The sequence below is a fragment of the Cannabis sativa genome, chromosome 6, assembly GCF_029168945.1.
Source record: "Cannabis sativa cultivar Pink pepper isolate KNU-18-1 chromosome 6, ASM2916894v1, whole genome shotgun sequence".
Classification (NCBI taxonomy): domain Eukaryota; kingdom Viridiplantae; phylum Streptophyta; class Magnoliopsida; order Rosales; family Cannabaceae; genus Cannabis; species Cannabis sativa.
This window is the reverse complement of record NC_083606.1, coordinates 50,666,092-50,738,180: the sequence shown is the minus strand read 5'-3', so window position 1 is coordinate 50,738,180 and position 72,089 is coordinate 50,666,092. Positions and strand designations below refer to the sequence as shown.

At 36.4% G+C, this 72,089-nt stretch overlaps 3 protein-coding genes across 3 annotated transcripts; 1 reads left to right on the top strand and 2 right to left on the bottom strand.

The window, feature by feature from the left end:
- Window positions 1-5,352: 5,352 nt before the first annotated feature.
- Window positions 5,353-6,615, top strand: LOC133039482 (uncharacterized). The gene is made up of 2 exons (XM_061118394.1): window positions 5,353-6,410; window positions 6,509-6,615. Exons 1-2 carry the CDS (start codon window positions 5,888-5,890, stop codon window positions 6,514-6,516), a joined length of 531 nt encoding a protein of 176 aa, XP_060974377.1. The 5' UTR covers window positions 5,353-5,887; the 3' UTR covers window positions 6,517-6,615.
- Window positions 6,616-13,385: 6,770 nt separating this feature from the next.
- On the bottom strand, window positions 13,386-19,654 carry LOC133039287 (uncharacterized). The gene is made up of 4 exons (XM_061118147.1): window positions 19,108-19,654; window positions 18,533-18,840; window positions 18,338-18,452; window positions 13,386-13,403 (listed from the first exon to the last, which is right to left on the bottom strand). Exons 1-4 carry the CDS (start codon window positions 19,648-19,650, stop codon window positions 13,386-13,388), a joined length of 984 nt encoding a protein of 327 aa, XP_060974130.1. The 5' UTR covers window positions 19,651-19,654.
- A 7-nt stretch (window positions 19,655-19,661) lies between these two features.
- LOC133039286 (uncharacterized) lies at window positions 19,662-21,647 on the bottom strand. Its single transcript, XM_061118146.1, has 5 exons — window positions 21,516-21,647; window positions 20,590-20,976; window positions 20,285-20,503; window positions 20,114-20,206; window positions 19,662-20,030 (listed from the first exon to the last, which is right to left on the bottom strand). The coding sequence occupies exons 1-5, from the start codon at window positions 21,645-21,647 to the stop codon at window positions 19,881-19,883; spliced, it is 981 nt and encodes a 326-aa protein (XP_060974129.1). The 3' UTR covers window positions 19,662-19,880.
- Window positions 21,648-72,089: the final 50,442 nt, after the last annotated feature.

Below are 72,089 nucleotides of genomic sequence, written 5' to 3'. Positions count from 1 at the left end.
GATAAACAAATTATGAAATTCCGTATTTTAAAATTCTCAGTTTTATTAATTAATTAAATGCAGAATAATAAAACTGGTATAGAAAACAGTTTTTCCGTAGCTACAGAATACAACTTTGTAACTCCAGAAGAAACCAAAAAAACAAACAGTGCAGAAAAGTAAAAACACACATGATTTTTGTATGTGGTTTCAACAATCCTTTCAGATTGTTACTAGTCCACGGGGCCACGCCCAGAGATAAGATTCATTAGATAGATCTCAAAAATACAAAGTAATTGACTTATGCATAAATAGACTCCCTCTTATTATGTGCCGCAAGCTTGATGTATTCCACCTTCTAATCGAATCTTAATGAAACTCCAAGAGCTCGAAATCCCTTCGATCTCCTTGAAGAGTGCTTGCTTCCTCCCGATGCAAGACTTGAAAAGCAATCTCCCGAAAGCTTTGTAAAACCTTCTCCCGAAGGTAGCACTGATGTTCTTCTTCTTTGTAGACTTGAATTACAGACTCAAGACAATACAAAATACATATAAACAGGGTAAGAGTCGAACAAGCTCTTCTCTACAAAATAAAGACACTCTTTCCTTAAGATATGAATACAATTCTAAGTGTATGAAAGAGATACTAAACCTAGCTGCTATAAGGTGTAGTTATAATCAATATACACATTATTGACAGCTTACACACGGAGTGAACAAGACCCCAGCCCACTAGAAAATTCCCTTAAATAAAATCTTCAATCAGCCTAGGAATTTCCATTTCTGTACACATAGAATCGTGGGCAGAAAGTACAATTTTTCTTTTATAGAAAAAGAAAGTTTAGCTCCAGTTTTCTATTCAAGAAATCTGATCTAACAAAATGGGAAACTCACAAAAGATCAGAATATACTTGCTGGTTAGATAAGAATAAATTGTGTAATCAAACTTACCATTTTTACCTCAATTTTCTTAAATAGGAAAGCAAGACAACTTTCCTTTCAAGTTTAGATACACAAAATATGGACACCAAATTAAAACACTCCAGCTGAAATATACAATAAATAACAAACTATTTTTGTCAATTAAATATGCCAAAATTAGAATTAAGAAACCATTTAATATTAGAGTTAAAGAAAACACGATTAAGAAAGTAAAATATGAAGAACGCACTCAATTTTTTATGTAGTTGGAGCATTAACGAGAATTAGTCCATGAGTCCGTATTATTATGTATTTTGCTAGGAAAGTCCTAGGGAATACAATGAATATGATCACTCTATAATTGCCTGAGTAATTAAGCCATTTCTCTCTAATGGGATAAGTTTTGGTTTAACTTGTGCAGCCTAGTCCGTGGGGCCAATGTATATATGCTGATGTGGCAGATTAATCATGGTCATAGTGTTAGGTTTTATACCCTAAATAAAACTCCATTTCAATGTAATCTTTTTTATTCAACATCAATAAACAAACAGAAGTATTTTTTTCATTTGTGTATGTTTTGGCTCACTTTATCAATTGCTTGTCTAATTGATTTATAAATTCATCTTAAACCCTTTTCACATACTTGATCATGTTTATTGTGCTGTCATCACATGGGAAAGTAAACATGACTATGTGAATAAAGTTTCCTAGATTTATCAGACACAGGGTTTTACTGATATGATAATCTACAACAAGAGTTTACTTGTATTTGGAGAAATACTATGTTCTTTCCAGAACATTGGTTAAAGTAAAGCTCAGGTTGGATGCATGGAGTATGCATCGGAAGGGACCGATATTGAACTTTGACTTAGATTTAATTAAACTTACCGTAAAATCTATTCAAGTCAATATCGCCAAGTTGATCCTAGATCAAATGATCTTAATCCTGTTATGATTAGGCTCAATCTTGAAAGGCTATTCGTGTTCCTTTGAATTGTTAGTTAAGCCTACTTTTAGGTCAGGGTGATACATACTTTTTGGGAACACGGTAGTGCAATTGAGTGGGAGCGCTAGCATAAACATGGAATCTATAGCTTCTACCTAGCGAATAGTAAGCAAAGGATGATTTCCTTCGAGCTTGACCAAACGAAAATAAATGGTGGAGATCTCATTTCACATAAGCTGAAATATCATTTATACGGGGTCAAGTGTTTTCAGGATAAAATACGTAGTAGGGTGTTACGGTAATTTAATCCCTTTACTGTGTAGATCATTCATATAGAGGATCATTGATCACATTAGGATTATAACAATGGATAACTAATGATGTGTCTATATGGTGGAACATATAGAGCATTCTATATACTGAGAGTGCAATTCTAAGTTCTATGCGTGGATTCAACGAAGAATTAATAAGTTAGTGAATTTTAGTGCTAAATTCTTGATCTACTTATTGGAAGCTCAGTTATATAGACCCATGGTCCCCCCACTAGTTGAGATAATATTGTTTGTAAGACTCATGTAATTGGTTTTGATTAATCAATTATAATTCACGAATTAGACTATGTCTATTTGTGAAATTTTCACTAAGTAAGGTCGAAATCGTAAGGAAAGAGTTAATAGGGGCATATTTGTTAATTATGATACTTTGTATGGTTCAATTAATAAATATGAGAAATGACAATATTATTTAATAATTATTTATAGTTATTAAATAGTTAGAATTGGCATTTGAATGATTGAATTAGGAAATTGGCATTTTTGAGAAAATCAGATACAAAAGGTGTTAAAATTGCAAAATTGTAAAAATCAAGGCCCAGTCCACCTAAGCCATGGCCGGCCACCTTTATAGGTATTTTAAACTGATTTTTTTCATTATTTTAATGCCATATAATTCAAATCTAACCCTAGTGGAATGCTATAAATAGATAGTGAAGGCTTCAGGAAAATTACACTTTCTGAATCAGAAAAACCTGAGCCTTCACTCTCTCTTCTCTAGCCGCCACTCTCTCTCTTCCTTCTTCCTTTGAATTTCGAAATTACCTTAGTGATTAGAGTAGTGCCCACACACATCAAGCAATACCTCAATCATAGTGAGGAAGATCGTGAAGAAAGATCATCAGCAAAAAGAGATTCAACATCAAGGATTCAGAGAAAGAGATCCAGGTTCAGATCTTGATAATACTCTGCTACAGAAAGGAATCAAGGGTTAGAGATCTGAACGGAAGGAGTCATTTAATTCCGCTGCACCCAATGTAAGGTTTCTTAAAATTTATATGTGTTTAATTTATCGTTTTAGAAAGTTCTTATTTAGGATGTTAATAAACATACTTGTGAGTAGATCTAAGATCCTGGTAAAATAATATCCAACAACTGGCGTCAGAGCCATGGTAATTGATTTACTTGCAAGAAATTTGGACTTTAAAACGATTGTTTGTATGTTCTTTGGATGGTATCATGTTGTATTGAGTGTTATTTGATGATTGATTGATGTTTGTGAATTTTTCGTGAAAAATAATTGCGATTTAATCTCTGGAATTATTTTTATTGGATAGTATGGAAAAAATTAAGCAAGTTAGCCTTTTACATAACTTAATTTGGATTTTATTTGAATTAGTTATGATTTTTTGAAGATTTGAAAAAATCGGGGCTGTGCTGATATTTTCCTGCAAATCTGTCCGTACAGTTTCGAATTTTTTTGTTTTTCTTCAATTTTTCATGCTTTTTCATGGAATTAACTTCCAATTTTTTGTATAGTTTTGTATTTATACTATTACTATTCCTAATTCAATTCTAATTATCATTTTGAATTAATTTAATATTTTTTAAATTTAATTCAAGATATTAGTGTAATTTGAATTTGAATAGAATTAGTATCTATCTTCTTGCTTAAAAATCTATCTTATTTTTAAATTTGATTATATTTTTTTTAAATTTAAGGTAAAAAAAAAATATCTTATCTTTGAAGATATTTTTAATTATATCTTATCTTTTAAGATTTTTTTTAAATCTTTTTAGATATTTTGACCTTATTTAAATTTAAAATAAGATATTTATAATCATGTAATTTTAAATAGATATAAGATAATAGTAGGTTTAATTTTAAATTTTTTTATAATTTTCGAAATTTAAATTTTATTTCCGAAATTAATTTTTTTTTTAAAATTTTATTTTATTTTTCGAATATTAAAATATTTTTAATTATTTTTCGAAATTATTTATTTAAAATTAAATAAATCCTACTTCCAACTATCCAGCTAACCCTGTTGCAGGAGTATGTGTTTTAACTTGTGTGTAAGTTTTCAAAACCTATTATTACTTGATTGCAAATAGCCATGGTTACCTTTTGCCAGATCTAATGATCTGATGGCTCCCTTGGTCAAGATAATAATTTGTAACAGGTATAATTTACAATCTTCTTTCATCTTTGTATGACCTAGCAACATGATAGGACCCATCCAAAGTGTGCCTGTGTGAGCCTATGTGTTTAATTTTATTATAGATGCATATAGGTTGTTGTTGCTAAAATAAAATATCATAGTTCTTGATAGAATTTATTTAGGCCCATTTAATTTTTGGGCCTATTCAATTAATAACAGTTGTTCTTATTAAGGTTAAATTCCTCTCTTTTGGGCCTTGTGTGAGAGTTGGGAGCCATAGAAGTGGGTACGACATACTGAACCCAGCACCCCCTCACATGAACCACCCCAATTGTGAAGGCCCATTTGCCTGATTTGAATGACTGTACTAGGTTAATTACACTAGTTTAACCTAATTAAAATTGATTAGCAACATAATTAATTTCATTTATTTTGAAATTAATTTAGAAAATCATAGTTTAAACAATTTTATATTCTAAGCTAAACTATATGTATTTTCTTGTATTTAATTAAATATAGAATAATAACCATCTAGATTCTTTCTGGAACTTAATTTAAATTTTTCATTAAATATTCCTATTTAAGTTGATATTTAGTTATCTACAACGAACCAACTTAAATCTGAATATCTTTTGAATTCAAAATTTTAAAATTAAGTTGAGGAATTTTAGGCATTGGTTATTAAGATTCTTTAGATATTTTTTTAAGTTAATATCTTTTCAAATATTAACTTAAAATATCTTAAAAATTAAGTGGTTACAACTTAATTTTAAATTTAATTAAATCTGATTTGAAAGATATTTAAGTTGATTTTTTAGATTCTTCTAAAACAACTTAAACAAGATATTTTCAAATTTGTTCCATTTTATATTCAAATTTATTTTTTGAATTTAATTAATAATTGAAAATTAATTAAAGTTGATTTTTTTATTTAAATCAATTTTGATTTTTAATTTTTCATTATTATATTATGGAACTTGTTCGATATTTATTTGAATTTATTTTTCAAATTTAAATAATAATTGAAAATTAATTAAAGTTATTTTTTTTATTTAAACCAACTTTAGTTTGTAATTTTTCATTATTATAATATCGAATTTAAATGATTATACAAAATACATATATTATTTTTAAATAATGAGCTTTTAATCAAGAGACATTCGATCTCCATTGTGGATTTTACACCGCGTTTGTTTTAGTGAGTAATCCTCCCTAATGGAGGAACGTTCATTAGCAATTTCGCACCGTTTAACCTCGCATGATAAGTAGTTTGTAAGTGTTTTGTATGGTATAGATCACCCTAATGGTGGCGACCATACTTGACTTGCAAGTTATGAAACAATGGTGGAAGCTCATAAGATAGAATTGCCTTGACTCTCGCCTAAACGGGACAACGCTGAATTCCAATCTTGATCGAATAAAAGGTTGCTAGAATGGTTATCATTTTAGATGAGCTGACAACTCTATTCAATGGATGATGCTTTGACTCTCGCCTAAACGGGACACTGTATCAGTTCGTTGAAATACCTTGGAAAATAAACTATGTTAGATTTAGTATTTCTATAACATATGTCATTACTTGTTATTTTCTAAATTGTGTATGAATTTATGAGCCAAAACCTTACTTCTGTTTTATTGATGTGTTGTAGTGTCATTATGAATAACCCACCCCCCGATCCTCTCTTAGTTACTATCTTAGCAAAAGAACTCTATAGTGTGAAAATGCATCCTGGTAGTTGCATTAACTCGCACCTGTTGATGATGAATCTGAAGTTCCAAAAGGCAAATCTACTAGAAATTGATTTATCAAGAGAACAATGGGTCCAACTTATCCTTAATAGTCTTCCTCTGGAGTATAATGAATTTGTTATCTCTTATATGATCAACAATTCTAACTCCTCCGACATGGACAAGCTCGAAACAGAATTACGAGCCCATGAACGGAACTTGATTGCAATGGGTCCCCCTGGGTTTGCAATCAATAATCGAAGGAAAAGGACTAGGTATGAAGGATCTAGCAAAACTGCTTCTTCAAGTACAATTATCAGACATAATCTTCTATGTTCGAATTGTAATGGAAAGGGTCATCATGAAGAACGATGTCCCAGGCTTCTAAACAATTCAAACGAAGGTAATGCTTTTGTCTTTAAATCATGTGTTTTAGAGAACGACAAATCCATCTGGATTGTTGATTCTGGGTCTACTAACCATGTATGTTCTTCACTGCAGTTGCTTGAAACTTGGGAAAATCTGCTTCCAGGAGAGTTACAGCTTAAAGTTGGCAATGGCGAATTAGTATCGGTCAAAGCTAGAGGAAAAGCCCGCATCAAGTTTCAACAAAGATTTTTAATTTTAGAAAATGTTTTATTTATCCCAAACTTCAGTAGAAACTTGATTAGTGTCTCATGTTTGCAAACACAATCTTATATATTGAATTTTTCGAGTACAAATCGTTCAATTTCTCGTAATGGATTTCAAATATGTGTTGCTATAATGGAACAAGGGCTTTATGTTTTAAGACCGAGTACTCAAATCTCACTAAATAGTGAACTTTTCAGTGTAGCTAGACCTAGAAACCTAAAAAGAAAAGAGATTGATAATGATGATCAAACTTATCTATGGCATTTACGTTTAGGTCATATAGGCTTTGATAGACTCAATAGGCTCACCAAAGACGGTCCATTGAAAAATGTCGTCTTAGGTGAGCTGCCCGGTATGCGAGTCCTGCCTAGAAGGTAAAATGACTAAACGTTCTTTCTCTGCAAAGGGAGAGCGTGCCAAAATCCCTCTAGGGTTAGTGCATTCCGATGTCTGCGGACCTTTGAATGTCAAAGCCCGAGGTGGTTATGAGTATTTTGTCACTTTCATTGACGATTTCTCTAGATATAGTTTTCTTTACCTAATGCAAAAGAAATCTGAAACGTTTGAAAAGTTTCAAGAATTTCATGCTTTGGCCCAAAACCAATTAGGTAAATCATTAAAGATCTTGCGGGCGATAGGGGTGGAGAATATATGGATATGCAGTTCAAAGATCATTTAATTGAACTTGGAATTGAATCCCAATACACTGCCCCAGCAACTCCACAACAAAATGGAGTTGCAGAAAGAAGAAATCGCACTCTTTTGGAAATGGTTAGGTCTATGCTGAGTTATTCAACTCTGTCTACGTCCTTCTGGGGATATGCTATACAGATGGCAAATGACATTCTAAATGTTGTTCCATCTAAAGCAGTCCCTAAGACACCCGTCGAACTTTGGAATGGTCGAACACCTAGTTTACGCCATTACGGAATTTGGGGGTGCCCTGCTCATGTCTTAAGAAAGAAAGAAGGCAAACTTGAATCACGTACCGAAGTATGCATGTTTGTCGGAAATTCTAAAGAGACTAGGGGTGGACTATTTTATAGTCACAAGGATAACAAAGTGTTTGTTTCTACAAATGCTACTTTCCTTGAAGAGAACTATATTAAAGACTACAAACCGAAAAGTAAAGTTGTTCTAGAGGAATTGCTATCAGATATAAGTCCTTCCAATGTTCCGTCCTCTTCCACTCGTGAAGAAGACGATCCCACTGCCTCAGTTGAACAAACTGAGAATTCTACTACTAAAGTTTCTGTTCAGAAGACAACCGTACCTCGTCGTAGTGGGAGGGTTTCAACAAAACCTGCTCGTTATGGCTTGGATGGTGAAATCAATATGGTCGTAGGTGACGGTATTGATGACGATCCATTAACCTATAAACAGGCAATGGCTAGTCCGCAACGGAAACGATGGTCAGCCGGAATGGATTCAGAAATGGATTCCATAAAAACGAACAAAGTCTGGGTATATGTAGACGCACCTGACGACTATCATCCGATAGGATGCAAGTGGGTTTACAAGAAGAAAAGGGGAGCTGGAGGCGAAGTCGAAACTTTTAAAGCTAGACTTGTAGCCAAGGGTTATACCCAAAGAGAAGGCGTGGACTATGAGGAAACTTTTAGTCCTGTTGCCATGCTCAAATCCATCTGAATTCTTCTCTCCATAGCTGCTGCTTTCGATTATGAAATCTGGCAAATGGATGTCAAGACTGCCTTCCTTAATGGGGTACTTGAAGAAACCATCTATATGGAGCAACCAGAAGGTTATGTTCTTCCCGGGCAAGAAAAGAAAGTTTGCAAGTTACACAGGTCTATTTATGGACTTAAGCAAGCTTCTCACTCATGGAACAAAAGGTTTGATGAAATCATCAAGACCTACGGCTTTCTTCAGAATGAAGATGAACCTTGTGTTTACCAACTCAAGGAAGACCAAATAGTAGTATTCCTGGTCCTTTATGTTGATGACATTTTGATCATTGGAAACAATATCAAGAAAATGACTCACATTAAGGAATGGCTCAACACTCAATTCGAAATGAAAGATTTGGGTGAAGCAGCCTATGTTCTTGGTATTCAGATTATCAGAAACCGGAAGAACAGATCTCTTGCTCTCTCTCAAACAGCCTACATAGACAAAGTCTTAGAGAGATTTTTCATGAACAATGCCAATGGGGCAAACATGCCCTCTAGATTTGGTATTCGTCTATCTAAGGAACAGTCACCGACTGATCCTCAAGAGATAGAGGACATGGCAAATATTCCCTATGCCTCTGCAGTTGGAAGTCTAATGTATGCAATATTGTGCACTAGACCTGACATCTGTTATGCTGTTGGAATTGTGAGCAGGTATCAGTTTAATCCAGGACTAGAACATTGGAATGCAGTTAAGTATATTTTGAAATACTTAAAGAGTACAAGGAATTTTGTGTTAGTCTACAAGGGTGGTGCTTTAAATACCATAGGCTACACTGATTCAGATTTCCAGGCAAGTCTTGAAGACAGGAAATCAACATCTGGGATGGTGTTTACTCTTGGGGGTGGAGCAGTGGTTTGGAGAAGTGCTAAACAAACCTCGATATCAGACTCAACTATGGAAGCTGAATACATAGCGACTCGAAGTCGCTAAAGAACTTGTCTGGCTAAGAAAGTTCTTCACCAGCATAGGAGTTGTTCCTGGAATGGAAAAGCCTCTGGTACTACTCTGTGATAACAATGGAGCAATAGCAAACAGTAAAGAACCTCGAAGCCACAAGAGAAGCAAACACATTGAAAGGAAGTATCACATTATCAGAGAATACGTGGCAAGAGGGGATGTACTAGTTGAGAAAGTCGACACAGAGGACAACCTGGCTGATCCATTTACCAAAGTCTTGGCCGTGACAGCCTTTGAAAAGCACCGTCAGAATTTAGGATTAATTGATATGTACTAATTAGTTTTATATTAGTGCAAGTGGGAGTTTGTTAGGTTTTATGCCCTAAATAAAACTCCATTTCAATGTAATCTTTTTTATTCAACATCAATAAAGAAACAGAAGTATTTTTCATTCATTTGTGTATGTTTTGGCTCACTTTATCAATTGCTTGTCTAATTGATTTATAAATTCATCTTAAACCCTTTTCACATACTTGATCATGTTTATTGTGTTGTCATCACATTGGAAAGTAAACATGACTATGTGAATAAAGTTTCCTAGATTTATCAGACACAGGGTTTTACTGATATGATAATCTACAACAAGAGTTTACTTGTATTTGGAGAAATACTATGTTCTTTCCAGAACATTGGTTAAAGTAAAGCTCAGGTTGGATGCATGGAGTATGCATCAGAAGGGACCGATATTGAACTTTGACTTAGATTTAATTAAACTTACCGTAAAATCTATTCAAGTCAATATCGCCAAGTTGATCCTAGATCAAATGATCTTAATCCTGTTATGATTAGGCTCAATCTTGAAAGGCTATTCGTGTTCCTTTGAATTGTTAGTTAAGCCTACTTTTAGGTCAGGGTGATACATACTTTTTGGGAACACGGTAGTGCAATTGAGTGGGAGCGCTAGCATAAACATGGAATCTATAGCTTCTACCTGGCGAATAGTAAGCAAAGGATGATTTCCTTCGAGCTTGACCAAACAAAAATAAATGGTGGAGATCTCATTTCACATAAGCTGAAATATCATTTATACAGGGTCAAGTGTTTTAAGGATAAAATACATAGTAGGGTGTTACGGTAATTTAATCCCTTTACTGTGTAGATCATTCATATAGAGGATCATTGATCACATTAGGATTATAACAATGGATAACTAATGATATGTCTATATGGTGGAACATATAGAGCATTCTATATACTGAGAGTGCAATTCTAAGTTCTATGCGTGGATTCAACGAAGAATTAATAAGTTAGTGAATTTTAGTGCTAAATTCTTGATCTACTTATTGGAAGCTCGGTTATATAGACCCATGGTCCCCCCACTAGTTGAGATAATATTGTTTGTAAGACTCATGTAATTGGTTTTGATTAATCAATTATAATTCACGAATTAGACTATGTCTATTTGTGAAATTTTCACTAAGTAAGGTCGAAATTGTAAGGAAAGAGTTAATAGGGGCATATTTGTTAATTATGATACTTTGTATGGTTCAATTAATAAATATGATAAATGACAATATTATTTAATAATTATTTATAGTTATTAAATAGTTAGAATTGACATTTAAATGATTGAATTAGGAAATTGGCATTTTTGAGAAAATCAGATACAAAAGGTGTTAAAATTGCAAAATTGCAAAAATCAAGGCCCAGTCCACCTAAGCCATGGCCGGCCACCTTTATAGGTATTTTAAATTGATTTTTTCATTATTTTAATGTCATATAATTCAAATCTAACCCTAGTGGAATGCTATAAATAGATAGTGAAGGCTTCAGGAAAATTATACTTTCTGAATCAGAAAAACCTGAGCCTTCACTCTCTCTTCTCTACCCACCACTCTCTCTCTTCCTTCTTCCTTTGAATTTCGAAATTACCTTAGTGATTAGAGTAGTGCCCATACACATCAAGCAATACCTCAATCATAGTGAGGAAGATCGTGAAGAAAGATCATCAGCAAAAAGAGATTCAGCATCAAGGATTCAGAGAAAGAGATCCAGGTTCAGATCTTGATAATACTCTGCTACAGAAAGGAATCAAGGGTTAGAGATCTGAACGGAAGGAGTCATTTAATTCCGCTGCACCCAATGTAAGGTTTCTTAAACTTTATATGTGTTTAATTTATCGTTTTAGAAAGTTCTTATTTAGGATGTTAATAAACATACTTGTGAGTAGATCTAAGATCCTGGTAAAATAATATCCAACACATAGTTATTCTTACCGTGTCCTATAATTTTGGGTAATTAATTATTCATTAATTATTTAATCTTCAATTATATATTTTCATGTTTTAGCCCGATTTTATTCTCTATTCGAGTTGGATGAAAATGATTCCTTAATCTATACGAAACAGTAAACGAGAAGCTACAGGTAGCTTCTAGATACACAAAGCTTGGACTCTTCCAGATACGGACTAGACTTCACAGAAGCTCGCCTAAATGAGACGTATGATTACTTTCCTGAAAGGTTAGATTGGTGTTAGCACTACTATAAAACAAGCATTTAGAGATGCTTTTTTCAGCTGATTAATAAACAACCAACGCCATAGAGTGTGACTAAATTATATTTTAATAAAAATACCTATGGCATCGGTTATTTTGTAATAATCGAGGCCATGGGGTGTTTAATTTTTATAAAACCACATATGACATTAGTTATTTTGTAATAATCGACACGATAAGGGCATGCATTGGCTGAAGTGTAAAGACCGCTTAGTTTAATTTAGAAATTAGCAGTTAATCATGTTTAATTATGAAATTATTTATAGCTATTTAAATGATTATTTATACTGTTATTATTGAATTTTGAGATGCATTTTATGTCATTCAGTAGTTTTCATAATTTTGCATTTCCGGTGCCCGGTATTTTGGAACTCGGTGTTTGGCTCAGTAAAAATCACAACTTAGTATGTTAGTAGTTTGGGACGGTTTAGTAGACATTGGGAATGTCGGGAATGGCCGGGAATTTAGAATTTCCCAAAAATACCCCTTTAGTGTTATTTATGTGATTTTTGTGTGAAGGGGCAAAATAGTCATTTTGCCCCATTGTTAGTTTGTCTTTTTTGATTTAATAAATTGAAAAATAAATGTTATTTGATTTTAATTGTTGGCTGAAGTAAAATGAATTAAGTGGCTTTTATTTCATTTAGTCAAATTTTTGAAAGTTAGAAAAAAATTAGAAAGAAAAGCAAATTTTTTCTCTCAAAGCTCTCTCTCTTTTCGGCCCTCCTTGAGCAGCAAGGAAGTGGAGTTTTTCTTGGTGATTCAAGCTCATTTTGACCTGATTTAGTGATCTCTAATTGTTGGTAAAGTTTCTTCCTCTTTCTCTTATGTTTCTTGAAAGTTTTTAAAGAGAAATGGTAGGTTGCATGCTAGTTTTGGTGTGGCTGTTGTTGCTGTGTTTATATGTTGTTTTCAGGGATTTTAACATGTTAAATTAAGGAGATTTGAGCTGTTTGTGAAGCATGATAGTTAGGTTGAGTAAAGCTAAAGTTTTTCTATGCAAAAGTTTGGTTTTCAACATGAAATTGTGTGTATTGTGGCTGTGTTTGTTGAGGATGAATTCTTGTGTTTTCAGAAGCTTTTATATGCATGATTAAGTAGGTTTAATCTGATCTGGATGCATGTTTGTTGATTTTAACCAAGTTTGAGTTTTGGAACTCAAAGATTGAGCTTTAATGGCACTTTTCATTTCTGTACATTCTGGGTGGATTTAATGCTTTAGAAATGTTATTTGGGTTATATGGAATAGGTCTGGAAGGTTTGAGGTGATTTGGGTTGGATTTGTATCAGTTATGAAATTTTGAAGTTCTGCCTGCGAGGAACCGGAATTCCGGTTGTGCATCCGGAATTCCGGATGGGGTTCTGAAATTTCCCAGAACCGGAATTCTGGTTGGGCAACCGGTCTACCGGTTGGGGAAAATTCAGGAACCCTAGTTTTCCTCGATTTTATGTTTTTAGGGGTATGGCCATGCTTTTTATCGATAGGGAAACTTTTAGTTCCTAGTTTAAGTCCCCTGGAAGTGATTTAGCGTATCACTTATAGTGTTGTGATTTTTATGGTTTAGGAGCCTGTAATTCGCTGCGCAGATAGTTCTAGTCAGGTTGACCGGCACACCTGAATTCAGAATCCAGGTAAGATTAGTATAACAGTATGCATATGTAGATTACATGTTTAGCGTGCATGTAGGAAGCCTGTTAGATTACATTAGTTATGTATGTTGGCTTCGAACCATCCAACTGTGTCACGTCGGTATTTGCCGGAGTATGACCAACGAATGGAGTATGACCAGGTTCGGCCGTCAGTCGACACTTAGGTTGGTGGTTCCGTACTATTTGACGTATCACGTCGGTACGGCTGGAGTATGACCGGCGGCCGCAGTATGACCGGTTCGACCGATCAGTGATGCGTAACACGTCGGTACGAGCCGGAGTATGACCACGGCGGAGTATGGCCGGTTCGACCGATCAGGTTACTTGTCAATAGTACCGTCCCTATGAACGTTCAGAACTCAGTACCGTGTTGGACACGGCAGTTAGGGGGACTCAGTATCGTGTTGGACACGGCAGTTAGGGTTATGATCAGGGGTATGGGCGTCTGATCATGACCGGGGTTTATGTATGAGTATTATTATGTTTTCTTACTGAGTCTGTCGACTCACAGTGCTATGTTTATGTGTAGGTAAAGGCAAGGCTAGGGCTGATGGACCGTGAGCGAGTCGGTGAAGATTGTACATGTCGGGGCGGTTAGGCCTGGAGCGTACGATCCTCGGGACAGCAAGGCTATTTTTGTAACTAGTCGCTAGGCGATAATTATTTTGTATGAACAGTAAACTTTTGTAAATGATTTTGTAATCGAGATCCTGAGTCTTTTGTATAAATATTTTACAAGTTTAATTAAAAAGGAAAAATTTTAATTAATCACGTTTTCCATAAACCTCGTTGATTAGCAACGAGCTGCACAGCAAGTTTAAAAATCACGTAATACGCCTATGTTAGTTAGGGTGTTACAATTTGGTATCAGAGCGCTGAGTTGTCTTAGAAGATCGTCACGACATGTACAATCATCATCAGCAGTTAGCTCGTTCCACGGTTCAGTAAGCCTTTATTGCTTTAGTAGTTTATTTATTTATTTATGAATAAGAAAAGCCTAATAGGAAGCATGTTAGTAGCCTGATAGTAGAATAGGCGCATGTTTCGTTTTAATTTCCAAAATTAAGCGGCATTAGTAAGCTCTCCTTGAATACGACCTGATATGCCAACTCTTGGTTTCGCAGGCAGTTCTGACTAGATGGACGCCAGGCGGACTACCAGGAGCCAGGGCAATTCAGTAGGGTCGAATCAAGGACAGGGAGCTCAGTTTCCCCCGCCAGCTAGGGGCCGAGGTAGAGGTCCCCGGGGCAGGGCTCATGGTCGGGGTGATGAGAACCCGCCACTGGCTGCCCAGGCTCCCCCAACCGATCAGGGAGCCCAGAACTGGGAGGTTAGGTTTGCGGAAATGCAAGCCAGAATAGAAGAGCAAGACCTCGAGATTCAGAGGTTGAGACAGCAGGGTGCTCCTGCAGTTCCGGTGCCAGTAGTTCCAGTGGCACCTGCCCCTGTTGCTCAGGCCGAATTAGTGGTGGCGGTTAATAGATTGGAACCTTTGTATGAACGGTTCCGGAAGCAAGCACCTCCGATTTTCTTGGGAGGTCCAGACGTGATGAAGGCCGAGCAGTGGCTGACGGTGATCACCAAAATCCTGAACTTCATGGGTGTCACTGGTAATGATAGAGTGGTGTGTGCCACTTTCCAGTTCCAGGAGGACGCTCTGGTCTGGTGGGACATGGTGTCTCAGATTCATGACGTCACCACCATGACCTGGGAAAGGTTTTAGGAACTCTTCAACACCAAATACTATAATGAGGCGGTCAGAAGCGCCAAGAGGAAAGAGTTCGCTCACCTGACCCAGCGTGAGAATATGAGCGTGACCGAGTATACTACTCAGTTCGACCGGTTGGCGAGGTTAGCCTCGGGAATTGTGCCAACCGACTTCAGCAAGAAAGAGAAGTACCTGGACGGGTTAAATGCGAAGATTAAACATGATTTGATGATCACCACCGACGACAAGACCACCTATGCTGAGATGGTGGAGAAGGCACTGGGAGCTGAGGGCGCAGTTGGGTGTATGTCGGAGTCAGCTAGTACTCCGGCGAGTGGCGGGGCTCCTACCCCTCCTGCATCAGGCTTTAGTAGGGGGAGTAGTGGTTCGGCCATGGATCAGAGGAAGAGAGCACCCACTGCATCCGGTGGCTCGAGTCAGAACAAGAGGTTCCGGGGGAACCAGAATAGAGGTAGTCGTTCCAGTGGTACTGAGACCCGATTCTCCTATCCCGAGTGCCCTAGCTGCAAAAGGCACCATCGGGGTGAGTGCAAAGGTCAGGGATGCTTTCACTGTGGCATGCCCGGACACTTCAAGAGGGACTGCCCCCAGCTCCGCTCAGAGGCACCGAGAGCTCTAGCGATACCCACTCCAGCCAGGGTGTTCGCCATCACTCAGGCTAATGCAGATGCCAGCCCATCAGTTGTAACAGGTCAGCTTTCTGTTAATAACTCGCTTTACTCAGTGCTGTTTGATTCTTGGGCTACACATTCTTATGTGGCAGCCAGAGTCTTTAGTAAATTGGATAGACCGTACGATAGTTATGAATTAGGGTTTGGAACCCTATTACCTGGCGGAGAGTTGGTTATCTCCAACAGGTGGATTAGGTCTATGCCGATCAGGATAGATGGTAGAGAGTTAAGTGCTGACTTGATAGAGATGAGTTTAGTAGAGTTCGATATTATTTTAGGAATGGATTTCCTATCTAAATATTCAGCGAGTATTGATTGCAAGAGGAAGATGGTGATCTTCCAACCGGAAAGTGAAGAACCATTTGTGTTTGTTGGTTCAGTTCAGGGATCTCGGATCCCGGTGATCTCGGCCATGTCAGCTAGAGAATTGTTACATGGCGGATGCTTAGGGTTTCTGGCCGTGGTGGTGGACACCACTCAGCCAGATACCATTCGGCCAGAGGACATCAAGGTGGTTCGGGAATTTTTGGATGTTTTTCCCGAAGAACTTCCAGGGTTACCACCTCAGCGGGAGATTGATTTCGTGATAGATTTGGCTCCAGGGGTGGAACCGGTTTCCAAGGCTCCATATAGAATGGCTCCAGCTGAACTTAAGGAGTTAAAGATTCAGCTCCAAGGGTTGCTTGACATAGGGTTTATTCAGCCTAGTGTGTCACCCTGGGGAGCTCCGGTTTTATTCGTCAAGAAGAAAGATGGAACTATGAGGATGTGCATCGACTACAGAGAATTGAACAAGCTGACAGTGAAGAATAAATATCCATTACCTAGGATCGATGATTTGTTCGATCAGCTTCAGGGGAAGACGGTCTTTTCTAAGATTGATCTCCGTTCGGGTTATCATCAGTTGAGAATCCGAGAGGAGGACATTCCGAAGACAGCTTTCCGCACTAGGTATGGACATTACGAATTTCTGGTTATGTCGTTCGGACTAATCAATGCTCCTGCAGCATTCATGGACTTGATGAATAGATTACTCAAGGATTTCCTCGATATCTGTGTGATTGTGTTTATCGACGACATCCTCGTGTACTCTCAATCAGAAGAGGAGCATGAATTACATCTTCAGATGGTACTGCAATGACTTCGGGAACACAAGCTTTATGCCAAGTTCAAGAAATGTGAATTCTGGCTATCTCAGGTCACTACTACAAAAACACCCTTTAGAGGCAGTTTTTAAGACCTTTCAGCGTCGGTTTTCGCAAAATTCGCTACCGACGCTGATCAGGGCGACGCTAAAGGGTTTATATGAACCGACGCCATATGTACCCCTATGGCGTCGGTTATTAGCTAGGAACCGACGCCATAGGGGTATATATGGCGTCGGTTCCTAGCCAATAACCGACGCCATATGTGGCGTAGCAACCGACGCCAAAAATGAGCAGATTTCAGTTTTTTTTCATTTTTTTAAATTTAATTATATAATTTTAATTATATATTTATTAATTTATATATTCTTTTATTTAATTTAAATTACATATTTATTTAAATTTTAAATTACATATTTATTTAATTTAATTATATATTAATTACATTTTAAATTAAATAGTAATTAAATTTGGGTAAAAACATAATTTAATTTCATAAAAGTAATTAAATATTACACAAACACTAATGTAAAATTAGTTAAAAATATTAATAAGTTAATAAATCTAACTACAAGTTAATCTATAAAAATTACATAATGAAGAAAAATTCTTCGACCTTTGAACCTCAATCGTCACCGTGAATCACCGCCATCAATTGTTCGATCCACTTTCGCTGTAGTGGTAACAATTATGTTTTTGGATCGTATTGCTTCTTACCCCCAAACTGTTGAAAAAATTAAAAATTTATATTAGTTAATGTATATGTATATTATATATTTGTTATTATAGAATTTATATACTATAATCAATAATTAAAACTTACAGCTTTTTGATCTTGTATGTAACGGCTGGGGTTGGCACGTGCGACGATGTCAGTGATATATTTCAAAACATAAAAACCGCATTCTTGGCTTTTAGGTTGTCTTGGACAGTTTGCTTGGTTAATTCCTTGCCACGGGCCAAGATAGTCATGTGCGTTCCCTATATACATGAATGCCCTGTTTGGGAAAATTATATTAGCATTTCAATTCGTTAGTTAATTTAAATTCGTTACATAAGAAGTCATTAAATTATTACCTTCCGATCGTTTGTTCTATTACTTCGGGAATTGGGCGGCCACTTATAGGGTTTAAATAGATAATTTTCCTTGGCGTAACCACCACTAGCGTCCAATGCATCCTAGAAAATTATATTGGAATATAAGTAAGATAGTATAAAAATAATTTGAAGACATAATATAGAAATGAACAATTAGCACTAAAGAATTTAATAAAGTTTACCCGATATTCCAAGGAATAAAGAACATTTGGTGGTTGTTGTTCATTAATGATAACCAATTAGCCAATCGTCTTGCCGCATCGTCAAAAGACTGCGTCTGTTCTTCATCGTTGATCCCATGCACTGTGAGAAGCTCTGGGTCGTAAAACTTGAAAATTTTTCTCAGACCGTTGATGCTCTCCCATATGTGCCTGCCAAAAAAATTGTTAGTGCCTTATAATAATTTAACTATAATTTGGTATAAGGTTAATTAGATTAAAGAAGAGTATACATCATTCCAAACAGCATTCCCTGGTTGCCGATGTAGTCACACGTAGCAACCTGCTGCAAATCCTCTCCAGATAACGTGATCTGGGTACGCGGTGCAATGAATCCTCGGGGGACAGGAATTGTGATTATATCACGTTTATCTTTGAGCCTTAGGAATTCATGAATCATCCATTTTAGCGAATTAGGGATCAACGCCATCTTCTCTTCCGTGAACAAGTCATCTTCCCGTGCACCACGACCTTGTGGAGAAAGCATCGGAGCTTTCCCCTTTGACGCATCACGTCTTGAGGGCGGTTGAGCGAGTGGACCCTAAACAAAACAGAACATAATATATATATATATATCAAATTTTATCCAAATTCTACGGAAATTTCGGCAGCATAACGGTTGTAATTGAATGACCCCAAAATTTTTGAACATGGCTGTATAACGACAAATAACACATATATAACAGTAGTTTGTTCATTCCATCCCACCGCAGCACATATATTCGCAGAACCTACTTCACTACGGATGAATATTGAAGATATTCAAACTCCACTAATCATTAATAATTAATTTGAGTTGAGAAGTTACCTCGGTTGTTAAAATTAAGTGTTTAGGCCAAGGAAGGAACATCTGGTATACGTCCCTAACATATCTGCACTCTTCAATTGGGACTGGGATTTCAGCGTCCTCTTGCAGGATTTCCGAAACCATAATCCGGGCATGTGAATCATCGTACTCCTGGCAGTGAACTTTGATCATACCCACATGCTCGTACAAATACCCTCGGGCCACAATATTGTCGATGTTGTCAGAGCAGAGATGTACTTGCTGATTAAGGGCCGCATGGTCATCAAAATTGTATAGGATACCTTGGTCGTTGAGGGAAATAAACTCCTCAGCATAAATTTGTTGTTGTACCTCATCCTGAGGAGCGTATGGTTGTGGAACATACGCCTCACCAGCCACCTCTCCTTCTTCCTCTTGTTCGGCAGCGTTCCTCTGCTGCTTAAGGGATTGGACTTCGGCTTTTAATTTTTCAATCTCCTTCGCTTGCCGAGCCACAACATCAGACACTTCCCTTTTCTTCCTGCCGAACAGCTGAGATGCCCTGGTCAGGAACCTACAAATCATAAAATGCAAATTAGCAACGATTTTATTTGTGTAACTAAATAAATAACATTTGAATTAATAGCATACCCAGCAGCCCTGACACGTCCAGGATGCTCTGGTGTCCCGAGCGCCTGCGTCAGGATATCGTTTTGGCCTTGGACCTGAATTTGTCCCTGACTAAGCTTCTCCTCTAATTGAGCCTAATGCACGCATATATTCAAGCAATTAGTATATGAATTATATACACTAACTCATGAGTAGAACTCAATTAAGGAGTAATATATACTTACTATCTTCTCTGCAATTTCCTTGTCGTAATCAGTGACAAGTTTTCTACTCTTGGTGCGAGATTTAATCCAAACACGGTGGCGGGGGGGATCTGCAACTTCGAGGTCCTTTTTCTACATAACGTTATAACAATGAAATGAGTACCAATTAAATTGTATAGCACATTATAGCACATTAAATTTTAAGTATTACTTACCACAACTTCCCGTACGTTCACCATTCCACTCCGACCACTTCGATGTCTGGATTGAATTTTTGAGGAACGTTCACGTTGCACCTTACTCAATTCCTACAATGCCAAAAAAATACATTAGATACATGTACTTGTATTTAAGAGTTTATCTTAGTGTTAATATAATTAGCGTACCAGAAATTCAGGAGTTAGTCGACTTTCAACAAATTTGCACCAATCAGCAGCGTCGATCTCGGGGTGCTTTTCAGGGACTTGTGCCAGTCGTCCCAGATCATTCTCTTTCAACGCGGGCATTATGATGTCTTTTGTCATCCTATTCTTGAAGTCTTTCATTAACTTCCCAGCTAGGATGAGACAATCATGTTTGAAGGTGTCCGGCACAATGAACCCCGTCTATTTTGAAGGAAAACAAACACGGTTAGAGTCAACATTTGGAGTAATAGAAAAACAAATCAACATTCTAACAAATAATAGCTTACCTGAATGTCTTTCCAAACTTTATTTTTCAGAGTCGGGTTGACTTCTTTCCAGTTTTTATAGGCCAACCCTATTGCCTCAACTCCAGCCATGTACTCTGAACAAAATTCCACAGCCTCTTCAGATATGTAGCACTCAACAATACATGCTTCTGGCCGATAGTGGTTACGCACATAACTTTTAAGTACCTTCATATTTCTTTCAAATGGATACATCCATCTCGCCCACACCGGCCCACACAGCCTTGCTTCTCTCACTAGATGAACCATTAAATGGATCATGATGTCGAAAAAAGATGGCGGAAAAAACTTTTCCAGGTTGCACAATGTTTTGACTACATGTTCATGTAATGCATCTAACTTATCCAATTCTAATTCCTTCCCGCTGACCTATTAAAGAAAATGCAAACATGTGTCAAACACTCTCGAACATTTTTTGGCAAGACTGATCTAATGGCAATTGGAAGTAGATGTTGCATTAACGCATGACAATCATGTGATTTCAGACCCATTAGTTTCAATTTAGTCTCAATCACCAAGTTTTTGATGTTAGACGAGTAACCATCGGGTACTTTCATATTTGCAAGTGATTTGCAAACTGTTTGTTTCTCTTTTTTGGACAAAGTGAAACAAGCAGGAGGCAAATATAAACGTTCACCTTTCTTCTCAGGTGCTAGAGATTGTCGTATACCCATTTCAACGAGATCTAAACGACTATTTAGACCGTCCTTAGTTTTGCCGGGAATATCAAGTAAGGTACCAATAATACTCTCACACACATTTTTTTCAATATGCATGACATCCAAACAATGTCGAACTAGTAGACTTTTCCAATATGGAAGACGAAAGAAGATTGACTTTCTTTGAAAACAACCATTAGTTTTTTTATTTTTTTGCGTCTTTCCATACTTAAAATCTACAAGTTGAACTTGTTGGAGAATTTGTTCCCCAGACAGGGGCAAAGGAGCCATATCACCCTCTTCAGTACCATCGAATGCTTTCTTCTTCCGTCTATCAGGATGATTTGCAGGCAAGTACCGTCTGTGACCCATATAACACATCTTGTGTCCATTTGCCAAGCGACGAGCCGATGTGTTAGTGCAACAAATCGGACAACCTTCGTAACCTTTTGTGCTTAAGCATGATAAATTACTATAAGCAGGAAATCACCGGGTCCACAACAACACAGCTTTCAGATTAAAAATTCTTTTTTTAAACCATCATAGACCTGAACCCCGTTCTCATACAATTCTATTAAATCGTCAATCAATGGTTCCAAATATACATCGATATTATGTCCAGGTTGTTGCGGGCCTGATATCATTAAAAAAAGCATGTTAAATTTCCTCTTCATCACTAACCAGGGAGGAAGATTGTACATAACTAGGAAGACAGGCCATGAACTATGACGACTACTTAGAGATCTATGTGGATTTACTCCATCCGCGTACGTACCGAGACGAATGTGTCTTGGTTCAGATTTGAATTCAGAATTTATGTAGTTTACTTTTTTCCAAGCTTGGGAATCTGCAGGATGTCTAAGTTTTCCATCTTTCACTCTCTTGGTCTCATGCCAAATCAAATTTTCAGAATGTTCTGCACTACGATATAATCGTTTCAGTCGCGGAATCAAAGGCATGTACCACATCACTTTTTGGGGGATAAGTTTCCTATTCTCCTTACTCTTGTTTACTTTATGGCGGGATAAACCGCAAGTCGGGCAATAATTCATGTCTTCATATTCCTTACGATATAAAATGCAATCGTTCGGACATGCATGAATTTTTTCATACTTCAATCCTATAGAATTTAACGTTTTTTTCACTTCATAAGTAGATTCCGGGAAGCAGTTGGCAAATGGTAAGATATCTTTAAAAGCAGCTAAAAATTGAGTAAAACATTTATCGCTCACTCCATTTTCTGCTTTTATGTTGTAAAACTTTACCATTGTTGGTAATCTTAGTTTTTTACAACCATCGAACAGAGGTTTATCAGCATCACTAAGAAAATTATCGAATTTCTCAAGATCATTAAGAAATTCCTCCTGTGCTTCGTTAAGCAAGTCCAATGGATAATCATCGAAATCATTACCCTCGATATCATCTACCCCCCGCTTTCCTAATGGATATGGATCATTAGGTAAATGTTCGCAATGCTAATACCAATTAGTATAACTTCTATTGAAACCTCGTAAATACACATGGTCCTTAATCATTGTAATATTCCCTTTAGATACATTACAACAATCTACACACAGACAATGAATACGATCGTGATTTTTAGAATTCTTTAAGGCAAACTCTAAAAATGCATCGAACCCTACTTGAAATCGCAATGTGTCTCTCTCCTCACGCATCCATGATTTATCCATAACAAAAATCCTATCCAAAAAAAATTCAGCATTTAGTAACTAATTATAGCTAGTTACTAATTACACAATGTAACTAACTAAGTTTCTCACAATTTATTCATATTAATTTATAAATTACTCAAATTCTCGTTTTAGATTAGTTCATATTATTAGGTTGTTTTGTTGATTAGAATGTTGGTAAAATGTTAAATATTTTTAATAAAAAAAGTTGAGGGGAAAAATTTTTGGTAAAGCAATAAGGGTATTAACTAATATTTTCCCCTTTTAATTAACTTTTGCTCTTTATTTTCTTTGAAAAATAAAAAATCCACATTGAACCTCTCAAATGAAAGAAAAAAAAAATAAAAAAAGAAGGATTTTATATGTTTATTTTGTTAATGTATTTAGTAACTAATTATAGCTAGTTACTAATTACACAATGTAACTAACTAAGTTTCTCACACAATTTATTCATATTAATTTATAAATTACTCAAATTTTCGTTTTAGATTAGTTCATGTTATTAGGTTGTTTAGTTGATTAGAATGTTGGTAAAATTAAAAAGTTTACATAAATGTGAATATTATTATTTTTTATGTGACCTAACTTCTTATCACTATGTTATAATTAACTAGTTATTTGTATTATGTAAATATTATGAATGGTTTTAGTAAGATTTATCCTAATTCTACCGAAATTTCGGCAGCATAACGGCTGTAATTGGACGTTCCCAAAAATTTTACAAGTGCCTAAAATAACAAACAAAACAGATAAACAATACAAAATTAATCCACCCATCCGACCGCAGTACATGTATTCGCAGAACCTAGTTCACTACGGATGAATATTTAAGATATTCAAACTCAACTAACATGCATTGATAATTAATTATATATTAAGAAAAAGTTAGTTAAAGTATATACCTATAATTGCAAGCCCAAATACGCTACACACAAAATTATGCCGAACCCCTATAATATAAAGAAATACAACGAAATTACAAAATTAATTATTTCATAACTTATAACTAGTTATAAAAAATTGTAACAAGTTACTTAGTTACTAAATTATACATACATATATATAATCAATTATATCTCACACTATTATCTCAAAAAAATAAAATTATATCACACACTAATTCAATTTTAAATTTTTATTTCTAAACTAATGAAATCCCTCCAATGTCATTTTATTCACAATAAATATATATTGCAAAAAATATATAAAATACAATTACAAAATTTATTTCCATAAAAAAATATACACACACTATATACACACACACAATATATACACCTATTATATACCAATATTCAATAAAATATACAAATACATATATATACTATACATTGAGGTATAAATTATTACCTAATAACCGCAATCCGACGACCACCGTAAAAAATCCCGGCACTATACACATAAAACACAATAATATTACTAATAAAATAAAAAAACTCAAATAATAATTTACAAAAACAAAAAATAAAACAATATACATAATACAATAAGAATAGAAGCAATATTTATACCTTAAACGAGGTTGAGATTCAAAGATTTCTCAAGAAAAATGGGTGGCCGGATTTCACACCCAAACTTTACTATTTGGGTTCGGATGACACTCAAAGAGGGTAAAAAATCAAAACTTTTTAGGTGTATGTTATTAAGTATCGAAAATGGAAGATTTTAAAAAAAAATGGGCTCAAATGGTTGAGAAATGGGGGACATAGGGTTGAGAAAAGAGGGTTCGGCGAGAGGGTTTTTTGGGTTGTTTTCTCTCTGGTTTGCTGGGTTTGTTAACTGAAGTGAAGGAGGAAGATGAAGCTGCTGTATATGTATCAAGGTCGACCCTATGGCGTCAGTTCCTTCATAGGAACCGACGGCATAGGGTACACGTGTCAGGATATCGTGTACCCTATGCCGTCGGTTCCTATGCAGGAACCGACGGCATAGGGTTTTTCAGAAAAAAAAAAATTAATTTCCAACCACCTCTAAATGGTATAATACAGTTTTATACCTACGGTTTTTATCAAAAAACTGCCTCTAAATGTCAATTTCAAACATAGCGGGTATTTTCACACCCTTTAGCTTCCCTTTTTATAAATGGGGTTGAAAAAACTGCCTCTAAAGGCTAACATTGTAGTAGTGGGTGTCCTTCCTAGGGCACATCGTGAGCAAAGATGGGATCAAGGTGGATCCTGGGAAGATCGAATCCGTCAGGGATTGGCCGAGACCGAAGACTGTGACAGAGATCAGAAGCTTTTTGGGTTTAGCTGGGTACTACCGTAGGTTCGTGGAAGGGTTCTCTAAAATTTCAATGCCCCTAACCGAACTTACAAATAAGAATCAGCGATTTATCTGGTCAGACAAATGCGAAGCTAGTTTTCAGGAGCTGAAGCAGAGGTTGATTACCGCTCCAGTGCTAGCTTTGCCTTCAGACAGCGAGAAGTTTGTAGTTTATTGTGATGCATCCAAACAGGGTTTGGGGTGTGTGTTGATGCAAGCCGATCGGGTTATCGCTTATGCTTCCCGACAGTTAAAGGATTATGAACAGCGATACCTGACTCATGATCTAGAGTTGGCCGCGGTGGTTTTTGCATTGAAGATTTGGCGGCATTACCTTTACGGAGAAAGGTGTGAAATCTATACCGACCATAAAAGTCTCAAGTATTTCTTTACTCAGAAAGATTTGAACATGAGACAGAGACGTTGGTTGGAATTAGTGAAAGATTATGACTGCGAGATCCTCTATCACCCTGGGAAGGCCAATGTAGTGGCCGATGCCCTGAGCAGAAAGGGTCCCGGGCAAGTAGCTAGTATGGTTCAGATCTCACCTCAGCTAGCAGAGGATGTGATTAGATCCAGCATTGAGTTTGTGGTAGGTCAGCTTCACAACTTAACGCTGCAATCTGATCTGTTGGAAAGAATAAAAGTCGCTCAGATGACTGATCCAGAGTTAGTGAAGATCAGAGATGAGGTTTTGGCTGGTCAAGCCAGGGACTTTTCAGTGTCAGACAGCGGGATGCTTTTGTACAAAGCTAGGGTTTGTGTTCCGAATAGTGTGGAACTCAGAAATGAGATCTTTGAGGAGGCTCATTCTACCCCGTATTCTCTGCATCCCGGCACCACCAAGATGTACCAAGATCTTAAACCGTACTTCTGGTGGAGCGGTATGAAGAAGAATTTGGTAGAATTCGTATCGAGATGCCTTACTTGTCAGCAGATTAAGGCTGAACATCAGAGACCAGCAGGGTTGTTGCAGCCTCTAACCCTACCAGAATGGAAGTGGGAAGATATCACGATGAATTTTGTGGTCGGGTTACCTAGGACCACGGGTTTGTTTGACTCTATCTGGGTGGTGGTGGATCGATTTACAAAATCTTCTCATTTTCTGCCGGTTAGAACAACATTTACAGTGGATCAGTTGTCAGAGTTGTATGTCAAAGAGATTGTAAGACTTCACGGGGTACCGAAGTCTATAGTTTCGGACAGGGATCCGAAGTTCACCTCCAAATTTTGGCAGAGTTTGCAGCGAGCAATGGGTACAAAGCTGAAATACAGTACAGCATTCCATCCTCAGACAGATGGTCAGTCCGAAAGGACAATTCAGATATTGGAGGACATGTTGCGAGCCTGTGTTATGGATTTTGAAGGCTCATGGAATAAATATCTACCGTTGATAGAATTTTCTTACAACAACAGTTATCAGAGTAAGATAGGGATGGCTCCCTATGAACTGTTATACGGTAGGACGTGTAGATCTCCCATTCACTGGGATGAGACAGGGGAGAGGAAATACCTAGGTCCAGAGTCAGTGCAGCGGACCAATGAGGCAATAGAGAAGATAAAAGCTAGAATGCTTGCCTCACAGAGTAGACAGAAGAGTTACGCAGATCCGAAACGCAGAGATGTTGAGTTCCAAGTAGGGGACCATGTGTTTTTACGGGTATCTCCGATGAAGGGGATCAAACGTTTCGGGAAAAGAGGCAAGTTATGCCCTAGATTTACAGGACCTTTCGAGATTCTCGAGAAGATAGGTCAAGTGGCATACCGGTTAGCGTTGCCTCCAGCTTTATCAGCAGTTCACAACGTATTCCATGTCTCGATGTTGAGAAAATACGTTTCAGATCCCTCTCATATACTCAGTTATGAGAGCCTACAACTGCAGCCAGATATGACTTACGAAGAATAGCCAGTGTAGATCCTGGATAGAAAGGATAAAGTCCTTCGGAATAAGACCATAGCATTGGTCAAAGTTCTCTGGAGAAACAGCAAGGTGGAGGAAGCCACCTGGGAGCTAGAGTGAGATCTGAGAGCTCATTATCCAGAGTTATTCAGGTTAGATTTCGGGGACGAAATCCTTTTAAGGGGGGGAATAGTTGTAAAGACCGCTTATTTTAATTTGGACATTAGCAGTTAATCATGTTTAATTATGAAATTATTTATAGCTATTTAAATAATTATTTATACTGTTATTATTGAATTCTGAGATGCATTTTATGTCATTCAGTAGTTTTCATAATTTTGCATTTCCCGTGCCCGGTATCTTAGAACTCGGTGTTTGGCTCAGTAAAAATCAAAACTTAGTATGTTAGTAGTTTGGGATGGTTTAGTAGACATTAGGAATGTCGGGAATGGTCGGGAATTTAAAATTTCCCAAAAATACCCCTTTAGTGTTATTTATGTGATTTTTGTGTGAAGTGGGAAAATGGTCATTTTGCCCTTTTGTTAGTTTGTCTTTTGTGATTTAATAAATTGAAAAATAAATGTTATTTGATTTTAATTGTTGGCTGAAGTAAAATGAATTAAGTGGCTTTTATTTCATTTAGTCAAATTTTTGAAAGTTAGAAAAAAATTAGAAAGAAAAGCAAATATTTTCTCTCAAAGCTCTCTCTCTTTTCGGCCCTCCTTGAGCAGCAAGGAAGTGGAGTTTTTCTTGGTGATTCAAGCTCATTTTGACCTGATTTAGTGATCTCTAATTGTTGGTAAAGTTTCTTCATCTTTCTCTTATGTTTCTTGAAAGTTTTTAAAGAGAAATGGTAGGTTGCATGCTAGTTTTGGGGTGGCTGTTGTTGCTGTGTTTATATGTTGTTTTCAGGGATTTTAACATGTTAAATTAAGGAGATTTGAGCTGTTTGTGAAGCATGATAGTTAGGTTGAGTAAAGCTAAAGCTTTTCTATGCAAAAGTTTGGTTTTCAACATGAAATTGTGTGCATTGTGGTTGTGTTTGCTGAGGATGAATTCTTGTGTTTTCAGAAGCTTTTTTATGCATGATTAAGTAGGTTTAATCTGATCTGGATGCATGTTTGTTGATTTTAACCAAGTTTGAGTTTTGGAACTCAAAGCTTGAGCTTTAATGGCACTTTTCATTTCTGTACATTCTTGGTGGATTTAATGCTTTAGAAATGTTATTTGGGTTATATGGAATAGGTCTGGAACGTTTGAGGTGATTTGGGTTGGATTTGTATGAGTTATGAAATTTTGAAGTTCTGCCTGCGAGGAACCGGAATTCCGGTTGTGCATCTGGAATTCCGGATGGGGTTCTGAAATTTCCCAGAACCGGAATTCCGGTTGGGCAACCGGTCTACCGGTTGGGGAAAATTCAGGAACCCTAGTTTTCCTCGATTTTATGTTTTTAGGGGTATTGCCATGCTTTTTATCGATAGGAAAACTTTTAGTTCCTAGTTTAAGTCCCCGGGAAGTGATTTAGCGTATCACTTATAGTGTTGTATAGTGTTGTGATTTTTATGGTTTAGGAGCACATGTCCGCCGCGCGAATAGTTCCGGTCGGGTTGACGGCACACACCTGAATTCGAAATCCAGGTAAGATTAGTATAACAGTATGCATATGTAGATTACATGTTTAGCGTGCATGTAGGAAGCCTGTTAGATTACATTAGTTATGTATGTTGGCTTCGAACCATCCAACTGTGTCACGTCGGTACAGGCTGGAGTATGACCAGCAGCTGGAGTATGACCGGTTCGACCGATCAGGCTGACACTTAGGTTGGTGGTTCCGTACTATTTGACGTATCACGTCGGTACAGGCTGGAGTATGACCAGCAGCCGGAGTATGACCGGTTCGACCGATCAGGCTGATACTGTAACACTTCGGTATAGGCAGGAGTATGACCGGCGGCGGAGTATGACCGGTTCGAACGATCAGGCTGTTACTTGTCAATAGTACCGTCCCTATGAACGTTCAGAACTCAGTACCGTGTTGGACACAGCAGTTAGGGGGACTCAGTATCGTGTTGGACACGGCAGTTAGGGTTATGATCAGAGGTATGAGCGTCTGATCATGACCGGGGTTTATGTATGAGTATTATTATGCTTTTCTTACTGAGTCTGTGGACTCACAGTGCTATGTTTATGTGTAGGTAAAGGCAAGGCCAGGGCTGATGGACCGTGAGCGAGCCGGTGAAGATTGTACATGTCGGGGCGGTTAGGCCTGGAGCGTACGATCCTCGGGACAGTAAGGCTATTTTTGTAACTAGTCGCTAGGCGACAATTATTTTGTATGAACAGTAAACTTTTGTAAATGATTTTATAATCGGGATCCCAAGTCTTTTGTATAAATATTTTACAAGTTCAATTAAAAAGGAAAAAATTTAATTAATCACGTTTTCCATAAACCTCGTTGATTAGCAACGAGCTGCACAACAAGTTTAAAAATCACGTAATACGCCTATGTTAGTTAGGGTGTTACATGAAGCGTGTTCCCTATGGTGTCAGTTATTTTAGTAATGATTATTACAAAATAACTGACGCTATAGGGTTTATATAACCCTAATCAGCTCTTTGTTTTCCTCACTTCTTCTTCTCGTCAAATAAAATAACCACCAGCCCCTTCACGAAACCCTCGCCCAACCACTGCCTTCCATTCCTCAATTCTCCTTTTTCATCCATTTTTATACATTTTTTTTAAAAAAAAAAAATCTTGCATTTTTTATACCCAGAAATATATTCTTGGAGTTTGATCATCTTTTGTTTGGTTTTTTAGGGTAACCGAGCTTAGAGGTGTTGGTTGTGGTGGTTGTAGTTCCGGTCCCCACTTTTGGTGGAAAAATCATTGAATCTCAACATCCATTAAGGTATAACTATAATTTCTAATAATTTTATTAATGTAAATTGCTTTATTTTGAATTTTGTAAATTTTATAAGGGTTTTTCTTGATTATTAAGATTGTGTGCTTGTAGTTGTGCGTGGTGGCCGAATTTTAGTTGGTATTGGTGGTCAGATTTCAGTAATAAAGTAAATATTTAAACTTTAATAGTATATCTGTATGTATTTTGTGTTGTATTGAATATGTATTTGTTAATGCAGATTTTCGTTAACAAAATTTGAACCACACGATAATAATTCAACACAAAAAAAATAAAAGCTATAGAAAAATAAAATATGAACACCGGGTTTCTTACGTGGTTTTGCAGTTAAAATTCTGCATAGTCCACAGTCAATCTTATTCAGATTTCTGAGTATTTTTTTTCTAGGGCCTCTTTCATAAGAGTTTTTTTGTCCCCCTTCTTGGATCTTGTCTGCCACTATTTATAATTGCATAGTGGCAGTTAATTACAAAGCTAACCAATATATGTTTACAGCCATTATCCCTAAAATCGTGGGATCTGATTACAAATCAAGCCCAATAAATGAAGTTTTTACACAACTAAGAGTATCCCACTTTTATTGGGCCGAGATAAACGCGTAATCAAAAATATACGGTAAGCCTTATCTCATAGGGATGCCTCGCTGAGAATGGAGCCAAGATAACTTTGATAGCGAGCAGTTGCTTGTCATTTGGCTTCTCGATACTAATATTATTTTAACTATACTTTCTGGTGTCGAGATGATCTTCTTTGCATGCTACCATCTTCTAGCGAGATAAACGCCTCCCTGTCTGTTATCTTGACTCGTCCCACTATCTATACTAAGTTTGTATATCGTATAATATACACTAAGAATTTTTAGTGTTGATGTTTTCTCTTTCACGCAGCGAGGTTGAAGCCTCGTCATGAATGCGTGCACCCACATAGTTTCTCGTCAATACATAAGTTAACAGTTCGTACATTTCTATCTCAGAGAAGGCTATTCAGCCAGCTGAGTTATAAACATAGCCTGCAAATTATATTTCCAACGAGTTGTTCCATGCTAAGTATACTTTTCGTTTGTGTATTTGAGTTCTTCGTTCTTCCCAGCTCGACACGTGTCTTCCTCTGATGTGCTTACCGAATTTTGGGTATAACAATTGCCCCTTAAAAAGTTCTTTTTCTTTAAAAAGATCTTTTTAATGATTACAAAGGGTATTTACATCATGTTCCTCTTTTTTGAAAAGATGCATTCCCTCTGATTTTAGCGGTTGTGCAGTTTTGAGGTACATCAAAATTAAATGACCATCTTTCCCACTTCTGCTTCAATTCATGCAAATTCCTTTTGAACGAAGTTAACTTGCGATCGGCGGGCCTTCTCGATGGCAAAGAATACACTTGCGATTACAAGGTTCCCAAGTATTCTTCTTGGCATCAAATAATTGTTCCACCCCAAGATTAGGCTTGGGATCGCTTGGCCCAAGCACAATACCTTCAAAGCACTGCTCCTCGGGAATCTGGTGAAGGAGCATCCCGAGATAATCAATGTGGCTAGTCACCGACTGTACTTAGGGCTAAGCGTAATACAATAGTTACCTTCCAAGACTCTCGTCTTAATTTTTATACTTGGAATTCCATTCTTATGGATCACATTGCTCATAAGTTTGACAGCTGGTATCCTAGATTCCACATCCAGATTAACGGTCACGAGTCATTTTATGGTATAGCCGAGCAATACGGCAATACGATACTATGGAAGATAGGGCAGGTCACATAGATGCGAGCTGGGATTTAGAACCAATCTAGCCTTTTTATATATTTAAAATTACAGGCTGTAGGTGTTGGGTTTTGTGCCCTAAATAATATACATTTCAATATAATCAGATTTACTAATTAATACAGATCAGAAATAACATTTTATGTTGCATAGTTCACATGATTTATTTCATGATTATAAATTCTATTAAGTCCAGAACATATGTATTTGTTAATGATTATACTATTGTCAGCACAGTGGAATATAATCTTGATTATATGTTCGAAAGTTTAATTCCCTGATTTGTCACTTCACTGGATTTAGACTGGCATGATAATAAGCGATAGGTATGCTTACACCTCGGATAAGTGTTATGTCCTTTCCAGGACATTGGCAAAGTTTACTAGTATCGGAAGTATGGAGTATACATTGGAGGGGACCCATATTGAACTTTGATTAGATATGATAAAATTACCGTAATATCTATTCAATTCAATATCACCTAGTTGATCCTAGATCAAATGATCTTAATCCTGATATGGTTAGGTTCGATCTGAAGATTATTATACATGTTCTTTGATTTGTTAGTTAAGCCTATTTTTTGGTCAGGGTGATACGTACATTTTGGGAAAATGGTAGTGCAATTGAGTGGGAGCGCTAATCATAGATATGGAATCTATAGCTTCTACAGGTATTTAGAAGTGAAACGATGTTTTCCTTCGAGCTTGCTAAATAGAGATAAATGATAGAGCGCTCATTTTAGTGACTATATTAGTTCACTATAATATCATTTATAGGTGGCAAGTGTTTTAAGGATAAAATACCTTGAAAGGGTTTAACGGTAATTTTATCCGTATGCAATGTAGATTATCTATAGAGGATAATTGATTATTGGGATTATAACAATGGATAATTAATAGGGTCTCTATATCGTGGAACATATAGAGCGTTATATATGAGTGAGAGTGCAATTCCAAGTTCTATGCGTGGATGCAACAAGGAATTAATAAGTCAGTGAATTTACTTGGAAAATTTTGGGTCTGCTTATTGGAAGCTCCATTATATAGGCCCATGGTCCCCACACTAGTTGAGACCATACTGCTTGTAAGACTCAGTTAATTGATTCTAGTTAATCAATTATAATTCTAAAATTAGACTATGTCTAGTTTATGAATTTTCACTAAGCAAGGGCAAAATTGTGAAGAAAAGAGATTCTAGGTTTTATTTATTAATTAAGAGACTTTATATGTCTAATTAATAAATATATTAAATGACAATATTATTCAATAATTAATTTTTAGTTATTAAATAATTAGAATTGGCATTTAAGTAGTTAAATTTGAAAATTGGCGTTTTTGAGAAAATGAGATGAAAAAATGACAAAATGGCAAAATTGCAAAGTGGGGCCCATTATCCTATCATGGTCGGCCACTATGTGCATATTTTTTCATTTATTTTTTTATTATTTTAATGCCAAATAATTCTAACCTAAACCTAGGTGGTTACCTATAAATAGATAGTGATGGCTCACACTTAACAGATGGATGAAATTTCTTGTCTTCAGAAAATTGAGCCTCCTATTCTATTTCTTAGGCTGAACCACCATTCCCTCTCTTTTCTTCTTCATATTTTTCAGCCTTGAGTGATAGAGTGAGTGCCCACACACATCAAGTGGTATCTCAATCATAGTGTGTAAGACTGTGAAGAATCCAATCAACAAGAAGGAGAATCGGGCTCAAGAAGGAGAGAAAGAGATCCAGGTTCAGATCTTGATAATTCTCCGCTACAAAAAGGAATCAAGGGCTAGAGATTTGAACGGAAGGAATCATTATATTCCGCTGCACCCAATGTAAGGTTTTCTTAAACCCTTATGTGTTTATTTCATTGCTTTAGAAATTCATATTAGGATGTTAATGAAACATAATTGTTAGTAAATCTAAATCCTTTTAAAATATTTCCAGCAGTAGGGATTTTAGCAAATATTATGGTCCTTCTATCCCTTCATCTAGTGATAGCTCGCCTTCTAGTGATTTTGGTAAATCCCTTAGGTGGAAAAAATACTCCTCCCCTTTTTAATCGACTTTTACAATGATTGTAACGCCTCGTCTTGTTTTGCAGACATGGGTTATGAAGACATCCTAGACCGTAAGGGGAAGAAAAGGACATCCAACCTTGGAGTCCCTATTGTTGCCAAAGTGGTTCCTCCCAAGAAGCAAACGAAAACCGCCGCCTATAAGAAGAAATCACTTGTCGAGCCTATCGATCTCAAGGTTTAGGACAACGAGATCTAAGAGCAAGTTCCTCCTCCAATTTTTCCCAACGCCAATGCCCCTCATCCCGAGGCGACCCTCGCTACTAACTTTCTGAGTTAGGCCATCGAGACCCTGTCGGTCGCAGCTGGGGAAGCTGAGTTTGAATTTCCCCAGGCAAATGGGGTCGCCTGTTGGCGCAAACTTCAAACTCTCCTTCCCCCTGATTTGGATTTTCTCAATCTTAGGAGTCCAAAAGAGATGCTTTCAAGGAGTTTGGACTGTCACTTCATGGTATGTCGGCTTTGTTATTATACTTATATTATCTTTTTATACCTTTTCTATATTCATCTGTTAGCAATTCTCCATGCTTCTTTTGCTTTTTTTTGCTTCCAATCAACTACTTTCTGAGCGACTCGAGTATTTGGAGGGCGAGACTCACAAATTAGTATCCTAATGAAAGGTTGTGTGTGAGCAACGAGACAACGCCCAATAGCAGATTACCCGCCTCAAGCAAGAAGCTGAGAAAGTGAAGGAGGAAGCAGAGAAAGCAAAGAAGGAGGCCGAGAAGGCAAAAGAGGAAGTTAAGAAGACGAAGGAGGAGGCCGAGAAGACCATCAAAGTCCAAGCCGATGAGTTTGAGGAGAAGCTTGCTCAAAAACTCACTGAGAAAGAAATCGTGACCGTAGAACCGTGCGACAAAGTTGGTTTTTGCGCTGTATATCGGGCCTGGCTTTGGAACCCTAACATTTATACCAGCTTCTTGGAGGAGAAGGAAGAGGAAACTTTAGCTCTTTGTGAAAAGACCAAGATGGAGGAAGAAGACGGCGAGGTCAAGGAAGAAGAAGAAGATCTGTCCAAGTCTCCCAGCATATAGACTTGGGTTATTTATCTCCCTTTTTTCTTTTAGGAAATGACCCTTTGGGCGAGACAATTGTTTTGCCCCTAGTGGCACTTTTTTGTAAAGACAGATTTGCAAGGTTGGACGAATAACTTTGCTTTTTTAATGCCTCAAACTTTTAAGTGTAAACTTTATTATGCGGATGTTTTCTTACATTTTATTCACAATATAAACTATCACATGCATAAAGTTTATTAGGGGTTTCCATTGATTGTCCTTTCTTCCGACGTTAAGTAGTTAATTTCCTACTTTACGTGCGAGCAGCTTATCTGCCCGTTCCTCAATCTGCAAGCCATCATCAATTCCATCTCGCGATCATTAGAAATGATCTTATTTTAAGCACATTCAAATATATCTTTAATGAGAAGTTAAAATTTTGACCCACGTGTTGGGTTTAAGTATTTTTTCAAGACATTTGGATGTCTCGTTCAATACTTTCCCTTAGCGCGAGTTGTTAGTATTCAACTTTATGCGCTAGTCATAACTTTTGATTTTCCTTTCTCGTCAGATAGGTTATAAATAAAAAATTTCAGTTGTTTGATCCCTTTCTCGTCAGAAATGTTTAATCAAGGCGTTATAATGATTCGACCCCTCTTCTGTCGAAAAGGTTTGGTCAGGGAGTTATAACAGTTCGACCCCTCTTCCATCAAAAAGGTTTGGTCGAGGCCCTTTTTTATTGAAATGATGGGTTCGCATTGTACTATGTATTTCCCGATCCATTCCGGTTAATCATACATATATGCCCCTCAAGTAATTTTAAAGGGTTTACACTTTATAATTACTTGTTTGAAAGAAATGATTATTTTATTCACAACTGGAATTCAAATATTTCATCAGTAATGTGATTTACAATCATTAATCTCAAAAGAACTTCCCCAGTTCAATTGCTTATTTTATCAATCTTCCAGGAGCATCTGGTTTTGATGTCTAGGGTCAATCCCCAACATACTCCCACAACTGTTTCAATATTCAGGGTCAATCGCTGACATATACTGGGGTTCTAGGTAAAGTAATCCTAGTTTTAGTTGTTTGTCTTTGACTGCTACTGGTTGACGTCCAGCTTTCCACACGTCAGCTTGATATGGCAACCACAGTGGGCCAATATCCACTCACGTCGCAATTCTTTTACACAATTGCTTTACTAGAGTAACTCTCCTTTGTATTCTAGTGACCCGCTCCCTCTCGAGAAACCAGTGTCCCTTCTTCTCACGGAAGAGGGTTATAATCTTCAGTCGCTCGAGTTATTGGGCAGATTGAACTGATCATTGGCATCTTCCTGCCCCTTTATATATCACTGAAGGCACCCTTGTGATTTGAGACCTTCTATCTCATCTTTCAACTGATGACACTCTTCCACGGTATGACCAATATCACCATGATATTCACACCGCTTATTTGGATCCCTCTTGCGCCACGCATGTTTCAAAGGTCTTCGCTCGCCAAAAATGGCTTCTTGTACATGTGCGAGGTAGATTTTTTCCCGAGTTTCATTCTCATGAGCCTGAATAGTGGGTTGGCGTATAAAATCATTGACTAACAACTTGTCAACTTCCTGTTTTAGTGCCCATTGCCTCTCAGAATTCAAGGGCCTTCTTTTTTGTCTCTTCGCCGGGTAGTTTGGATCAACATTTAAGTGATGGCAGATAATCTTAGGGTCGATCCCTATCATATCCCCATGACTCCAAGCAAATTGATCCTGGTTCGCTTTCAAAAATATTATTAATTGCTATTTGAGCTGCTCGTCCAGGTTCTTCCCAACGTACACACATTTGGTGGGATTTCCTGGATCGAGAATAACCTCTTCCAATTCTTCAATTGGTTTTAGCAGGTTTCTTTCATCTTGAACTCGGGGATCAAGATCTCCCTCTTTCTTCTCGTTTTCTCCTGCCATGATCGTCATCAACTGATGACTGACATTTCTATGCTACAACTCTATGCAATAGCAATCGCGAGCCAGCATCTGGTCACCACACACCACTCCCACGCCATTTGGTGTTTGGAATTTTTAAGAGACGTGCTTCATCAAACTGACTGCCCCTAGTCCGATCAGTGTTGGATGACCCTGTTGGAAATTATTTTACCAGGATCTTAGATCTACTCACAAGTATGTTGATTAACACCCTAAATATGAACTTCTAAAACGATTATAAAATAAACACATATAAAGTATGAGAAACCTTACATTGGGTGCAGCGGAATAAAATGTCTCCTTCCGTTCAGATCTCTAACCCTTGTATCCTTTCTATCGCAGAGTATTATCAAGATCTGAACCTGGATCTCTTTCTCTCCTTTCTTTAATGTTGAAACTCCTTCTTGTTGAATGTCTTTCTTCACGATCTTCCTCACTATGATTGAGGTATCACTTGCTGTGTGTGGGCACTACTCTAACACTAAGAGGTTCGAAATTATTCAAGGAAGAAGAAGAGTATGAAGTGGGGGCTAGGGTTTAGAAAGAGAAGGCTCAGGTTTTTCTCTGAAGGAAATCAGAAGTAAAAGTGTTAAGTGTAAATTTCCTGAATCCTGAAACCTTCACTATCTATTTATAGCATTCCACATAGGGTTAGGTTTAAATTATTTGGCATTAAAAATAATGAAAATATCAGATGATAAACCTATAAAAGTGGTCGGCCATGGCTATGTGGATTTGGGCCTCACTTTTTGCAATTTTGTTGTTTTATCATTTCTGCATCTCATTTTCTCAAAAATGCCAATTTTGAAATTTAACCATTTAAATGTCAATTCCAACTATTTAATAACTATAAATAATTATTAAATAATATTATCATTTATCATATTTATTAATTGAACCATAGAAAGTATCATAATTAACAAATATGCCCTAAAAACTCTTTCTTTACATTTTCGCCCTTAGTGAAAAATTCACAAATAGACATAGTCTAATTTGAGAAGTATAATTGATTAATCAAAACCAATTAAATGAGTCTTACAAGTAATATTGTCTCAACTAGTGGGGGGACCATGGGTCTATATATCCGAGCTTCCAATAAGCAGACCAAGAATTTATAACCTAAATTCACTGACTTATTAATTCTTCGTTGAATCCGCGCATAGAACTTAGAATTACACTCTCAGTATATAGAACGCTCTATATGTTCCACCATATAGACACGTCATTAGCTGTCCTTTGTTATAATCCTAATTTGATCAATGATCCTCTATATGAATGATCTACACTGTAAAGGGATTAGATTACCGTAACACCCTACAATGTATTTAATCCTTAAAACACTTAACCCCGTATAAATGATATTTCAGCTATGTGAAATGAGATCTCCACCATTTATTTTCCTTTGGTCAAGCTCGAAGGAGATCATCGTTTACTTACTATTCGCCAGATAGAAGCTATAGATTCCATGTTTATGTTAGCGCTCCCACTCAACTGCACTACCGTGTTCCCAAAATGTACGTATCACCCTGACCAAAAAGTAGGCTTAACTAACAAATCAAAGAACACGAATAACACTCTTGAAATTGAGCGTAATCATAACAGGATTAAGATAATTTGATCTAGGATCAACTAGGCGATATTGACTTGAATAGATATTACGGTAAGTTTAATAAATCTAAGTCAAAGTTCAATATCGGTCCCTTCCGATGCATACTCCATGCATCCAACCTGAGCTTTACTTTAACCAATGCTCTGGAAAGAACATAGCATTTCTCCAAATGCAAGTAAACTCTGTTGTAGATTATCATATCAGTAAAACCCTGTGTCTGATAAATCTAGGAATCTTTATTCACATAGTCATGTTTACTTTCCAATGTGTTGACAACACAATAAACAGGATCAAGTATGTGACAAGGGTTTCAGATAAATTTATAAATCAAATAGACAAGCAATTGATAAGATGAACCAAAACATACACAAATGAATGAAAAATACTTCTGTTTCTTTATTGATGTTGAATAAAATGGATTACATTGATATGGAGTTTTATTTAGGGCATAAAACCCAACAAAATCCCACTTGCACTAATATAAAACTAATCAGTACATATCAATTAATCCTAAATTCTGACGGTGCTTTTCAAATGCAGTTACGGCCAAGACTTTGGTGAATGGATTAGCTAAGTTTTCTTCTGTGTCCACTTTCTCAACCAGTACATCCCCTCTTGCCACATATTCTCTGATGATGTGATACTTTCTTTCTATGTGTTTGCTTCTCTTGTGACTTCGAGGTTCCTTACTATTGGCTATTGCTCCATTATTATCACAAAGTAGGACCAGAGGCTTTTCCATTCCAGGCACGACACCGATACTGGTGAAGAACTTTCTTAGCCAGACAAGCTCTTTAGCAGCTTCTGCTGCAGCTATATATTCTGCTTCCATCGTCGAGTCCGATATCGCGGTTTGTTTAGCACTTCTCCAAACCACTGCTCCACCCCCAAGAGTAAACACCATCCCAGATGTAGATTTCCTGTCTTCAAGACATGCCTGGAAATCTGAATCAGTATAGCCTATGGGATTTAAAGCACCACCCTTGTAGACTAACACAAGATTCCTTGTACTCTTTAAGTATTTCAGAATATACTTAACTGCATTCCAATGTTCCTGTCTTGGATTTGACTGATACCTGCTCACGATTCCAACTGCATAGCAGATGTTAGGTCTAGTGCATAACATTGCATACATTAGACTTCCAACTGCTGAAGCATAAGGAATTTTCGCCATGTCCTCTATCTCTTGAGGATCAGTAGGAGACTGTTCCTTAGATAGACGGATACCATATCTAGAAGGCATATTCGCTCCATTGGTGTTATTCATGGACAATCTCTCTAACACTTTGTCAATATAGGTTCTTTGAGAGAGAGCAAGAGATCTGTTCTTCCGGTTTCTGATAATCAGAATACCAAGAACATAGGCTGCTTCACCCAAATCTTTCATATCGAATTGAGTGTCAAGCCATTCTTTGATGTTAGTCATTTTCTTGATATTGTTTCCAATAATCAAAATGTCGTCAACATAAAGGACCAGGATTACTACTACTTGGTCTTCCTTGAGTTGGTAAATGCAAGGTTTATCTTCATTCTGAAGAAAGTCGTAGGTCTTGATGATTTCATCAAACCTTTTATTCCATGAGCGAGAAGCTTGCTTAAGTCCATAGATAGACTTATTTAATTTGCAGACTTTCTTTTCCTGCCCTGGAAGAACATAGCCTTCTGGTTGCTCCATATAGATGGTTTCTTCAAGTACCCCATTAAGGAAGGCAGTCTTGACATCCATTTGCCAGATTTCATAATCAAAAGCAGCAGCTATGGAGAGAAGAATTCGGATGGATTTGAGCATGGCAACAGGACTAAAAGTTTCCTCATAGTCCACACCTTCTCTTTGGGTATAACCCTTGGCTACAAGTCTAGCTTTAAAAGTTTCGACTTCACCTCCAGCTCCTCTTTTCTTCTTGTAAACCCACTTACATCCGATTGGATGATAGTCATCAGGTGCGTCTACATATTCCCAGACTTTGTTCTTTTTCATGGAATCCATTTCTGAATCCATGCCGGCTGACCATCGTTTCTGTTGCGGACTAGCCATTGCCTGTTTATAGGTTAATGGGTCGTCTTCAATACCGTCACCAACGACCATATTGATTTCACCATCCAAGCCATAACGAGCTGGTTTTGTTGAAACCCTCTCACTATGACGAGGAACGGTGATCTTTTGAACAGGAACTTTGGTAGTAGTTTTCTCAGTAGGTTCGACTGAGGGAGTGGGATTGTCCTCTTCTCGAGTGGAAGAGGACGGAACATTGGAAGGACTTATATCTGAAAGCATTTCCTCCAACACTACTTTACTTTGTGGTTTGAAATTCTTAATATAGTCATCTTCAAAGAAAGTGGCGTTTGTGGAAATAAACACTTTATCATCCTTGCGACTATAAAATAGTCCACCCCTAGTCTCTTTAGAATTTCTGACAAACATGCAAACTTCAGTTCGTGATTCAGGTTTGCCGTCTTTCTTTCTTAAGACATGAGCAGGGCACCCCCAGATTCTGTAATGGCGTAAACTAGGTGTACGACCATTCCATAGTTCTAAAGGTGTCTTAGGGATTGATTTAGATGGAACAACATTTAAAATGTCGGTTTCCATCTGAATTGCATATCCCCAGAAGGACATAGGTAGAGTTGAGTAACTAAGCTTGGACCTAACCATTTCCAAAAGCGTGCGATTCCGTCTTTCTACAACTCTATTTTGCTGTGGAGTGCTAGGGGCGGTTAATTGGGATTCAATTCCAAGTTCAATTAAATGATCTTTAAATTGCATATCCATATATTCTCCATCCCTATCAGTTCGCAAGATCTTTAATGTTTTACCCAATTGGTTTTGAGCCAATGCGTGAAATTCCTGAAACTTTTCAAATGTTTCAGATTTCTTATGCATAAGGTAAATATGTCCATATCTAGATTAATCATCAATAAAAGTGACAAAGTACTCATAACCACCTCGGGCTTTTACATTCAAAGGTCCGCAAACATCTGAATGCACTAACCCTAGGGGTTGTTTGGCACGCTCTCCCTTTGCAGAGAAAGAACGTTTGGTCATCTTTCCTTTTAGGCAAGACTCGCAAACAGGTAATTCACCTAAGACAATATTTTTCAGTGGACCGTCTTTGGTTAGCCTATTTAGTCTGTCATAGCTTATGTGACCTAAACGTAAATGCCATAGATATGTTTCATTATCATCACCGATCTTTTGCTTTTTGTGGTTTCTAGGTTTAGCTACTTTAAAAAGTTCGTTATGTAGGGCAAATGGTGTTTCTGGTCTAAGAACATAAAGCCCTTGTTCCATGGGTGCAACACAAATATGAATGTCATTTCGAGAAATGGTAGAACCAGAACTCGAAAAATCTAATTTGTATTGTTGCAATTGTAAGCATGAAAAAGAAACCAAGTTTCTACTGAAATTTGGAATGTATAACACATTGTCTAATTCCAAAATTTTGTTTTGAAACATGACTTTGGCTTTTCCTCTAGCTCTATCCGAAACCATTTCGCCATTACCAACCTTAAGTTTCAACTCTCCAAATTTCAAATAATTCCATTTCTCAAGATTGCAATGAACAACTTACATGATTTGTAGACCCAGAATCAAGAATCCAAATGGATTTATCATTCTCTAAAACACATGATTCGAAGACTAAAGCATCACTGCTTATTCGTTTGTGAATCGTTGTTCTTGCTGGTTCATTTTGTTGTGAAGTATAACTTGAGGAAGTGAAATCACTTTCTCTTATCTTCTCAACTAAGCTTGAAATGGTAGGAATTATGGAGTTTATGAACTATTTGCTCTTCAGAGTGAACAATTCCCAGCTTACCTGCTTTCTGGAATTTCATGTTCATCATGAGCATATGTGAAGTATTACTTTGACAAGGAGTTTATACCTTCAAGTTCATTTGCTAAGATATTAACTAGGAGTGGAATGGGTGAGGGTTATTGGCACTACAACACATCAATAAAACAGAAGTAAGGTTTTGGTTCAAATTCATACACAAGTTTAGAAAATAACGAATCATCACATATGTTATAAAAATACTAAATCTAACATAGTTTATTTTCCAAGGTTTCCAACATAATGAAATATAGTGTCTCGATAGGCGAGAGTCAAAGATAACATTAGTTGAATGGAGTAGTCAACTCATCTAAAATAAAACCATTTTAGCAACCTTTTATTCGATCAAAATGAGAATCCAACGTTAACCCGGTAGGCGAGAGTCAAGGTTATTCTCACTTTATGAGCTTCCACCATTGTTTCATGTTTTATGAATTTATCTCTAAGTAGTCACCGTAGGGGAGAGTCTAATAGAGACGAAAACTCACAAAACACTTATCAAATTAAATCTTACGGTGTTAAAAGTTTTCAACGAATAACCATCCATAAAGGGGACGAAGTCTAGCGTCTCGAGGTTATATTGAAAAAATTTAACTATTGTAAGATCAACAATGGAGATCGAATATCTTTTTGATTAAAGCTCATTATTTAAAAAAAAATATATGTATTTTATTTAATCATCTGTTCCATATTTTAATAATGAAATATTACAAATTAAAGTTGGTTTAAATAAAAATCAACTTTAATTAAATTTCAATTATTATTTAAATTCGAAATTAATGGAACAAATTTGAAAATATCTTGTTTAATTTGTTTAGAAGAATCTAAAAAATTAACTTAAATATCTTTCAAATTAGATTTAATTAAATATAAAATTATGTTGTAACCACTTAATTTGAAAATATTCCATTTTAAGTTAATATTTGAAAAAATATTAACTTAAAAAATATCTAAAGAATCTTAATAACCAATTCCTAAAATTCCTCAACTTAATTTTGATATTTGAAATTCAAAAGATATTCAAATTTAAGTTGATTAGTTAGAGATAACTAATTTTCAACTTAAATAGGAATATTTAATGAAAATTTAAATTAAGCTTCAGAAAGAATCTAGTTGGTTATAATTCTATATTTAATTAAATACAAGAAAATACATATAGTTTAGCTTAGAATATAATTCATTAAACTATGTTTTTCTTAAATTAATTTCAAAATAAATGAAATTAATTATGTTGCTAATCAATTTTATTAGGTTAAACTAATTTAATTAACCTAGTACAGTTACCAAATCAGGCAAATGGGCCTTCACAATTGGGGTAGTTCATGTGAGGGGGGCAGAGTTCAGTATGTCGTACCCACTTCTATGGCTCCCAACTCTCACACAAGGCCCAAAAGAGAGGAATAACTGTTATTAATTGAATAGGCCCAAAAACTAAATGGGCCTAAATAAAATCTATCAAAAACTATGATATTTTATTTAGCAACAACCTATATGCATCTATAATAAAATTAAATATATAGGCTCACACAGGCTCACATTTGGATGGATCCTATCATGTTGCTAGGTCATACACAGATGAAAGAAGATTGTAAAATTTACCTGTTTCAGATTATTTACTTGACCTATCGTCAATTGAACCATGGGTTAAAATCAGATCATTGGATCTGTCAACAAGTTAACCATGGGAATTTAGATCAAGCAATAATAGGTTTTATAAAACTTACAAACAAGCTAAAACACATACTCCTCCAACAAGATGAATTGGATAGTTGGATGTAGGATTTATTTAATTTTAAATAATTATTTTTCAAAAATATTTAAATATTTTAAAAAATTTCGGTTTTATTAAAATAAAATAAAAAAAATTTAAAATTAAACCTACAATTTTTGAAAAATTAGGTTTCAACTAACCTAAATATCATTTCAAAAATAATTGCTAACTACCTTTTAAATTTTTAAAGTTATTTTATAAATTAAATATAAAATAAAAAAAATATATTTTTTCAGATTTTATAATTTAATTTAAATAAAAATAACAAAATTTAAAAGTTAGCAAAATATCTTACTTCTATTTAAAATTACATGATTATAGTAATCTTATTTTAAATTTAAATAAGGTCAAATATTTTAAAAAAAAATTAATTTAAAAAATATTTAATATCTAACCTTTAAATTTAAAAAATAAGATAAAATAATAAAATTTAAAAATAAGATATAAAATCAAGCAAAAAGATAGATTTTTACTTGTTTTCAAATTCAAATTATACTAATATCTAAAATTAAATTTAAAAAATTCAAATTAATTTATTTCTGATATTAGATTTGAAAATTGAAAAGTAAAAATTAAAATACAAAACTACACAAAAAATCGGAAGTTAATTCCATGAAATAGCATGAAAAATCGAAGAAAAACAAAAAAATTGCGAGCTGTACGGACAGTATGCTGTGCATACTGTCCGCGCGCGCAAGACAGGGTGCACGGCCGAGCAAGCTCGGCGCTGGAGGAGTCCAGCATGATTTCTGCGCGTAGAATGGGGTTTCAGACACCCCATGCGTGTGTTGCTTCGGGCAAAACTTGTCCTAACACGCGTTTGGCCGAGGAAATAGGCCATCCGCGCGCGTGTGTAGTTGCACCACCCTGATATTTTTCGAAACTTCAAAAAATCATAACTAATTCAAATTAAATCGAAATTGAGTTCTGTGAAAAAGTAAATTTCTTAATTTTTTCCATAATATCCAATAAAAATAATTTCAAAAACAGATATTCAATTATTTTTCACGAAAATTCACAAACATCAATCAATCATCATACAACACACAAAACAACATGATACCATCCAAAACACAAACAAATCGTTTTAAGTCCAAATTTCTTGCAAGCAAATCAATTACCATGGCTCTGATACCAGTTGTTGGAAATTATTTTACCAGGATCTTAGATCTACACACAAGTATGTTGATTAACACCCTAAATATGAACTTCTAAAACGATTATAAAATAAACACATATAAAGTATGAGAAACCTTACATTGGGTGTAGCAGAATAAAATGTCTCCTTCCGTTCAGATCTCTAACCCTTGTATCCTTTCTGTCACAGAGTATTATCAAGATCTGAACCTGGATCTCTTTCTCTCCTTTCTTTAATGTTGAAACTCCTTCTTGTTGAATGTCTTTCTTCACGATCTTCCTCACTATGATTGAGGTATCACTTGCTGTGTGTGGGCACTACTCTAAAACTCAGAGGTTCAAAATTATTCAAGGAAGAAGAAGAGTATAAAGTGGCGGCTAGGGTTTAGAAAGTGAAGGCTCAGGTTTTTCTCTGTAGGAAATCAGAAGTAAAAGTGTTAAGTGTAAATTTCCTAAAGCCTTCACTATCTATTTATAGCATTCCACATAGGGTTAGGTTTGAATTATTTGGCATTAAAAATAATGAAAATATCAGATGATAAAGCCTATAAAAGTGGTCGGCCATGGCTATGTGGATTTGGGCCTCACTTTTTGCAATTTTGCAGTTTTATCATTTCTGCATCTCATTTTCTCAAAAACGCCAATTTTCAAATTCAACTATTTGAATGCCAATTCTAACTATTTAATAACTATAAATAATTATTAAATAATATTGTCATTTATCATATTTATTAATTGAACCATACAAAGTATCATAATTAACAAATATGCCCTAAAAACTCTTTCTTTACAATTTCGCCCTTACTTAGTGAAAAATTCACAAATAGACATAGTCTAATTTGAGAAGTATAATTGATTAATCAAAACCAATTAAATGAGTCTTACAAGTAATATTGTCTCAACTAGTGGGGGGACCATAGGTCTATATATCTGAGCTTCCAATAAGCAGACCAAGAATTTATAACCTAAATTCACTAACTTATTAATTCTTCGTTGAATCCACGCATAGAACTTAGAATTGCACTCTCAGTATATAGAACGCTCTATATGTTCCACCATATAGACACGTCATTAGTTATCCATTGTTATAATCCTAATTTGATCAATGATCCTCTATATGAATGATCTACACTGTAAAGGGATTAGATTACCGTAACACCCTACAATATATTTTATCCTTAACACACTTAACCCCATATAAATGATATTTCAGCTATGTGAAATGAGTACTCCACCATTTATTTTCGTTTGGTCAAACTCGAAGGAGATCATCCTTTACTTACTATTCGCCAGATAGAAGCTATAGATTCCATGTTTATGTTAGCGCTCCCACTCAATTGCACTAACGTGTTCCCAAAATGTCCGTATCACCCTGACCAAAAAGTAGGCTTAACTAACAAATCAAAGAACACGAATAACACTCTTGAAATTGAGCGTAATCATAACAGGATTAAGATAATTTGATCTAGGATCAACTAGGCGATATTGACTTGAATAGATATTACGGTAAGTTTAATAAATCTAAGTCAAAGTTCAATATCGGTCCCTTCCGATGCATACTCCATGCATCCAACTTGAGCTTTACTTTAACCAATGCTCTGGAAAGAACATAGCATTTCTCCCAATGCAAGTAAACTCTGTTGTAGATTATCATATCAGTAAAACCCTGTGTCTTATAAATCTAGGATTCTTTATTCACATAGTCATGTTTATTTTCCAATGTGTTGACAACACAATAAACAGGATCAAGTATATGTGAAAAGGGTTTGAGATGAATTTATAAATCAAATAGACAAGCAATTGATAAGATGAACCAAAACATACACAAATGAATGAAAAATACTTCTGTTTCTTTATTGATGTTGAATAAAATGGAGTACATTGAAATGGAGTTTTATTTAGGGCATAAAACCCAACAGACCCAACAATATGTTGTAAGTCGAAGGCAGGTCGACAACCAAGAAGTCTTGCATAACAGTAGCAGTTAAAGGTGCCTCGCCTAAATTTAATGCGAGCTCGATTATGCCAAGGCCAGCGATGCTATCCTTGGTGAATCTTCAAATATTCACCATACAAGGCCTTAACTTGGCCTTTTCGAGCCCCATTTCTTTAGAGTCTCCTTATAAATGATATTTACCGAGCTCCCATTGTCTATTAACACTCTCTTGATCCTCTTATTGGCGAGTTGAATGGTTATGACCAACGGATCGACGTGAGGATATCTCACATTCTTCTAGTCTTCCTCTGTGAACGTAATGGGGGGTTCCTCAGTTTTCACCTTCTTGGAAGGTTCTAGGGCAAAGACCGACTGCTCGTTCTTTATCTCCTTCACATATCTCTTTTGAGCGTTATTGCTTTCCCTTACAATATGCGACCCTCCCGAAATAACCAGGATGTCCTCTCCTTCCACAGGATTAGGTTGGAACCCCTGGTTGTTTGGGCTATTAGGCTGACGGAGCTGGTTGTATCCCTGGCCCTGTCTTTTCACATACTGTTTAAAATGGCCTCGAGCGATGAGACTTTCTATCTCATCTTTTAATTGGCGACATTTATCGGTCGTATGCCCAATATATTTAGGGAATTTATAATATTTGTTAGGATCTCTTTTGTTCTTCAAATTCCTCATAGGCTCGGGCTTGCTAAAGGCTACCTTCTACTCATGTGCGAGGTAAATATTTTCCAAGGAAGTCGAGCTTTTGAGGTAGCAGAACACCCTTCTTCAGAACAATGTGAAGAAACTGAAGTTGGAGGCGACTTCTAGGGTGAAAGATGCTGAGAACCTCTAAAAGGCTAAAGAGTAGGCAGAAGAGAAGGCAAAGCAAGCAGAGGATAAGGCCAACCTCTCAGAGTGGAGAGTTAAGGAATTGACTCGTGATCGCGAGGAGTATGTGAAGAGACAGTACGATCAGGCTGTCTCTGACTATATTTATATGACTTAATCAAAACTGCCAGACTTTGACTTCTCAATTCTTGGACGGAAGAGGCTTTTCGTGCTATGTCGCCTACTCAGACCCAAGGATGCGTAGGAAACTTTTTCCCTGAGGAGGCTGATAATGCAAATACTGAGGAAGTCGCTGATAAAGCTACTAGTAAGGTCGCAGATGACTCCATTGTAGGGGTGTGCAGAAAGTCATCCAATCTAATTCCAACCGACCGATCCAATCCCAACCGATCCAATAGAATCGGATATCCAATCATAATTGGATCGGATCGGATGCAAATTTTAAAAATCCAATTGGATCAGATCGGATGTTGGATGAGACATCTAATCCAATGGATAACCGATCCAATCCAATCCAATATCATCCAATGTCCATCCAATCATATTTAATATTTATAATTTTATATATTTAATTATTTTATTTAATATTTTATATATTATTTTATTATCTATGTTAGATTATTAGGTTTGAAATTATGTTTTTTCATATATATGTATATTTTAATGAAATTAGCCTAAATAGTGGTTAAAATGGATTGGATTCATCCATGAGATCCATTGGATGGATCCAATCCAATCCAATAAAAAACCAGTTAAAGCATCCAATGGATGGAACCGATCCAATCCAATACATTCATTGGATGGGATCGGATCGGATGACTCAATTCAATTGGATTGGATCGGATGACTCAATTCAATTGGATTGGATCGGATGGAAAAATTCAATATCCAATAAATAATTGGATTGGATTGGATGGGTCCAAATCCATTGGATGTGATCCAATGAACACCCCTACTCCATTGTTCTAGCTTCTTAATTTATCCAAGTCCTTTTCGATTATTGTTCAACTTTTAACTTTTTTTTGTTAGCGGTTCATGGGTACTCGCACTTTGTACTCTGAACAAATTTCAACTTTTTCCTTTCTCGAACAACATATATCCTTTCGAGGATATTTTCGTTTGCATTTTTATATTAAGCGGTATAGGGGTACTCGCATAATTTTAAACCACTTTGATCTTATTGTTGCTATTTGCAATGTTTTTACTATTACAACTCGGTGTAATAACTTACAAATGTTAAACTTGTGAAAATTTAAAAACTTTGAAAATTTTCATTCATTATAATAATCAATAGTACAAAGGTAGGCTATACCCCCTATACTTAGAAAATTTATCAAAGTAAATTGGCTTAGTATAATTATAATGCGAGTACAATTGATAATAATACTTTAAACTTTCGCCATTCCAAGCTCTTTTGATCGTGGTTTCATCGAGGTCTAATAGTCGATAGGTTGCACTACCAATTTTTTCAGCGATGAGGTATGGTCCTTCCCAATTGTCACCAAAAACTCATTGTGCTGAGTTTCTTGTGTTTGGAATGACCTTTCATAGAACAAAATCGTCTACTCGCAAACTTCGTTCTTTGACCTTGGAGTTGAAATAAAGAGTTGTTCGCTGTTGATAGGCTGCATTCTTCAAATGAGCCTGATTGCGCTTTTCCTCGAGAAAATTGAGTTGTAACAATTGATTTTCTGTATTACCGCTAAGTTTAAAAACATATCTATCTCCTTAGAGATCCTGCTCCAACCTCGACTGGCACCATGGCTTCGCACCCGTAAGAGAGCAAAAAGGGGGTTTCACCAATCGTGGATCGAGGAGTTGTATTATATGACCATAGAACTTAGGAAAGTTCTTCTGGCCATGTACCTTTACGTTCTTCGAGCTTACCCTTAATGGTATGCTTAATGATCTTATTCACTGCCTCCGTTTGTCCATTGCTTTGCGAATATGCGACTGCTGAAAATACTTTTTTAATCCCCAATTCATCGCATAGTTGGCACATTTCCTTACAGTCAAATTGTTTTCCATTGTTAGAAATTAACTTATAAGGCATACGAAACCTGCAAATGATGGCGCTGTATACACTCGCACAATTTGGTAGCAGTTATAGTCGCAAGAAGCTTGGCTTCAACCCATTTTGTGAAGTAATCGACAGCGACTACGGCGTACGTTACTCCTCCTTTACCTTTTGGAAATTCTCCAATCAAATCTATGCCCCAGACCGCAAAGGGCTAGGGACTTGTGATAGGATTTAATTGGCTAGGTGGTCTATTAACATATGTAGCTATTTGTTGACATTTGTCACATCTTTTAGCAAAGCTAGATGCATCTGTTCGTAATGTTGGTCAATGATACCCTTGCCTCATGATCTTTTAAGCAAGGGAATTACCCCCCCGCGTGGTTATCGCAGATTCCACCATGCACCTCTCGGAGAATATAATCGCACTCAGTCCCCCGCCGGAAAAATCACTGAAAAAATCATTAAGAAACTGGTTTCTTCTTGGTGATTTTTCCGTTGACAATGCCAATTCTGACGACTTTTCTGAAGCTAGCAGCTACTCCGGTGACTTTTCTGGCACCGATAGCAAACTTCGAAAAAGTCATCAAAATTGGCATAGTCGCCAAAAAAATTACCAAGAAACTGGTTTCTTGGTGATTTTTCTGGTCATTTTTCTAACGACAATGGCAATTCTGATGACTTTTCTAGCGTTGGTAGCAACTCTGACGACTAATACACCGGCAGCTACTTCGGTGACTTTTTCAGTATCGACAGTAAACTCTGGGAAATCATTGGAATTGGCATTATCGCCGGAAAAATTACCAGAAAAATCACGAAGAAACTGGTTTCTTTTCTTCATCAAGAAACCAATTTCTTGATGAAGAAACCAGTTTCTTGGTAATTTTTTTTGTGTTTTTTTTTTCTGTATTTGGTTGATTGATGAAACTGGTTTCAAATATTTTCAGTGTATATCATTTTTGTTTTGTTGTCATAATCTTTATTATTGTTGTGTAACAAAACTAGTTCCTTGATGAAGAAACCACTTTCTTGGTGATTTTTCTAGTGATTTTGCTGGCGACAATGCTAATTCTAACAAATTTTTTGACGTCGACAATAACTCCGGCGATTTTTCCGACACCGGCAACTACTCCGGCGACTTTTCAAGCACCGACATCAAACTCCAAAATAGTCAAAATTGGCATTTTCACCAGTAAAATTACTGGAAAAATCACCAAGAAGCTGGTTTCTTAGAAATCGGTTACTTCATCAAGAAACCAGTTTCTTGGTGATTTTTCCAGCGACAATGCTAATTCTGACGACTTTTTCAGTGCCGGCAGCAACTCCCACGACTTTTCCTGCACCGGCAGCAAACTCTGGTGACTTTTCCGACACGAGTGACAACTCCGGCGATCACTATAGTTTTGTTTGTTTTATCTTTTTTAAAAAAAAATAAATATGAAGAGAATTTTAATATCTTTTATGGTAATTTAATTAAGTTTTCATTTTTTATGAATCTTAAATTCAGATTTCTTTTTAATGTTTTATATGACTTTCTTTTAGAAAAGAAAACCATATTTTTAGTTTAATTTGCTAGATAATGTCATATTTAGTGGCATTTACTTTTTATCTCATATTTATCGTAACCTTAATAATTTTTCTCATAAAATAGCCCAAAAAATTAAGAGAAAATTACACTTAGTATGGAATTTTAAAAGAGAAAATTACACTTAGTATGGGATTTTAAAAATTCTTATGATAAATATAGCACATTTAAGTTTGGCCAATTTATATGGTATTTTTTTGTTTTTAGATTTTTTTATGGTATTTGATAAGCCATATATATGTAATTAGGTTTCTAAATCCCATATTTAATGTTTTTATTTGTTTAGGAAGTTTTATTTGTCATTGATGCTGGAAAAGTCACCAAAGTTTGCTGCAGGTGCTGGAAAAGTCGCCGGAGTAGCGGTCGGTGCCGGAAAAGTCGTCGGAGTTGCTGCTGGTGCCGGAAAATTCGTCGGAAGTGGCATTGTCGCCGGAAAAATCACTGAAAAATCACCAAGAAACCGAATTCTTGAAGTCTAAGAAACCGGTTTCTTGGTGATTTTTCCGTTGACAATGCCAATTCTGAAGACTTTTCTGACGCTAGCAGCTACTCGGCAACTTTTCCGGTACCAACAGTAAACTTCAGAAAAGTCATCAGAATTGGCATAGTCGCTGGAAAAATTACCAAGAAACTGGTTTCTGGTTTCTTGATGAAGAAACCAGTTTTTTGGTAATTTTTCCAGTAATTTTTCTAACGACAATGGCAATTCTGACGAATTTTCTAGCGTTGGTAGCAACTCTAACGACTAATACACCGGCAGCTAATCCTGTGACTTTTTCAGTACCGACAGTAAACTCTGGGAAATTCGTCAGAATTGGCATTGTCGCCGGAAAAATTATCGAAAAAATCACCAACAAACTGTTTTTTTTTTCTTCATCAAGAAACCAATTTCTTGATGAAGAAACCAGTTTCTTGGTAATTTTTTTTGTATTTTTTTTCTCTATTTGGTCGATTGATGAAACTGGTTTCAATTATTTTCAGTGTATACCATTTTTGTTTTGTTTTCATAATCTTTATTATTGTTGTGTAACAAAATTAGTTCCTTGATGAAGAAATCATTTTCTTGGTGAAGAAACCAGTTTCTTGATGAAAAAGCCACTTTCTTGGTGATTTTTCTAATGATTTTGCTGGCGACAATGCCAATTCTGACGACTTTTTTTAGCCGGCAATAACTCCGGCAATTTTTCCAACCCCAGGAACTACTCTGGCAACTTTTTCGGCACCGACATCAAACTCCAGAATAGCCGTCGGACTTGGCATTGTCACCGGTAAAATTACCAAAAAAATCACGAAGAAACCAGTTTCTAGAAACCGGTTTCCTTTCTTCATTAAGAAACCAGTTTCTTGGCAATTTTTCCAGCGACAATGCTAATTCTGACGACTTTTTCGGCGCCGGCAGCAACTCCGGCGACTTTTCCGGCACCGACGGCTACTCCGACGACTTTCCCAGTGCCGACAGTAAACTCCGGTGACTTTTCCAGCACGAGTGACAACTTCGGCAATCACTATAGTTTTATTTGTTTTATTTTTTAAAAAAAATAAATATGAAGGGAATTTTAATATTTTTATGTTAATTTAATTAAGTTTTTATTTTTTATGAATTTTAAATTCAGATTTCTTTTTAATGTTTTATATGGTTTTTTTAAACTATATTTTTAGTTTGATTGGTTAAATAATGTCATATTTAGTGGCATTTACTTTTTATGCTATATTTATCATAACCTTAATAATTTTTGAGGAAATTACACTCTATACCCTTTTTATAATGTCCTCTTTTATTTTTACCTTCTTTTTTAAAATCTATCATTTTTATCTCTTTTTTTAAATATTGTACCAATTTTGCCCCTGTCACTTCAAGATACTCTCCATGTGATTCTTTTATGTAAGGGTATTTTGGGTACAATACATATTAAAAGAGGTATGTTTCAAATAAATATAAAATTAGAGGTAAATTTGATTAATTGATGAATAAAAGAGGCATTTTTCAACTTACCCCATAATTTTTCCCATATTTTTGAAAATAGCCCAAAAATTAATACCATTCAAGCCCATAACTCATTGGATAATCCATGTGGCATATTTGTGTGGGACACAAATGATTGGTGGACAGAAGGATGAATACACCGGAAATAGAATAAGTACCCGCCGACCGATGCATGTGGCTATATTGTATTTAGTTATTTTTAGTTTAATGACTATGTCGTTCAATGAAATTAGCATACACGGCTTGTACGCGGAAGAATTTTTCAATTATGTTAAATTCTACTCACCAGGACTACTTTGTACTTTGTACCTCTATTATTGAATATTCAATTACAAAATATTCTTCCTCATTTATATAGAATATTTTAATCAATTATTTTGGTCTCCCATTATCTGTTCTCTATTTAATTTAGTTCATTTCCCCTTTTATTTTTGTTCTCTTATTTCTTCACTTTTGGCATTTTCTAAAGGGTTAATTGAGAATTTTTTTAAAATGTATATATAAATATTTTATTTTAATAATAATTTTATTATGAATATATATATATATAAATATATAGATACTACTGCTATTATTAGAGAGTAGCTCTTAAAAATATTTAAACACAACTATGTTATGAAGTATTATAATTAATATTTTTGTTTCTTAAATTTACAACACTATTAAATTATAACCTTTAAAACATATATCATGTTAAAAAAAAAAAATTAATGATCTCTTCTACTTACAAAGATATTATACTTTTATAAATTCTCATTCATGTTTTTTTTTCTTCAACATTATTTACTTCTAAATTATGCCTCCTTTTAAAATAAAAATTAAAAATAAAATAATTTTTTTTGGTAAAAAAAATAAAATAAAATTACTCTAATCTAATTTATATCATTGGTCAATTAATATATTTACTGTTGATTTAAATTGATGTCGCCCAATTAGTTACAGCAATAAACGGGCTATGTTGTATCTACAAGGAAGTAAATTACCACTAAAAATTAATATAAATAGAAAATGATATAAATGTGAATGAACTAAAAATAATAAAAATGATGAGATAAGAAAGTTGATCAGATAAAGAGTTTAGTAAGATAGAAATATAGTTATGCAAATTTTATTCTAATACCGATATTAATTCGAACGCAGTTGTGATTCTACACCATTAATTACAACCGGAAGACATATATGTTAAAAGCACAAATTAATTAATCTTGCATAAATTGAATCTCACCTCTAACTTGACAGCATATCATATTATATATCATAAATTGACAAAATACCATTATTGGCAAAATGCAGTAAACAACATATAATATAATAAATATACCAAAATATTAATAGCTAAACTTACATAAGAAAAGCATGAATGAACTTATATAAAAGATACTATTAACTTTGGAAGAAAAATTAAAAGATGAAAAACAATTTAATAAATGAGATATAGAGATGAATCACAAAAAAATTAATATCAATATTAAGAATAAAAAGTACAATAGCTACACTCTAACTTTACCAAAATTACTACTCTAATTTACTCATTTTTATCACTAAAATAAGTAAACTAAAATAATAAAAGAAAAGTAACAAAATGACAGTTTATTTTTCACTTTAAAAATTTGATGGCTTTTACAATGTAAATGGCTCTCATTTATAAAGAAACTTTACTCCAAGATCCATATAATTAGTGCATGAAAAAAAGTGGAGAAAGTGGCATGAAAAGCTGAGTAAGTGGCTTCATTGCTTCAGTTGGATAAGCCCATATATCAATTTCCCTGTAACTATATGATATACTAGGCGTGGGAAAGTCAAGAACACGTTTTAGTTGATGGCTTGTGAGTGGACCAGGTGGACTAAGCTGAAACAACGCAGCTCAATTAATGAATATTGATCCAACTACTTAAATTGATGATAAAAGGGCCATTAATAGATAGATTGGTTTGAAGTATATTGATAGATAAATAGAGCCCATGGTGATTAACGTTGATATGTTGGGCTTGGATTGAATTGAGTTCTAACATTTCCATTCACATATATTATTATTATTATTATTATTATTATTATTAGGAAAACTTACAAAAAATACTAGAATTTGAGTTAACTTTTACAGAAATATTGTATTTTTATAAAACATCAGTAAAACACAAAATAGAACAACTCAAAACAACAGTAGAACAACCAAAAAACACCAGTAGAACACCAGTGAAAAGTTAACACAGTATACTGCAGTATGAAACTTATAAAAAACACAGTAAAAAAGTAAAAAATATCGTCTGGCAGTATTTTTGTAAAAAAAGTAGCAAAATTTAGTATACCATGTAAATTTCCCTATTATTACCATTATTTGCTCAAAATCTGAGAATTAACACAAAATTAAAATAAATTAAATATTTTCAATTAAAATAATTTTACAATTAAAATCATGAAAATGTCTAATTAAATTAATTTTATGTATACAACTAGAGGCTTAAAATATACAAATTTACACATTAATCATAAATGAAGATATAATCTACACTGACGAAAGTAAAATTGTCCCATTAGTGGTGGAGGGGTTTTGTAAGGGAAATTTGATTTTCTATACTTAAAAAACTAAAATATTTTATTCTTAAACCAATACTTTTTAAACTAACAAAAATATGACACTTTTCTCAAAACCCCAAAAATTCTCTCAAACTCTCACAGCATCTCTCTTTCTCTCTCTATCTCGGCATCCCACACCCCAGGTCCGTTGGTCAGACCATGGGATCCGATGGGGTCCGACCAATCGGACCCATCGGACCCCATGGTCCGACCATCGGACCGGGCTTTTTTTTTTTCATTCGATTTGAGAGAGACGAAGAGAGAGGGGTCTGATGTTCGAACCATGGGGTCCGATGGGGCCATCGGCCCCCATCGGATCCCATGGTCCGACCATTGGACCTGGGCTTTTTTTTTTTTCGAACTGATGGACCTGGTCCCTTTGTCTACGTATTATTTTTTTTTTTTTTGTTCTTATAACGTTTGAATAATTTAATTTAATAATAATATATAAATGAATGGTTTGGATTTATTTATGGGATTTTCCATGCACTGATTTTCGTTTTTGTAATATTATAATGTGTGAAAAGTTGCACAGTTCCCAATTGTAGTCATCTTTATTTAATTTAATAATAATATATAAATGAATGGTTTGGATTTATTTATGGGATTTTCCATGCATAATTATAATGTGGGAAAAGTTGCACAGTTCCTAATTGTAGTCATCTTTATTTAATTTAATAATAATATATAAATGAATGGTTTGGATTTATTTATGGGATTTCCCATGCATAATTATAATGTGTGAAAAGTTGCACAGTTCCCAATTGTAGTCATATTTAGGCGTTACTTTCATTTTTATTTGTTCTTTCAAATGAGTCTCTTGGCACCACAAAGGGACCAGGTCATCAGTTCGAAAAAAAAAAGTCCTAGGTCTGATGGTCGGACCATGGTGTCCGACCAATCGGACCCCATCGGACCCCTCTCTCTTCGTCTCTCTCAAATCGAATGAAGAAAAAAAAAAAGCCCGGTCCGATGGTCGGACCATGGGGTCCGATGGGTCCGATTGGTCGGACCCCATAGGACCCCATGGTCCGACCAACGGACCTGGGGTGTGGGATGCCGAGATAGAGAGAGAAAGAGAGATGCTGTGAGAGTTTGAGGGTATTTTTGGGGTTTTCAGAAAAGTGTCATATTTTTGTTAGTTTAAAAAGTATTGGTTTAAGAATAAAATATTTTAATTTTTTAAGTATAGAAAATATTTTTTAATCATAATAAGACAAAAAAATTATAGAAGTTGATTATCAATACAAGCATAAATTATCATCATAATTATCACACTGTTATAAATATTAATAATTATATGTATGTCTAAATCTTTTATTTATTACCATTAATTGTAATCAACATTCCTTTTTTATTAGTTTTCCTTTTTCTTAGTAATGAATAGGTATCAGATTCATCCAGGAAAGTGCTGGAATTTATTTTACCAGGATCTTAGTGTTGGGTTTTATGCCCTAAATAAAACTCTTTACAATCTGATTAGTTATCAATATAAGAAATTTGAAGTGATTGATGTTTGCATGAATTTTACATGCTAATGGTTTAATATGTTTATTACATTCACACACACAAAATCAGTTAAATCTAGCTCATATGTTTATTCACAATTACAATATCGTCAACACAGTGGAATGTGATTGTGATCCTATGAATCAAAAGACTTGGTCCCTGTTTCATCAGTGTTATTGGATTTACACTAATGTGATAATCATCGATGATGTGTACTTACACTTGGAGTAAGTGTTATGTTCTTTCCAGGACATTAGTAAAGTATACTTGTTTCGAATGTATGGAGTATACATTGGACTGGACCGATATTGCAACTAAGTTAAGATATTACAAACTTATCGTTATATATATCTTTCCAAGTCAATATCAGTAGTTGATCTTAAGATTAAAAGAATCTAAATCCTAATATGCTTAGGCTCAACTCAGGAGTGCTATTCATGTTCTTTGATTTATTAGTTAAGCCTACTTTTAGGTCAGCGTGATACGTATATTTTGGGAACATGATAGTATGATTGAGTGGGAGTGCTGAACATAAATATGGAATCTATAGCTTCTACTGGTGTATAGAAGTCAAGTGATGATTCCCTTCGAGCTTAGCAAATAGAAGTAAATGGATGAGCTCTTGTTTAACTGACTAATTACTAGATCACTAAACACCATTTACAGGTAGCTAAGTGTTTTAAGGGGAAAAATACATTGAGGGGTGAGAACGGTAAAGAAATCCCATCTTGATGTAGATCATCTATATAGAGGATCTTTAAATCACAATAAGATTATAACAATAGTTAAATGAGATAGCATATTGATATCTTGGAACATATAATATGCTCTATATAAGTCTGAGAGTGCAATTCTAAGTTCTAAGAGTGGATTCAACGAAGAATTAATAAGTAGGAATTTACTTGGTAAATTTGGTTCACTTATTGGAAGCTCAGCATATAGATCCATGGTCCCCATTCTAGTTGAGAACATTCTGCTTGTAAGACTCATTAATTGATTCGTGATTGATCAATTATAATTCTAAAGTTAGACTATGTCTAATTTTATGAATTTTCACTAAGCAAGGGTGAAATTGTAAAGAAAAGAGATTCTAGGTTTATTTATTTATTAATGGACTTTATATGTCTAGTTAATAATTAAATTAAATGACAATATTATTTAATAATGTATTTTAGTTATTAAATAATTAGTTTTGGCATTTAAAAGGTTAGAATTGGAAAATTGACGTTTTTGAGAAAATAGAAATAAAATTTGATAAAACTGCGAAATCAAGTGGGGCCCACTAACACACCATGGCCGGCCACTATTTGTGGAGTTTCAAATTGATTTTTTCATTATTTTAATGCCAAATAATTCCTAACCTAAACCTAGTAGTTGCCTATAAATAGAAAGTGATGGCTCAGTCAAATTACATGCTTTCATTAGTCTTCTGACAGAAATTTCTCTCTTCAGAAAAACTGAGCCTTCCCTAGTTTCTATACCTGGCCGAAATCCCTCTCTCTTTTCCCTTCATAAATTTCGAACCCTAGTGAAAGAGTGAGTGCCCACACACAGTAAGCAGTAACTCAATCATAGATTGGAAGACTGTGAAGGATCAAACTTGAAGAAGAAGGACATTCGGGCTCAAATCTTGATTATACTCTGCTACAGAAAGGATACAAGGGTTAGAGATCTGAGTGGAAGGAGACATTAATTCCGCTGCATCAATGTAAGGTTTTCTTAACTTTATATGTGTTTAATTTATCGTTTTAGAAAGTTCATATTTAGGGTATTTAAACAACATACTTGTGAGTAGATCTATCCGACTCCAACTCCCAGGTGGCTTCTTCCACCTTACTGTTCCTCCAGAGCACCTTAACTAGTGCAATAGTCTTGTTCCGAAGAACTTTTTCTTTTCTATCCAAAATCTGAACAGGTTGCTCTTCATAGGATAAGTCTGGTTGTAGTTCAAGGGCTTCATAACTCAAGACATGAGTCGGGTCTGACACGTATTTCCTTCACATAGAAATGTGAAATACGTCATGAACAGCCGATAATGCTGGTGGTAAGGCTAGCCGATACGCTACCTACCCGACCTTCTCAAGTATCTGAAATGGCCCAATGAACCTAGGGCTTAACTTACCCTTCTTCCCGAAGCGTCTAATACCCTTCATTGGTGAAACCCGCAGGAAAACATGTTCCCCTGCCTGAAATGTAACATCTCTGCGCTTCGGATCAGCATAACTTTTCTGCCTGCTTTGAGAAGCAAGCATCCGAGCCTTGATCTTATCAATAGCTTCATTGGTCCTCTGCACTAACTCTGGACCCAGGTACTTCCTTTCTCATGTCTCGTCCTAATGAATAGGAGAACGACATTTTCTACCATATAACATCTCATAGGGAGCCATCCCTATTGTACTTTGGTAGCTGTTGTTGTAGGAGAATTCAATTAAAGGCAAGTACTTACTCCATGAACCCTCAAAGTCCATGACACAGGCTCGCAGTAGGTCTTCTAAAATCTGGATAGTTCTTTCTGACTGACCATCAGTCTGAGGGTGAAAGGCTGTACTAAACTTTAACTTGGTACCCATAGCCTTCTGAAGACTCACCCAAAACTTCGATGTGAACTTTGGATCCCTATCTGATACAATAGATTTAGGGGCTCCATGGAGACGAACTATCTCCTTCACATACAATTCAGCATACTGATCCACTGAATAGGTAACTTTCACTGGTAGAAAGTGAGCCGACTTTGTAAATCTATCCACAATGACCCATACAGAATCATACATCCCTATAGTTCTAGGTAAACCAGTTACAAAGTCCATTGCGATGTCCTCCCACTTCCATTCTGGAAGGACTAAAGGTTGCAATAACCCTGCCGGCCTCTGATGTTCAGCCTTAATCTGGGCGGTGTTAAACACTTGGACACATAGTCCACCACATCTCTTTTCATCCCATACCACCAGAAGTAGGGTTTCAAATCCTGATACATCTTGGTGGTTCCCGGATGCAACGAATAAGGCGTGGTGTGAGCTTCATCCAGTATTTCTTTCTTAAGCTCATCAACACTAGGAACACAAACTCGAGCTTTATATAACAACATTCCACTGCTCGAGACTGAAAAGCCTCTAGGCCGACCAGCCACTACTTCGTCTCGAACTTTAACTAGTTCGGGATCTTCCAGTTGTGCCTTTCTGATTCTCTCCAACAGATCAGATTGGAGTGTTAAATTATGTAATTTCCCGACCACGAACTCAATTCCTGCACTAACCATTTCCGAGGCTAGTTGAGGAGCTATCATAACCGTAGTACACACTTGACCGGGACCTTTTCTGCTTAGAGCATCGGCCACAACATTGGCTTTCCTGGGGTGATACAGTATTTCACAATCGTAGTCTTTAACTAACTCCAACCACCTTCTCTGCCTCATATTCAAATCTTTTTGGGTGAAAAAGTATTTAAGACTTTTATGATCAGTATAAATTTCACACTTTTCACCGTAAAGATAATGTCGCCATATCTTTAAAGCAAAAACCACAGCAGCGAGCTCTAAATCATGAGTTGGGTAACGCTGCTCATAATCCTTCAGTTGACGAGAGGCATAAGCTATGACTCTGTCAGCTTGCATCAGAACACATCCCAGACCCTGTCTGGATGCATCACAATAAACAACAAATTTCTCTTGATCTGATGGCAAAGCTAACACCGGAGCTGTTATCAAACGTTGCTTCAACTCCTGAAAACTTGACTCACACTTATCTGACCACACAAATCTCTGATTTTTCTTGGTCAATTCGGTTAAGGGCATAGAAAGTTTAGAAAATCCTTCGACGAAACGTCGATAATACCCTGCTAACCCGAGAAAACTTCGAACTTCTGTCACAGACTTGGGCCTCGGCCAGTTCTTCACTGATTCCACCTTGTTTGGATCGACCATAATTCCATTCTTCCCAACAATATGACACAGAAAGGACACCTCGGACAACTAGAATTCACACTTTTTGAACTTGGCATACAGCTTGTGATCCCTAAGTCGCTGTAACACCATTCGAAGATGATGCTCGTGCTCCTCTTCTGACTGAGAGTATACAAGAATGTCATCGATAAACACTATAACGCAGTTATCGAGGAAATCCTTGAATACCCTATTCATGAGATCCATAAAGGCCGCAGGAGCATTAGTCAATCCGAATGACATTACCAGAAACTCATAGTGCCCATATCTGGTTCTAAAAGCAGTCTTCGGTATGTCCTCCTCCCGAATTCTGAGTTGATGATAACCAGACCGTAAATCAATCTTCGAAAACACTGTCTTTCCCTGAAGCTGATCGAACAAATCATCGATCCTGGGCAACGGGTACTTGTTCTTAATCGTCATCTTGTTTAGTTCCCGATAATCAATACACATTCTGAGGGAACCATCTTTCTTTTTCACAAAAAGAACCGGAGCTCCCCAGGGCGACACACTGGGTCGAATAAACCCAATGTCAAGCATCCCTTGAAGTTGTAACTTAATCTCCTTGAGTTCCGCTGGAGCCATCCTATATGGAGCTTTAGAAACAGGTTCGACTCCAGGTGCCAAATCAATTACAAAGTCAATCTCTCGCTGTGGCGGCAATCCCGGCAACTCCTCGGGAAACACATCAAGAAAATCTTTCACCACCCGGACTACCTCAGGCCCAAATGTTTCAGGTCTGCTGGAGTCAAATACCACCGCTAGAAATCCTACACAATCATCGCATAGTAAATCTCTAGCCCTCAGCACAGAAATAACCGGGATCTGAGACCCCTGAACTGATCCAACATAAACAAATGGATCTTCACCTTCCGGCTGAAAAGTCACCATTTTACGCCTACAATCTATACTGGCCGAATACTTGGATAGAAAATCCATTCCCAGTATAATATCAAACTCAGTTAATTTCAATTCTATAAGGTCAGTACTCAATTCCCTATCTTCGATCCTAATCGGCATAGACCTAATGCGCCTATTAGAGATAACCAATTCCCCGCTAGGCATTAGGGTTCCAAACCCTCTTTCTAAAATATCACAAGGCCTACCCAAAAGATCAATCACTCTTGTAGCCACATATGAACGTGTAGCTCCCGAGTCAAATAATACTGTAAATAACAAGTTGTTGACGGGAAGCTGACCTGTCACAACAGAAGGACTGGCTGCAGCATCAGCTTGGGTAATAGCAAACACACGAGCAGGAACCGGTTTCACCTCAGCTTTCGGCTCCTCTTTCTTTGCCTGGGGGCAATCTTTCTTGAAATGCCCCACCATGCCACACAGGAAGCATGTCTTCCGGTTACATTCTCCCGGATGATGTTTCTTGCACCTTGGACACTCAGGATATGAGTAACCCTGGCGTCCACCTCTACCTTGGTTCCCACGGAACCGCTTGCTTTGCCCCGAGCCACTAGAAGCTGGAACAACTTTTCTTTTCTGTTCAGTGGTGGAGTCACCACCATCCCTACAATAAACAGGAGTAGGAACAGTGGGGGTTCCACCGACACTCGGAGTCACCCGGGGCTCCTGAAGAAATTTCACTGCACCCTCGGCTCTCAAAGCCTTCTCAACCATATCTGCATACGTGGTTGCTTCAGTAGTGATAATAACCAGATCATGCCGGATCTTTGCACTCAAACCCGCTAAATATTTTTCTTTCTTACTGAAGTCAGTGGGCACAATTCCTGCTGCCAACTTAGCCAACCGATCAAACTTCGTCGTGTATTCAGTGACTGACATTCCCTCAGTCTGAACTAGATCAGTGAACTCTTTCCTCTTTGCACTGCGGACCGCTTCGTTGTAATACTTGGAGTTGAATAACTCCTTAAATTCTTCCCAGGTCATCGGCGTGACGTCCCGAGTGAGGGTTATCAACTCCCACCACACGAGAGCATCTTCCTGAAACTTGAAAGTGGCGCATGTCACCCGGTCATTTCCAACCACTCCCATAAAATTAAGGATGCGTTCAATCATTGAAAGCCACTGCTCGGCCTTCATCACATCAGGGCCTCCCAGAAACACTGGAGGTGCCTGTTTTCGAAATCTTTCATACAACGGCTCCATACGGTTGCCAACAACAGGTTATTCTGCTGGCACCGCAGGAACTGCAACAGCCTGAACCACTTGAGGAGGCACGGCAGGAGGACCCTGCTGCCTCAACCTTTGGATCTCTTCATCTTGCTGGCGGATTCTATCTTGCATTTCAGCAAATCTTTGCTCCCAGTCAGGAGGAGCTTGAGGTGGATTTACAGGGCGACCACCCTCAGCTCTGCCACGGCCACGGCCGCGACCACGAGGATTTTGAGGATTCCCCTGACCGACTCCGGTCTCAACCATGCCACCCTGACTTCTTGTATTTCGCGGGGCGTCCATTTAAAAGGACTTAGCCTACGAATCCATAAGCCAGGCAGGTTAGACAGCGATTAAAATTAGCACCGCTCTTAATAACTTAAAGGCAACACACTTTCTTTTCTTTTTAAAGAAATAAATTTAATTTAAATCTAATATGCTTCCTAACATGCTTTCACATTCATATTTATTTAAAATACTAAACAAGTACGGGCTTACTGAACCGTGAACCGAGCTTTCTCTGATGAAGATTGTACATGTCATAGCAAGCTTCGGTAGACAAACCTGGCGGCTCTGACACCAAAATTGTAACGCCCTAATGCTAAGGCACGCTACAGTGCTTTTTCAATTATTGTGCAATCTTTGCTAATCAAAGAAATTTCTCGAAAAACGTGTCAAATTAAAACTTTTGCTTTAAATATAAAACTTTGTAATATAATATAATATTTACAAATCTCGGGATCCCGATTTCAAACTTTTAAAAATTTACTGATTCAACTTTACATTTCAAAATATATAACTTCCAGGTCGCACAGCGACTTTCAAAATATAACTCCCAGATGTCCCGAGACCGAACACTCCAGGTCGCGCCGCTTGACATGTACAATCTCACCCGAGCTCAGGTTCATTCCTGTTCAGCCTTTGCCTTTCCTTTACCTACACATGGAAGCAGAAACTGTGAGTCAACAGACTCAGTAAGAAATGCATATAACATACCATATAATTTCCGACCTGTAAATAGGCGCCCATACACCTATTTACAGAGCTTAACAGATGAGTATGAACGTTCAATACCAGGGTACAACCACTATACCACATACACATCGTACCTCACTGTACGAGTGTTGGTAGGGTTTATCCCGATCACTGAGTAACCCTGAGTGATGTACCACACACCTTAGCATATTCCCGTGCCCGTGTTGGTATCACTGTATCGTACTCACAGTCACAACAATCACTATACCAATGCACTCTATAACTTATTCTTACAAGTGTTGGTAGTGCTTAACATAATTCAAGCATGCATATATAAACACATATACACACATTCAGATAATCACATCATACATTATACACAGTTCTTACCTGTTTTCCGAATTCAAGTGTGCTGGCCGACCAGAACGGAATTCACGGGCTAGATGGATGCCCTAATCACAATAATAGTAATACAGATGAGTGACTCGCTAAATCACTTTCCGGGACTTTAAATTTGAAACTAAAAGTTTCCCTATCGATAAACCTCATGGCAATACCCTAAATATCTCAAAATTGGCCAAAACTAGAGTTCTAGAATTTCCCCCAACAGGCAGACCGGTTCCCAACCGGCATCCCGAATCTGGGTCACCAACCGGTCGACCGGTTGGTATTGACCTCCCAGAACCGGAATTCCGGTTCTACTGCTGGGAACCAAAAAAAACATCCCCCTTAATTCAAATCAATCCCAAACCTTACCAAACTCTCCAGTATACCTATACAATGTATAAATAATGATTTCCAGGCAGTAATTCTCAGAATAAACCATCACAACTCAAGTTACCCAACAACACACTGTAAAACCAGCTACTAGGAGTTAAAATCAACTCAAAAGAACCCCAAAATTCGAACCCTAAACCTACCTAAACCTAACAGCCACTATATCACAAATTCATTAATTCAAACTAACATAAAACTTGAAAATTCACATATTCAAGGATTCTAGGGTTTACCTTAGTTTGATTCTCCTTGAAATCTTGGTAGAAATCACAAATTTCAGCAAGAAATCCCTTGGTTCCTAGCTGGTTCGAAGAGAGAGAGATGAAGGAAAGAGAGCTTTCTTGATTTTTTTTGGTATTTTTTCTAATTTCTTGATTTTTCTTCAAATGAGACAAAAAGGATTTTTAATTAATCCTTTGCTGAAAACCAGCTTGCAAGGTGTCATTTACTAAGGGCAGCCACCTACCCCTCACCCAATAAAAATGACTAAAAGGCCCTTAAGGTTAAAACTTGGTTAATTCTAAAGCTAGGGGTAAAATGGTCAATTCCATAACCCCGCTCAATCCCGATAAAATATTTTCTCTAAAATATTTCCCACTATGAAATAAGGTTCTAAACTTACCCATGTGATCAATCTAGCCATCCATCGCATTTTCCGTTGTCGCCGAACAAAAATTACAAAAATAACTTATTACACATATAAGCTAGATAATACCCCTAGAGTTTAATAAAATCTCCGGAATTGAGAAATTATAACTCTAATATTTATTTCTAAATATTGGGGTCCACAAATAAATTAATTCACAAATAATAATAAAATAATAAAAACTAGTGCTAATTGCCCTTACTAATCCAAATTACTAGAGCGGTCATTACAATTACAGTATCGTCAACACAGTGGAATGTGATTGTGATCATATGAATCAAAAGACTTGGTCCTTGTTTCATCAGTGTTATTGGATTTACACTAATGTGATAATCAGCGATGATGTGTACTTACACTTGGAGTAAGTGTTATGTTCTTTCCAGGACATTAGTAAGGTATACTAGTTTCGAATGTATGGAGTATACATTGGACTGGACCGATATTGAACTTAGTTAAGATATTATAAACTTACTGTTGTATCTTTCCAAGTCAATATCAGTAGTTGATCTTAAGATTAAAAGAATCTAAATCCTGATATGCTTAGGCTCAACTCAGGAGTGTTATTCATGTTCTTTGATTTATTAGTTAAGCCTACTTTTGGGTAAGGGTGATACGTATATTTTGGGAACATGATAGTATGATTGAGTGGGAGTGCTGAACATAAATATGGAATCTATAGCTTCTACTGGTGTATAGAAGTCAAGTGATGATTCCTTTCGAGCTTAGCAATTAGAAGTAAATGGATGAGCTCTTGTTTAACTGACTAATTATTAGATCACTAAACACCATTTACAGGTAGCTAAGTGTTTTAAGGGGCAAAATACATTGAGGGGTGAGAACGGTAAAGAAATCCCATCTCGATGTAAATCATCTATATAGAGGATCTTTAAATCACAATAAGATTATAACAATGGTTAAATGAGATAGCATATTAATATTGTGGAACATATAATATGCTCTATATAAGTCTGAGAGTGCAATTCTAAGTTCTAAGAGTGGATTCAACGAAGAATTAATAAGTAGGAATTTACTTGGTAAATTTGGTTCACTTATTGGAAGCTCAGCGTATAGATCCATGGTCCCCATTCTAGTTGAGAACATTCTGCTTGTAAGACTCATTAATTGGTTCGTGATTGATCAATTATAATTCTAAAGTTAGACTATGTCTAATTTTATGAATTTTCACTAAGCAGGGGTGAAATTGTAAAGAAAAGAGATTCTAGGTTTATTTATTTATTAATGGACTTTATATGTCTAGTTAATAATTAAATTAAATGACAATATTATTTAATAATGTATTTTAGTTATTAAATAATTAGTTTTGGCATTTAAAAGGTTAGAATTGGAAAATTGGCGTTTTTGAGAAAATAGAAATAAAATTTGATAAAACTGCAAAATCAAGTGGGGCCCACTAACACACCATGGCCGGCCACTATTTGTGGAGTTTCAAATTGATTTTTTCATTATTTTAATGCCAAATAATTCCTAACCTAAACCTAGTAATTGCCTATAAATAGAAAGTGATGGCTCAGTCAAATTACATGCTTTCATTAGTCTTCTGACAGAAATTTCTCTCTTCAGGAAAACTGAGCCTTCCCTAGTTTCTATACCTGGCCGAAATCCCTCTCTCTTTTCCCTTCATAAATTTCGAACCCTAGTGAAAGAGTGAGTGCCCACACACAACAAGCAGTAACTCAATCATAGATTGGAAGACTGTGAAGGATCAAACTTGAAGAAGAAGGACATTCGGGCTCAGATCTTGATTATACTCTGCTACAGAAAGGATACAAGGGTTAGAGATTTGAGTGGAAGGAGACATTAATTCCGCTGCATCAATGTAAGGTTTTCTTAACTTTTTATGTGTTTAATTTATCGTTTTAGAAAGTTCTAATTTAGGGTGTTTAAACAACAAACTTGTGAGTAGATCTAAGTGTTGGGTTTTATGCCCTAAATAAAACTCATTTCAATATAATCAGATTTACTTATTAATATAGATCAGAAATAACATTTAATGTTGCATGGTTCACATGATTTATTTCATGATTATATGTACATAATGTATAAATTCATCTGAAACCCTTTTCACATACTTGATCCTTTTTATTGTGCCGTCAACACATTGGAAAGTAAACATGACTATGTGAATAAAGTTTCCTAGATTTATCAGACATAGGGTTTTACTGATATGATAATCTACAACAGAGTTTACTTGCATTTGGAGAAATGCTATGTTATTTCCAGAGCATTGGTTAAAGTAAAGCTCGGGTTGGATGCATGGAGTATGCATCGGAAGGGACCGATATTGAACTTTGACTTAGATTTATTAAACTTACCGTAATATCTATTCAAGTCAATATCGCCTAGTTGATCCTAGATCAAATGTTCTTAATCCTGTTATGATTAGGCTCAATATTGAAAGGCTATTCGTGTTCTTTGATTTGTTAGTTAAGCCTACTTTTAGGTCAGGGTGATACGTACATTTTGGGAACACGGTAGTGCAATTGAGTGGGAGCGCTAGCATAAACATGGAATCTATAGCTTCTATCTGGGGAATAGTAAGCAAAGGATGATCTCCTTCGAGCTTGACCAAACGAACATAAATGGTGGAGTACTCATTTCACATAAGCTGAAATATCATTTATACGGGGTCAAGTGTTTTAAGGATAAAATACATTGTAGGGTGTAACGGTAATCTAATCCTTTTACAGTGTAGATCATTCATATAGAGGATCATTGATCACATTAGGATTATAACAATGGATAACTAATGATGTGTCTATATGGTGGAACATATAGAGCATTCTATATACTGAGAGTGCAATTCTAAGTTCTATGCATGGATTCAACGAAGAATTAATAAGTTAGTGAATTTTAGTGCTAAATTCTTGATCTACTTATTGGAAGCTCAGTTATATAGACCCATGGTCCCCGCACTAGTTGAGATAATATTGCTTGTAAGACTCATGTAATTGGTTTTGATTAATCAATTATAATTCTAAAATTAGACTATGTCTATTTGTGAATTTTTCACTAAGTAAGGGCGAAATTGTAAAGAAAGAGTTTTAGGGGCATATTTGTTAATTATGATACTTTGTATGGTTCAATTAATAAATATGATAAATGACAATATTATTTTATAATTATTTATAGTTATTAAATAGTTAGAATTGGCATTTAAATGGTTGAATTAGAAAATTGGCGTTTTTGAGAAAATTAGATGCAGAAAAGATAAAACTGCAAAATTACAAAAAGTGAGGCCCAAATCCACCTTGCATGGCCGGTGTAAAGCCCGCTTAGTTAATTTGGAAATTAGCAGTTATTTATGTTAATCAGGAAATTATTTATAGCTATTTAAATAATTTATCATTGTTATCTATGGAATTCAGATATGCATAATTATGTCATCAGCAGTTTTTATATTTCGCATTTCCGGTGTCCGGTATGTTGGAACGCGGCGTTTGGCTCAGTAGAAATCACAACTTAGTATGTTAGTATTTTGGGGACGGGTTTTAGACATTGGGAATGTCGGGAATGGCCGGGAATTTAGAATGTCCCAAAAATACCCCTTTAGTATGTTTTGCATGATTTTATGGTGGAGGGGCAAAATGGTCTTTTTGCCCCATTAGTATTTTGTCTTATATGATTTAATAAATGGATTAATGTTTATTTTTTTTAAATAATCTTTTGGCTGAAATGGATTTAATAAAAGGTTGATATATGCTTGAAAAATCCTTTTTCCCTTTCTTTTCCAACACTTAGAAAAAATAGAAAAGTTTCAAAAGAAAAACTCTCTCTCTTTTCCTCACTTTCGGCTGGGAACTTTGGGGTGCAAAGCTGGGTTTTTTCTTCAATTCTCAAAGCTAAATTCATCCTAATTGTGAACTCTAGGTTGTGGTATGTAAATTCTAACTATTTCTCTTTAAATTGCTTGAGAAAAATGATGAAATTGGATGATAATGCATGTGATTTTTGAGAGATGTTTCTGCTGTGTTTTGTTGTTGATTTAAGTTGTTTAAAGCATGATTATTGTTGTTGTTTAAGCTATGTTAGAAGCATGTAGGTTAGATTGTTAAAGCCTTGAGTTTTCTTTGAAAAAGTATGAATTTTGGAAGGAAATTTTTATGTTTCTGTTCTGTGATATTACTGTTGTTTCTAAATGTTTTCTGAGGTAATATTATGCTAGTTTAAGGTGGATTAAGCTAGTGGATTGCTTGTTTAGTTGGTTTTGCTCAAGCTTGAGTTTGGAACTCAAAGCTTGAGCTTCAATGGTGAATTTTGCATGTGTGGTTTCTGGGTAGGTTTGATGCTCTAGAATTGTTATTTGGGACCTTTAGAACAGGTCTGGAAAGTTTGGGATCAATTGGGTTCGAATTGGTCAAGATATGTGATTTTTAGTTGGCTGCCTGGGAGGAACCGGAATTCCGGTTGAGCATCCGGAATTCCGGATGGGGGTTCAGTATTTTCCCGTAACCGGAATTCGGTTGGGCAACCCGTCTTCGGTTGGGGATTTTTCGAACCCTAGTTTTCCTCGTTTTTGGGTTTTTAGGGGTATTGCCATGCTTTTTATCGATAGGGAAACTTTTAGTTTCAAGTTTTAGTCCCCGGAAGTGATTTAGCGTGTCACTTATAGCGTTGTGATTTTTATGGTTTAGGAGCCGATGTCATCCGCCGTTCGGCTTCGGTTCCGGTCGGGTTGACCGCACACCCGAAATCGGAATCCGTGTAAGATTAGTATAACGGTATGCATATGTAGATTACATGTTTAGCGTGCATGTAGGAAGCCTGTTAGATTACATTAGATATGTATTTAGGCTTCGAACCACCCAACCTGTCACGTCGGTACAATGGAGTATGACCGACGGCGGAGTATGACCGGCTCGACCGATCAGTGACACTTGGTTGGTGGTTCGGTGCTATTGACCTATCCCGTCGGTACAGCTGGAGTATGACCAGCGGCGGAGTATGACCGGTTCGACCGATCGGGAGGATACTTGTCAATAGTACCGTCCCCTGAACGTTCAAAACTCAGTACCATGTTGGACATGGCGGTAGTGCTCGCACCATATTGGACATGGCGATGGCGGGACTCGGTATCGTGTTGGACACGGCGGTCGGTTTTATGTATGATATTATTATGCTTTTCTTACCGAGTCCGTCGACTCACGGTTTACGTTCATGTGTAGGTAAAGGCAAGGCGATTCGATGGACCGTGAGCGAGCTTATGGGATTGTACATGTCGGGGCGGTTAGGCTGGAGCGTACGATCCTCGGGATGCCAGGCCGAGATTTTGTAACTGTCGTTAGACGACTTTATTTTGATGTAAAAGTTGTAAAAGTTGAACAGTAAAAACGTTTGTAAATATTTTTATAAATCGGGATCCCGAGACTTTTTGGTAAAATGGTTATAAGTTTAATGAAAAAGCAAAATTTTAATTAATCACGTTTTTCCATAAACCTCGTTGATTAGCAACGAGCTGCACAGTACGTTTAAAAATCACGTAATACGCCTAAGATAGTTAGGGTGTTACAATTTGGTATCGTAGCCGCTGGGTTGTCTTCCGAAGATCGTCACGACATGTACAATCATCATCAGCAGTTAGCTCGGTTCACGGTTCAGTAAGCCTTTATTGCTTTAGTAGTTTATTTTATTCAGTTATGAAAAAGAAAAGCCTGTTAGGAAGCATGTTAGTAGCCTGATAGTAGAATAGGCGCATGTTTCATTTCTAATTTCCAAATTAAGCGGCATTAGTAAGCTCGCCTTGAATACGACCTGACATGCCAACTCTTGGTTTCGCAGGCGGTTCTAACTAGATGGACGCCAGGCGGACTACCAGGAGTCGAGGCAACTCCGTGGGGTCGAATCAGGGAGAGGGAGCTCGGTTTCCCCCACCTGCTAGGGGCCGAGGTAGAGGTCCCCGAGGCAGGGCTCGTGGTCGGGGTGATGAGAACCCGCCACGGGCTGCCCGAGCTCCCCACCGATCGTGGAGCCCCGA

Coding starts and splice junctions, on each gene's coding strand:
- LOC133039482 (XM_061118394.1), top strand. CDS start 5,888: ATGAGCCAAAACCTTACTTCTGTTTTATTGATGTGTTGTAGTGTCATT.
- LOC133039286 (XM_061118146.1), bottom strand. CDS start 21,647: ATGTGTTATATGGGTCACAGACGGTACTTGCCTGCAAATCATCCTGAT. Junction 20,977..21,515: donor GGGAACAAATTCTCCAACAA/GTTCAACTTGTA, acceptor TTTCTTTAATAG/GTCAGCGGGAAGGAATTAGA. Junction 20,031..20,113: donor TGAACGTACGGGAAGTTGTG/GTAAGTAATACT, acceptor AACGTTATGTAG/AAAAAGGACCTCGAAGTTGC.
- LOC133039287 (XM_061118147.1), bottom strand. CDS start 19,650: ATGATTTGTAGGTTCCTGACCAGGGCATCTCAGCTGTTCGGCAGGAAG. Junction 18,841..19,107: donor ACTTAATTTTAACAACCGAG/GTAACTTCTCAA, acceptor TGTTTTGTTTAG/GGTCCACTCGCTCAACCGCC. Junction 18,453..18,532: donor GGAATGCTGTTTGGAATGAT/GTATACTCTTCT, acceptor TTTTTTTGGCAG/GCACATATGGGAGAGCATCA.